Source organism: Neofelis nebulosa, chromosome 8 (genome assembly GCF_028018385.1).
Source record: "Neofelis nebulosa isolate mNeoNeb1 chromosome 8, mNeoNeb1.pri, whole genome shotgun sequence".
In the NCBI taxonomy this organism is placed as follows: Eukaryota; Metazoa; Chordata; class Mammalia; order Carnivora; family Felidae; genus Neofelis; species Neofelis nebulosa.
The window spans coordinates 76546281-76618369 of record NC_080789.1 but is presented as its reverse complement, the minus strand read 5'-3'; the positions used below and the strand labels follow the sequence as shown (position 1 = coordinate 76618369).

Below are 72089 nucleotides of genomic sequence, written 5' to 3'. Positions count from 1 at the left end.
ACAGTTCACAGCTGCTATTATTTTTTTACCTTCTTATTCTTCTTATTTTGATTCCATCTTTTTGTTGAACATACAAAGAGCCAAATAATGCTTATTGAATCTGCCACACAGGGTTGATTCTCTTTATTTCCTCAGGGTCTCATATGATGCTGAAAACAAACAAAACACCTGTATTAATGAATGTAATTAATTAATTAATGAATAAACATATTTAGAGTTTTCACTTTAATAGGAATCTCATCTAACGAAATCTTAACTAAATGAGATCTTAATGGTTAACTTCTTTTTTTTTTAATTTTAAATGTTTATTCATTTTTTTGAGACAAAAAAAGATCGCAAGCAGGGGAGTGGCAGAGAGAGGTGGAGACACAGAGTCTGAAGCAGGCTCCAAGCTCCGAGCTGCTGGCACAGAACCCAACGTGGGGCATGAACCCACAAACCATGAGATCATGACCTGAGCCAAAGTCAGATGCTCAACTGACTGAGCCACCCAGGCACTCCTTAATGGTTAACTTCTAAAAGGCAGTGTCTTATTTATAATTACATGCAAAATACTAACTCAAATTAAACTGAAAATGATCTTTAAGTTTACCAACTTCACTTCCCCAAAAGAAAGAATTACTACACATAGAATAGCCTAGTTGATTCCAAACAGGTCAAAACTCCCATTTTGCAATTGGACTTCCCAGCATACCTAGAATCACTGTAGAGTGAACACAGGGTCTGTCAAGAACCTATAAACTTTCTCTACAGAAATGGATAATGACAACAAAAAGAACTTGAGGGGGTCACCAGTCCCACAGGAATCTCTGTTTGGGAAGAAGTCTAGAGCAGAAGCCTTAGAACTAGTATTTTACAGTAGCCAGGCATTCTAAGAGAAAGGTTGTTGCTTAGAAAATGGGGAACTTGAGGGGTGCCTGGGTGGCTCAGTCGGTTGAGCGTCCAACTTCGGCTCAGGTCATGATCTCACAGCTCGTGCGTTCCAGCCCCACGGTGGGCTCTGTGCCCACAGCTCAGAGCCTGGAGACTGCTTCTGCTTCTGTGTCTCCCTCTCTCTCTGCCCCTAACCCACTCTCATTCTGTCTCTGTCTCTCTCAGAAATAAACATTAAAAAAAAAAGAAAAGAAAATGGGGAACCTGTTAAATAATTACTCCAGAGTATCAAAGGAGTAGAAAATCCATGCTTTGGTCTGCTTTTCAGCATTGACTCTTCTTTTTCATTCTCCTTTTTGGGTGTATTGATTCTTGCTATTTGAGGGAGGAAAGGAAGAACGTTATTTATATAACATTCAGTATTAGGTCTGCTATTGTCATTGGTGGTTCTCAGGACCTGTTACTCATGGAAGAGAGAGAATGTAGTCAGAGAGCAAGTGCCCTAAGGAGAGGAGCAGCATTTTTTGACATAAACTTTGAAGACACATAAACCCAGGTATTGAGGCTAAAGGGCCCCTTAAGCAGCTACATGTTCCACATGCATCTGCACTTTACTTCAGCAGCAGGACATTGCACAAAGTAATGATCAGTGTATTTTATATATTTATTTTGTGAAATACTCTCTGTTTACTTCCATAAGCTGCCACCCACATTGGCTATCCCAGAACTTAGAACTACAAGATTAGAAGTAGCCATGACTGGAGAATTTTTCACAGCAGACCCAGAAAACAAGATACCAGAGTCTTCTTGATATTTAAGCCTAAAGGCAAGACAGGAAACATTTGGAAGAATATTCTCTGATCACCATCTAGACAACATTCTCTTAGGCATGAAGCAAAAAGTTGGAGATGTGATAAGAGAGTGAGATGTGGGTAGGACACAGGGATCTCTGTGCCCCAGTCCTGAAGGAGAGACCATGGTTGCATCTCCAGAAGTGTTTACATATCTGAGAATACAGAGTACTTTTGCTAGACTTTTTGTCTGAGACCATGGGAATAGGATCCTTGAAGAAGTTTCCATCCCAATGGAGATGGCTGTATAGGGAATCAAAGCCTCATGAAGTTTTTCACACCATTGAAGTGATATTGGAGAACAACATAGTGTTTCTGTGCTTTTGAAAATGTTATGAAAGTGAAGTGAAACTCCACTTGTGGTCCACCCCTTGTGGACTCCAAAGGGGTTCATCGATGACAAGAGAAAGCTGCTACAATGTAGATCTAGCAGCCAGAGGCCAGGCAGGAACACAGACACCTAGTGGTTGTTAACAAAGAGAGAGAACCATGCCCAAGAACCAGAAGGGACTGTCAACCTCAACAGATACCAACATAAATACAAAGGACTGCCATGAAACAGATACCCTTCCCACAGCTGCTGCCACAAGAGTCTCTTAGAACTTATGCAATACTTTGGAGATGAGCAGAAAAGGATGGCAAATCCTGAGCTGATGAATTGTAAAGTCCAAAAATTACTGGTCTTTACCTTCTAACAATAAAATAGACCATAATCTCTGATTGGCGCATCTGGATTAAAAATATGTATATATCTGGCACAAATTTTTTATTATATTGGTGAGCACATAGGAACTGAGGCAATTTCCAAGTATTCCTTCTCCATCACCTGGCACAAATTAAGAAGGTTGTTAATACTTTTTGGTGAAGAGATTATGAATCAAGAGAAATTGCTATAAACCTTTGCCAGAAGAGTAAATTGTCAGAAACACTTTGGAAAATGATTATCATATACAGTTGGGTGTGTGTGCATTCTATGGTTTAGTCCTCTTACAAGAATACATTCCTGGAGATAATCTTTTTTTTTTTTTTTATTCCTGGAGATAGTTTTACAGAAAACCCATGTAAACATTGTTCTTTATCTACAAATTGGTAAAAACCCAAGTATTGATCATCAAATATACATAACTTAGTATTTTTCACATAATAGAATATTAATATAGTTCATTCTATTCAATAAAAACAAAAGGGCTTACAACGAAAGGGAAGAGTATGCAACACATTTTCATTCCAAAGAATTATAGCAAAAAGAATTCCTATGTAGCCACACAGATGGAATAGAATACTGTCAGTCAATACTAGAGAACTTCCTTATCCACCCTTCCACTCTTCTCCAAACATACTATTTTGATTGTCAGCACCATAACATAGTTTTGTTAAAGTTTATTTTATTTTATTTTTTTTTTAATTTTTTTTTCAACGTTTTTTATTTATTTTTGGACAGAGAGAGACAGAGCATGAACGGGGGAGGGGCAGAGAGAGAGGGAGACACAGAATCGGAAACAGGCTCCAGGCTCCGAGCCATCAGCCCAGAGCCTGACGCGGGGCTCGAACTCACGGACCGCGAGATCGTGACCTGGCTGAAGTCGGACGCTTAACCGACTGCGCCACCCAGGCGCCCCTGTTAAAGTTTATTTTGATATAGAAGAATAGTACAAAGAGTTCCCATACGCCATTAACCTAGATACACTAAGTCTAAATTTCTAAAAGTGCAATTGCTGGCTCAAATTGCTGTAAATCCGAATACAGTGTTGTCACATAATGCCAAATTACCTTCCTTAAGGGTTGCATCAAATTACATTCCTACCAGCAATACATGAGAGTTCCTGTTATCCCAAGCCTTGAGGAACAAGAATATTGCCTGCTGGTCTTGAATTTGGGGCACTGCGATAGTTGAGAAATGGATCTTAGTGTAGTTTAATTTGCGTTGAGCTATCATGAGTGAAGCTGAACACCATCTTATATGTTTAAGGCCTCTTTTATACCATTTTATATCATTCTTTTCCATTATTTATTTTTCTTTGGCCCATTTCTCTAGCAGGTTTCTGGTCTTTTTTTCCCCTCAGGTTTTAAGAGTTCTTTTATATTGGTTTTAATATCTCTCATTCTGTTTCACATGTTGTACTTACTTCCAATGTGTCTGTTGTTTTTCAACTTTGCAGAAGTCTTATTTTTAAAAAAAAAATGTAGTTAAATTTAACAATCTCTTCTTTTACTAACATAGATTTTGAACCCTAGTTAGCCTCTTTTGCACCCATCTCTCCCCCTGCCCTTCTTATAAAATTTCAGCCTTTCTCCCCTATTTATATCACTGTTTGATCTGGAGTTTATTCTTGTATATAGTGTGAGGTATATATATATAATTTTTTTTTAATTTTACAAATGGCCATCCAGTTATCCAAGCACCATTTATTTAAAAGTTTATTTTTACCCTAGTGATTTGCAATGCTAGTTTTAATATGTACTCAGTTTCCATATTCTAGACTACCCTATTTTTTATTGTCTTTTCTCGTATCAATACCAAAAATTTTTAATTGCAAACACTTTATAGTCTGTTTCCGTATCTGGCAGGACTGTTTCCTCTCATTTATTTTCATTCTCAGAGATTCCTAGCTATTCCTGCATACTCATTTTTATGTATATTATGTATGGGTTTTAGTGTCGGCTTCTCTAACTGTACTAAAAAAAATGGAGACAAACATCTTTAAGGTGATAATTTTTTTCTAATTATTGCTTTAAAAAATCCAGTGAGTGGTTGCCAGAGTGGAGGGAAGAGGGGGGAAGGTAGCTGGCCACAAAAGGGCCCCACAAGGGATCCTTGTGATGGGGCTGTTCTGTATCTTAATTGCAGTGGTAGACACACAAATCCATACATGTGACAAAACTGGTTTTATTAGTTTATTATTTTTCAGAACATGAAACATTCATATATTGTTCTTCCATTCTTACCACAACTTTGGTTTTCGTTCTACAATTAAGTATATTAGTTGCATCAATTCTTTTGGTTTTCTAGTTGTGTATTTGTTGGGTGAAGTACATATCTCAATAAGAGCTCATAGGTAAAATATCCCTTCAGTTCATGAACATTTAAGATTGGTTTTCTGTACCTTTGATGCTTGCAACATAACTTGGTTGGTTGTAGAGTCTTTGATTTATTTTATTTCAATTCTGGAAATTGCCTCACTTTATGTCTAGGATCTTCTATTCAACCTTGTATTTCTGAGTTTCATCTATATTACCACAGGTGGTAATTGACTTCACTGAAAGGTATTATTTCATTCTGTGAATGTATCATGTATTATTTTATTCATGGACAATTGATTTGTTTCCAGTTTTGAACTATTATGAATAATGCAGCCTTATACAATTTTATACATATCTCTTGGTGCCTATGTTTACACCTTTTTTTGGTGTACAACTTCTTTATACAACTTTGCAACTTCTTTGTCATAAAGTACGTGTGTATTCAATTTTAGGAACTACTGAAAAACTTTTTTCAAAATGTTTGGACACATTTATGGTGGACAACAGCAGTACATAAGAGTTCCCTTTGCTCATATTTTCACCAACACTAGCTTTCAATTTTCAGCTCTCTTGTGGGTATTCAGGGGTATCTCCTGAAGCTTTAATATACATTTTCCTGATTACTAATGAGAACAAACACTTTCATGTTTCTTTGTCATTCTCTTTGGTGAAAGGTCTGTTAAAATCCCATGCTCATTTTTCCACTAGGTTGATTGTCTTCTTAATTTTTTTAAAATGACTTGTGAAAAGGTCTTTATATGTTCTAGAAACAAACTTTTTGTGAGTAGTAGATATTCTAAACAACTCTTTTTCTATGGCTAGCCTTTGACAGTCTTATTGGTGAATATTATGGACAGCAGTTCATAATTTCAATGTAGTCATTTTTTCATTTTCTTACATTAAAGTCTTCTTTTAAGAATGTCTATTCCTCCTAAAATGATAAGGTGATCTGCTATATTATACTCTAGAAGCTTTATTGTTTTGTCTTTAACATTTAATCTACTTGGAACTGATGTTTGATTATGGTTGAGTGATCAAAATTTATTTTCCTTTCATGGATATTTGAATATGCCAGAATGATTTATTGAAATTGACCCATTTTTCATTGCTCTCTGTGCAGCCGTTGACTAATGCAAGTGGCCATATATGTGTGAGTCTCCTTGCATAATCTCTTTCTTTCCATTTTTTTATTCTTGTACCACTAAATTTCAGAGCAGAAAGAAGATGCTATTTGCAAAATTCAAAGCAATAAGTGGTACTTAAATTCATTACATATATTTATTGAAATATGTACAACCTTCTTTATTTAACATATACATATTGAAAGAATAAAGTCCTATGTAATTTCCTGCAGTATTCATTTATTCAAAAAATATTTTAAAGCTAAACCTTCAATCCTGAAACAAACTCAACTTAGTCAACAGGTATTATCTTTTTTATATATGCATAGATTTAATTTGCTCATATTTTGTTAGGAAATTTTTTCCCTGATCATTTTTGTGGTTATATCGATGAAACTCCTTGTAATTTGCTTATATTATCATTCTTCTACTGCTATTTTCAGGTTTTGATGTCACAAATAACTTGGCCTCATTAGATAACTAAAAAGTGCTTTTCTTTAATCTGTGCTCTTAAAGGTTGATTTCATATCCTTTTTTGATGGCTTTCTTTTTTAAATTTTGATATTACTATCAGGTTCACAATACAGTGATTCAATAATTCTATACATTACTCATTGCTTATCGTGTGACGTGTACTCTTAATCCCCTTCACCTATTCCACCCATCGCCCACCCACCTGCCCTCTGGTAACCATCAGTTTGTTCTGTATATTTAAGAGTCTGTTTTTTTGGTTGTCTCCTTTTTCCTTTGTTTTGTCTCTTAAATTTCATATGAGTGAAATCATATGGTATTTGTCTTTCTCTGACTGACTTATTTAACTTACACTCCCTAGATCCATCCATAGTGTTGCAAATGGCAAGATTTCATTTTTTATGGCTGAGTAATATTCCATTATATATATACTGCCTCTTCTTTATCCAATTTATCTAGCTATAGACACTTGGTTTGTTTCCATAATTTGGATATTCTAAGTGGTGCTGTAGTAAACATAGGGGTGCATATATCCTTTTGAGTTAGTGTTTTTGTATACCTTGAGTAAATAACTAGTAGTGAAATTACTGGAACATATGATAATTCCATTTTTTAATTTCTTGAGGAAGCTCCATACTGTTTTCCACACTGACAACAGCTTACATTCACACCAACACTGCACAAAGGTTTATTTTCCCCACATCCTTACCAATACTTGCTCTTTCTTGTGTTTATTTCAGCCATTTTAACAGATGTGAAGTGGTATCTAATTGTGGTTTTGATTTGCATTTCCCTGATGATGGGTGATGTTTAGCATCTTTTCATGTGTCTGTTGACCATTTGTATGTCTTTGGAGAAATGTCTGTTCATGTCTGTCTATTTTTTAATTAGAGTTTTTAGGATGTTGTGTTGTATAAGTTCTTTATATATTTTGCATACTAATCCTTTAATGGATCACATTTACAAATATCTTCTATTCAGTAGGTTGTCTTTTACTTTTGTTGATCCACTCATTTCTTGTGCAGAAGCTTTTTATTTTGATGTAGTCCCAATAGTTTATTTTTGCTATTTTCTATAGCAAAATATTATTTTGCTAGTTTATATTTGCTATTTTATTTTGTTTCCCTTGGCCAAGGAGATAGATCTAGAAAAATGTTACTACAGCCAATGTCAAAAAAATTACTGTCTGTACTCTCTTCTGTGATTTGTATGGTTTTTTCAGGCCTTTAATCCATTTTGAGTTTACTTTTGCGTATGGTATACATGGTCTGCTTTCATTCTTTTGCATATAGCTGTCCAGTTTGCCCAACACCATTTGTTGAAGAGACTGTCTTTTTCCCATTGCATATTCTTGCCTCCTTTGTTGAAGATTAATTGACCACAAAATTGTGGGTTTATTTCTGAGCTTTCTATTCTGTTACATTGATTAATGTGTCTGTTTTTATGCCTGTACCATACTGTTTTCATTATTACAGCTTTGTTGTACATATTGAAATCTGAGATTGTGATACCTCCAGTTTTGTTCTTCTTTTTCAAGATTGCTTTAGTTATTCATGGTGTTTTGTGGTTCCATACAGATTTTAGGATGATTTGTTCTAGTTCTGTGAAAAATGCTGTTGGTATTTTGAAAAGGATTGGATTAAATCTGAGGATTGCTTTGGGTAATATGAACACTGTAGCAATATTTGTTCTCCCAATCCATAAGCATGGAATATCTTTACATTTGTTTGTGTCATCTTCAATTTCTTTTAACTATGTTTTATAGTTTTCAGAGAATAGGTCCTTTTACCTTCTTAGATAAATTTATTCCTAGGTATTTTATTATTTTGTTGCAATTGGAAATGGGATTATTTTCTTAATTTCTATTTTTGCTACTTCATTATTAGTGTCTAGAAATGCAACTGATTTCTGTATATTGCCTTTGTATCTTGTGAACTTATTGAATGTATTTGTCAGTTATAGTAGTTTTTTTGTGTGTGTGGAGTCCTTAGGGTTTTCTGTTTTCTATATATAGTATCATGTCATCTTCAATTAATGAAGGTTTTACTTCTTCCTTACTGATTTGGTTGTATTTTCTTTTTCTTGTCTGACTGCTGTGGCTAGAACTTCCAGTGCTTTGTTGAATAAAGCAGTGAGAGTGGACACTTTTTCTTGTTCTTAACCTTTTCTTGTTCCTAATCTTTTAGGGGAAAAGCTCTCCATTTTTTGCCATTGAGTATGATATTAGTTGTGGGGTTTTTATTTACGGCCTTTATGAAGTTGAGGTATTTTCTCTCTAAGCCTGTTTTGCTGAGGGTTTTTTATCGTAAATGGATGTTGTACTTTGTCAAAGGCTTTTTCTGCATCTACTGAAGTGATCACATGGTTATAATCCTTTCTCCTGTTGATGTGATGCATCACATTGATTGATTTGAGAAAATTGAACTACCCTTTTATCCCTGGAATAAACTGCACCTGATATTGGTGAACAGTTTTTTAAAATGTATTGCTGGATTCAGTTTAATATTTTGTTGAGGGTTTTTGCACCTATGTTCATCAGCGATATTGGCCTATGTTTCTCTTTTTTTTGTAGTGCCTTTATCTTGTTTTGGTATGAGGGTAATGCATGCCTCATAGAATGAATTTGGAAGCTTTCCTTCCTCTTCTAGTTTTTTTTTTTTTTTGAAAAGTTTGAGAAGAATGGTTATTAACTATTCTTTAAATGTTTGGGAGAATTCACCAGTGAGCTATCTGGTCTGGGACTTTTTTGTTGTTGTAGTTGCTGTGTTTGATTACTGATTCAATTTTTTTAATGTTTTATTTTATTTATTTAGAGAGACAGAGATAGAGAATGAGTAGGGAAGGGGCAGAGAGAGAGGGAGACAGAATCCACACCATCAGCACAGAGACCTATATGGGGCTCATATCCACAAACCATGAGATCATGACCTGAGCCAAAATCAAGTGTCAGATGCTCAACCACTGAGCAACAGGCGCCCCTATTAGTGATTCAATTTTATTGATAGTAATTGGTTTGTTCAAATTTTCTATTTATTCCTATTTCACGTCTTGGAGATTATATTTTTTCTAGGAATTTATCCATTTCTTCTAGGTTGTCCAATTTGAGGCATAGAATTTTTCATAAAATTCTAATAATTGTTTGTATTCCTATGGTGTCTGTTGTTATTTCTCCTCTTTCATTTTTAATTTTGTTTATATAAGTCCTCTCTTTTTTTGATAGTCTGCTTAAAGGTTTGTCAGTTTCCTCGAACTTTTCAAAGAACTAACTCCTTGTTTTATTGACCTGTTCCATTGTTGTTTTTAGTTGCTATTTCATTTATTTCTGCTCTAATCTTTATTATTTCCTTCCTTGTACTGTTTTGGGGTTTCGTTTGTTCTTCTTTTTCTAGCTCCTTTAAGTGTAAGGTTAGCTGTTTATTGACAATTTTCTTGCTTCCTAAAGTAGACCTGCTCTAAATTTGCCTCTTAGAACAGCTTTTGTGGTATCACAGATATTGGACTATTGTGTTTTCATTTTCATTTGTCTCCGTGAATTTTTTTGTTTTCTTGTTTGATTTCTTGGTTGACCCATTCATTGTTTTGTAGCATGTTGTTTAATCTCCAGGTATTTGTATTCTTTCTATTTCTTGTTATTGATTTCTAATTTCATAGCATTGTGGTCAGAAAAAAATGCATTGTATGACATTAATATTTTTAAATTTGTTGTGACTTGTTTTGTGGCCTAATATGTGATGTATTCTAGAGAATGTTCCATGTGCACTCTTTAGCTTTTGGGTATCTATTACTGGTTTTTGGTTTGTGGTTATCATTAGATTTGTATATAACATCTTCTACATGTAGCAATCTATATTAAGTTGATGATTGCCTAAGTTTGAATCCATTGTAAAATCACCAAATTTTTACCTCCTCCCTCCACCTTTTAGGTATATGGTGTCATACATTATACGCAGATTTTGTGAATCCCTTGACTGACTTTTATAGATATGCTTAAATTTTTTTTGTGCTTCCTACTTTTCTTACTTTTACTTATGGTCTTTTCTTCTACTCACAATCTTCTTTAACATATCTTGCAGGGTGATTTAGGGGTGATGAATTCCTGTAACTTCTGTTCATCTGGGAAACTCTTTATCTCTTATTCCATTCTGAATGATACCCTTGCAGGCTTTTTTGGTTGTAGGTTTTATCCTTTCAGCACTTCGAATATATCATGCCACTCCCTCCTCGCCTGCAAAGTTTCTGCTAACACATGAGCTGATAACCTTATGGGGTTTCCCTTGTATGTAACTGTTTTCTTTTGGTGCTTTATTCTCTCTTTATCACTACTTTTTGCTATTTTAATTACTATGTATCTTGGTGTGGTGCTCCTTGGGGTGATTTTGTTCAGGGCTCCCTCTGCTTCTTAGGTCTGGATTTCTGTTTCCTACTCCAGATTCAGGAAGCATTCTGATATTATTTCTTCAAATAAAATTTCTGCCCCGCCCCTTTTTTTAATCTCTTCTCCTTCTGTGACCCCTATGATGTGAATATTTTTATACTTGATGGTGTTGTTGAGGCCCCTTAATCTATTCTCATTTTTTATTTTTTGTTTTTTCTCTCTCCTTTTAATTACTCAGTCCTCTAGGTCACTGATTCATTCTTCTGCTTCCTATAGTCTACTATTTATTCCCTCTAGTGTATTTTTAATTTATGTTATTGAGTTCTTCATCTCTCTTTGGTCCTTTGTTATGTTTTCTATTCTATGTCTCTGATATAGGTATCAAAGGGTCTCACTCAGGTCCTCCACTCTTAAGTCCAGTGAGTATCTTTATGATCATTACTTTAAATTCTCTGTCAAGCCTATTACATATCTCTATTTCATTTAGCTCTCTTGCTGTGATTTTGTCCTTTTTTTTTCCTCTGGGACATATTCCTCTGTCTCTTAATTTTGTGTAACTCTCTGTGTGTGGTTCTATGTGTTAGGAAAGTCAGCTACATCTTCCATTCTTGAAAGTAGTGGCTTTATGAAGAAGAGGTCCTATGGTGCCCTGCAATGCAATGTCTCCTGTTTACCAGAACTGGTGCTTCAGGGTTGTTTCCTGTGTGTGTTGCATGCATCCTACCCTTGCAGCTGAGCCATGTTTAACTTCAGTCCAGTCATTTGCACTGGCTCTTTTTGCCTGTTTTGGGCAGTTTGGTCCCTATATTTTTAGTGGGCCAGTCTGGGGCTATCTTGGGCTTGAATTGGGTTAGACCAAGCATTTGCAAGAGCTGCAGTAGCACCTAACTGTAGGGTGCTCTCCCTCAGTTGTCTCCTGTGAAGTTTTTGTTGGTGGGTGGGGCCTTCAACCAGACCACATGTCTGTCCCCAGCTCACTGCTGAGCCCACAGTTGAAATTATGTTTGTGGTTTTCTTCCCTTCTCTCTGGGGCAGGAATCACTTTGGGATGGTGCTTACCCCTATCAGGGCTGCTTGTACACTGCCAGGTTTGTGGTACCACTTTGCATGGACTCTTGCTGTGGGTGTATTGGAGGGTGCAAGTTTGCAGGAGAACTCAGAGGTGGGACATGCAGTGTTAGCAAAGATTGTTAGATCTGCTGTGGGAGGAGATGTGGAGCCACTTTGGAGTATTCCTGCCAGGGCTGGTTTGAGGGGTAGGTCTGTAGAAGAGTTTGGGGGCAGGTGTGTGCTGTTAGCAAACTAGGTAGAGTGTTTTGGGCTCTGCTGTTTCCTGCAGATGTCCTTGTATCTAGGCTGAGGGATGCAGGAAGGAAATGGCACCTACCAACTCTTTTATTTTTGGAGAAGTCTCCCAAAGATCCCTATTCCTCCAGCACAAGTTCTGAGATTAGCAAATAAATCTCCTTGTTTACGCCAGGAATTTTCAAACTGCTTCTTCTGTGCTGTATCTCAGCAGTGCTGTTTGTTAGTTGGTCTCTTTAAAAGCAGGGACCAAGTTTCCTTTTGCCTCTGACTCTCGAGAGCCAAGAGTGCTGATTTTTAAAATTCTAGACATTAAGCCCCACTGATTGTACTTACTCAAGAAGGCAAGCCCCTCTGGTTTTCAAAGCCAAATGTTATGGGAATTCATCTTTCCAGTGCAGGTCCCCTGTGTCTGTGATGCCTGGTTTGGGGTCTATTCCCCACCGTGTCTTTCTCCTTCCTACCCTCTTGGATGTGGCCTCTTCTCTACATTTAAGTGTGGAGAATCTGTTCTGCCAGTCCTTGGGTCGTTTTCTGGGTTAGTTATACCGATGTGGGTGTTGTCTAGGTGCATTCCTAGGATAGGGTGAGCCTAGGATCCTTATATTCTGCCATATTTTCTGGAAGTTTTGATGTATATATTTTTAACTATTTTGGATAATTCACTGGTAATGTAATGTTGACTGTTGAGTTGTGGGGTTTTTGTTTGTTTTTTGTTTTGTTTTGTTGTTTTATTTTTTGAGGATGGTTGAGTCTTAGAAAGAGTATGAGTAAAAAATTCTAAGTTCTAGAAAACAGTGTACAGTATGATATTACTTGTATAAAGCTCAATAAGCATAGAGAATCAGTACATACTTTAGGAATACATGATATGTTATAAAACAATAGCTGTATCTTAAAGAGAGAATATTAAAAATATCAAGATTATGGTTACCTTGCAGTTGCTGCCAAGGGAGAGGAGTGCCCACGAAGATGCAGTATTCCAGGCATTAAATTATTTAAGCATTCCTTTAATTATTAGCTTTACAACATATATATATGTATGTATGTATATATATATATATATACATATATATATATGTTTTACATTTATGTTGTGTATCAAATATTACACTATAAAAATTTTAAAGTAAGTAAATATTAATAGGGAATATTTGCCTCATCTTAAATGACTGAACTTTTTAAAATTAAATTGTTGATTTTTTCAATAATTGACTAGGTTAAGGGTTTCAGCCATCAAATGGAATCAAACCTCAAAGTGGACATTCTACTCAAATAATAAAATAGAGCATGTTGCACTTTTACACCCTTGAGTTTTTTTGTCTGGGTTTTTCCTATTTACTGTAATTCCTTAATAGGTATTTAGTAAATATTGATATAATGAATAAGGTAGTTGATTAAGTCATGACATTCCAGCCTATTAGGTGAAAATGTGGAACTAAATAATGAATAAATAGCCCCTAAAATTCAAGAGGGAAGATTTTAATTAACAAAGGAAAAAGGGTGAAAACTTACTAGAGGGACAGAAATTAATCTTATACAAGTGTGTGAAACTTTAAAATGTCCTTGCAAAGAGCAAAGTAAGGTCTTTGAAATACCTAGGGAGAGGAGCTCGTTTGACAGTGAGAAAATTAGAATAATTCTAGGCATAGAATGTTGCCTAGTGACTTATTAAGCATTTTCCTCTTGATTTAAAAGATCAGCCAAATGCTAAAGTGCCTGATGGAACTTGGCCCAGCTTCCTAAAATTGCTAATGATTGATAGCCACCATTAAAAAAAAAGAATACAGATATAGCAACGTTAAAATAAAGGCTGAAAAATTATTTCCTCACTCACAAAAATGAGACAAATGGCAAACATTTTCAGGCATATTATTTACCTAAATATTTCTGAAGTTAAATGGGTAAGTTTTTTCAACCTACTGAGAAGGCAAAGTAATGGTATAAATGAGGAAAATATGCAAGACCATGGGTAATCCACCAAGAGAGAACCTGTTGCAGTAAGCAACTGGGTGTGGGAACCATAAGAAGATGATTATGTGTTAAGTGCTCTATCCACAGCTATGGGTCCTTAGAAGAAATCTCTAAAACAAACAGCTTTCAGAGTTTCATCCTTCCATTTCAGGAGTCAAAAAAGAATTTAAATTATAGAACAAAAACTTACACTATATCTAGGGAGTTGGGGTTGTCCTGTCTGCTATCAACTCCTCTACTTACTACTGTGAATATCTTTGGGAAAATAGAATTCCTTCATCAGTGCAATACACAATAATCTGCAGACTAGCAGAACAATTCTGCTCTTTTTCAGAGAGTTGTTGTAAACATCAAATGGGATACATGAAATCTAGAGTTATAAAGGTCATATAAATATATTATATATACATATAAACATACACATTTTATACATATATATATATATGTATGCATATGTATGTGCACCTAATGTGTATAGATATATACCTGTATGTGTGTGTGTGTATATATATTATATATACACACAATTATATATATATATATATATATATATATATATATATACACACATACAAACATATAAAATCATGTGAAAGGACCATATGTGATGTATTAAGGAGAATTGTTCACCAAATTTTATGATAAGCTGTTACTGAGTCATGTCTGCTAATTATCCAATACCTCTTTTCAAAATACCAAGTTGCAGTATTTCCACATTATATTTTTTGACTTAATATCCTGTTTATTTTAAAAGATCAAATTATATTTGTTTTATCAAAGCCAAATTTTTATATTTAAGAGCTGAGTCTGATAGGTTACATATATTAAAAATTGAGTGAGCTCTTGCCATCCTAGAGAGACATCATATTAACATGTTATTGATATAATACTGTGCATCTGGCCTTAACTCTAGTGCCTAAATTTAGTCATCCATTCACATCCAGTTTTCTTGAAAAAATGAAGATGCATATTTTATTTGTTTAAAGATATGTAGTAAGGTTTTTTTAATTTATTTTTTTTTAATTTACACCCAAATTAGTTAGCATATAGTAAGGTTTTAAAGTCAAACAGATTAGGTTTAAGTCTGTCTCCTCAGATATGTGAGTGGGTTCTAAAGTAGTATCTAGATACTAAAGTAGTGTCTTTAGTCTGAATTTTCTGTCTACTAAAAGGGGAATCTGCATACAAACACAGTCACTTCTTTGAAATTCTAATGTTAAATATTATGAAGAACAGAAGCATTTTGTAACTTAGTTATTGGAAAATGAACTAACATGAATCCATTCATCCAGATAACCTGACTTGAACTGATGTAAGACAGCTTATAATCTTTACCTATACCACTTAGTGTTAATATGCAGACATTTCACTCTAGAAAGTAATGTGTTTTATTAGATGGTTCTGCTCTAGATTCTGCTGGAGGTGTTACATTATATAAGATACAGGCTTTTGTATTACTTTTCTAAAATTCCCCAAACTCTCATCCCCAAGACATATCTGGCCCTAATATGGACCTATTATGCTTTCCTTGTCAATGTTCTTATGGGAATTACATGTTATCAGTGTTAAGCACCTGGCAAGCTTTCAGGGTGCCCTGAGATGGGGTCACATTGGAGTCCCTAGGGAAGGAGGATTCAGAACTCCATTTTCCTCATAGCTGATAGAGAACATCAGATATCCTAGCTGTTAAACCTGTTGGGATTTTAAATTTTAAAAAGCTGTCTAATTGGTCTATATGCTTCTACTCAAACTTTTTTTTTTTTTTTTTTAATTTATTTTTGGGACAGAGAGAGACAGAGCATGAACGGGGGAGGGGCAGAGAGAGAGGGAGACACAGAATCGGAAACAGGCTCCAGGCTCCGAGCCATCAGCCCAGAGCCTGACGCGGGGCTCGAACTCACGGACCGCGAGATCGTGACCTGGCTGAAGTCGGACGCTTAACCGACTGCGCCACCCAGGCGCCCCATCTTCTACTCAAACTTCTAATAAATTTCCCCACACTGTGGCAAAAATCATTCTTTTGGAAGAAAAATCTGATACTCACTTACCCGTTTGCAGTCCTTCAAAGCCTTCCCATCAATCTTATAGTAAACACAGAAGCCCTTACTTTGGGTGCAAGGCCTTTGCAGGACCTTACCCTGTGTGCTTTACCCTGTTTACCGAACACTAGCCCTTCAGTCCCTCGTGACTGGTTGCACCTTCCCATCACAGGCCCTGGCACAGGGCTGTCTCCTGGGTTTTTAAAGCTGTTGTCACTATCTACTTAGTTAACGTCTACTCATTCTTCCAGAGCAAGCTCAAATGTAGTTGTCTATGGCAAGCCCTCCAACATTCTTCTATCTTTTAACTCAGCCAAATCTCCCATCGAAACTCTCATTGCATCATAGCTGTATCCTTTGCAGCAATTCCCATAGTTGTGATTTTATATTTGTGTTAATTGTTGGTGAATTTCTCTTTCTCCCCCCCAGTATACTCTGAGGCCCTTAAGTTAGGTGTCTTTTTCTCTTATTATTATTTTTCAATAGTGTGCCTTTATTTTTTATACAGGTACAGAATAGGCAACACTGTTTATGCTACAATAAATATATTGAGCTTTTAGTATATAATTTATTTTTGCTTTATATGGTTTTTTGATATTAAATATAATTTATGACCTTGCATTTTGTACATGATAGACTTCATTCTCTCCTTGCTGGGGGAAGAGTGACTCTTTCAACCTTCTCAGCCAGCACCCGGGGCGGTGTCTATGTTAATTAAGCTGAGAAACACCTGACTGCTATCTCTTTTTTTTAAATGTAATTTATTGTCAAATCAGCTAACATACAGTGTGTAAAGTGTGCTCTTGGTTTTTGGGGTAGATTCCCATGGTTCATTGCTTACATACAATACCCAGTGCTCATCCCAACAAGTGCCCTCCTCAATGCCCATCACCCATTTTCCCCTCTCCCCCAGTTTGTTCTCTGTATTTAAGAGTCTCTTATGGTTTGCCTCCCTCCCTCTCTGTCTGTAACTATTCTTTTACCCTTCTCTTCCCCCATGGTCTTCTGTTAAGTGTGTGAAGATCCACATATGAGTGAAAACATATGATATCTGTCCTTCTCTTACTGACTTATTTCACTCAGCATAATACCTTCTGGTTCCATCCACTACATAACTGCTCTCTTACCAAAGGGTCATATGAAAGGAAAAAATGTGTTGCCCACCAGATACAGTTTGCCTCAGAGGCCCAAACCAAACAGTTGTATTATTTGCTCAGTTGAATTCCTCGAGAATTTCTCTGATTATTTTTTGGCAAATGTACAATACAGTTCAAAGCATATGAGGATAACTCAGCTACTCTGGTCATAAAATTTGCCTGCTTTTGTTCATACTTTGTAGCAAAATCAATACTCTAAAAAGTTTGAGTTTCAGGCAAAGAAACTTTAAGGGTTTATGTAACCCCAGAACTCCCTAGATTGTCCTAGAATGGCCCAGAACAGAGAGACCTGAAGATTCTCATAGTCTATACCAAAAGATGAATCAACACACATTGTTTAGGAACAGAGTGGTCAGCACTATGCTTGGAAGGATGGGAAGATTTATAAGTAGCTACTAAGTGCACATTAAGAATATCAAAGTGGTTAGACAAGCTGGAGACACGTAAACACTTCCTTGTTGGCTCTTGACAATGTGCACATCATATGACCCTAGTTGACAGAAGTCCCAGAGTGGTATGGCCATATCAGGCCACACTACTGTCAGTGGTGAAGACCTGATACCTGCAGCCTCAGCTGCTGAGCTCCTGAGGGCAAGGCCAAGAAGTATTTTAGAAACCCTTCATCCTCTCCCAAGTACACATTTATTTATATCTTGCAGGTTTACTTGTGATCCATTAGAAAAGATTTAGATTTAGATTCCCAATCTTGGGATTCCCAAGTTGTGACATAAACCCACTATGTCTACAATATCTCTCTGGGCTGCTCTGCATCACCCACATGGGACCTGGTAACAAAGGGAACATATGCAAACAGGAATCTCAGGCTTCTTCCTGCACTGAATAATAAAGTCCTTTGTCTTGATGTAGGTGTCTTAAAGTTTCTGTCACAGCATCTATGACACTGGCAGACTAACATGCTCACATCCAAATAGGGTAAAAATCACAGATCCTTTCAGTTCTTTGTATTATCCTACTCTGCTATCCTCCTGATAGTAACAGTCTCTGCTTACTAGACGTACTTTCTTCTGCTCTTTGCCTGCATCTTAACAATGAACAGTCTAATTCAAGCTATCTTTAGTAAGGCCTCAGGGACTTGTGATTTGACCAAGGCCCCTCTCTCAGTAGTCCCACCTGCTGGTCCATTTAGTTACCTAGCTTTCACTCTCATTTTTTCGGCTGCAACCAGATTGATCACTGTCTCTGTACTCATTGACAATTTAAATTAAAATGATGTTACATTATGCATACCCCCACCTACCTTACATAATGGTGAAGGTGGTATGTTTTATGCCAGGGTATTATCAAATATATGTGAAATGTGAACTCTCTTCTACAAAATAAGAGAACAGTCTTATTTCTAGCTAGCTGCATTATCTATTAAATGTAGCACAGTGAATGCAAAAATTAGATGTTTAATGAATGAATGGAAGAATAAATTAATAAATATCTAAAGCTTTAATCCTTAAAGATCAACCTTTTTATTGTGGTAAAAAACACATAAAGGAAGTCTACCCTGTTAACAAATTTTTAAGTGTATAGTACAGTGTTAACTATATGCACTTTGTCATACAGCACATCTCTAGAAGTTTTCAGCTTGTGTTACTGAAACTCTATACTTGTTAAACAGCAACTCCTTATTTCTCTCAATCCCCATCCCCTGGCAATCACCATCATTCCTTCTGTCTTTATAAATTTGACTACTCTAGGTACTTCATATAAGTGGAATCATACAATATTTGTTCTTTGGTGTCTGGTTTATTTCAGTGACAATGTCCTTGAGGTTCATCCATATTAAAGAATATGACAGGATTCCTTTCTTCTTTAAGGCTGAATAATATTTCATTGTATGCATATACATATTTTTTATTTTTTTATTTTATTATTATTTTTAATATGAAATTTATGGTCAAATTGGTTTCCATACAATACCCAGTGCTCATCCCCACAGGTGCCCTCCTCAGTACCCATCACCCACCCTCCCCTCTCTCCCACCCATCCACCGTCAAGCCTCAGATTGTTCTCAGTTTTTAAGAGTCTCTTATGCTTTGGCTCCCTCCCTCTCTTTTTTTTTCCTTCCCCTCCCCCATGGTCTTCTGTTAAGTTTCTCAGGATCCACATAAGAGTGAAAATGTATGGTACCTGTCTTTCTCTGTTTGACTTATTTCACTTAGCATAACACTCTCCATTTCCATCCACATTGCTATAAAAGGCCATATTTCATTCTTTCTCATTGCCAAGTAGTGTTCCATTGTGTATATAAACCACAGTTTCTTTATCCATTCATCAGTTGATGGACATTTAGGCTCTTTCCATAATTTGGCTATTGTTGAAAGTGCTCCTATAAACATTGGGGTACAAATGCCCCTATGCATCAGCACTCCTGTATCCCTTGGGTGAATTCCTAGCAGTGCAATTGCTGGGTCATAGGGTAGATCTATTTTTAATTTTTTGAGGAACCTCCATACTGTTTTCCAGAGTGGCTGAACCAGTTTGCATTCCCACCAACAGTGCAAGATTCCCATTTCTCCACATCCTTGCCAGCATCTATAGTCTCCTGATTTGTTCATTGTAGCTCTGACTGGTGTAAGGTGGTATCTGAGTGTGGTTTTGATTTGTATTTCCCTGATGAGGAGAGACGTTGGAAAAAAGACAGTCTCTTTAACAAATGATGCTAGGAGAACTGGACAGCAACATGCAGAAGAATGAAACTAGACCACTTTCTTACACCATTCACAAAAACAAACTCAAAATGGATAAAGGACCTGAATGTGAGACAGGAAACCATCAAAACCCTAGAGGAGAAAGCAGGAAAAAAACCTCTTGGGCCTCAGCTGCAGAAATTTCTTACTTGATACATTTCCAAAGGCAAGGGAATTAAAAGCAAAAATGAACTATTGGGACCTCATGAAGATTAAAACTGCAAAGGAAACAACCAACAAAACTAAAAGGCAACCAATGGAATGGGAAAAGATATTTGCAAATGACATATCGGACAAAGGGCTAGTATCCAAAATCTATAAAGAACTCACCAAACTCCACACCCGAAAAACAAATAATCCAGTGAAGAAATGGGCAGAAGACATGAATAGACACTTCTCTAAAGAAGACATCCAGATGGCCAACAGGCACATGAAAAGATACCATATTTTTTAATCCATTTATCCATCAACAGGTATTTAGGTGGCTTCTATCTCTTGGCTGTTGTGAATGATGCCACGATAAATATCAGGGTGCAAATACTTACTCAAGATCCTGTTTTCAGTTCTTTCTGGTAAATAGCCAGAAGTGGGATTGCTGGATTGTTTGGTAATTCTAACAATTAATTTCGAGTAAATTTAATAACTATATCTTAGTTTAATATCAAGTTAATATTCTCATTTCTGAATTTTTTACCAAAAGTTCTTGAACTTGAGAATTCCCATGAATTTGCTACAATTCAGTGAAGCATAGCTAGGTCTTTTTCTTCCATCCTGGCAGAGCTAACTTCATACCTGCTATGGAGCTCCAATGAGGAGGCATTTCCTTACACTTTCTCTGTATCACATTCTTCCAGTTACAAAGTACTCGGCAGTTTGAGATCTCTCTATTTCATGAGACTCACCCAGCCTTTCACAGGAACTATTTCCTCCTTTCTAAGTAATCCTCTCTTATAGTGAAATAGAAAAACCATATCTAAAACCTCTTCACCTTTTCCTGAAATTAGACCACAAGTTTGCAATTAGCCAATAGAGCAGATGGTTGCCTGTGGCAGAATCCTGGCATCCACTAAAATTGGACTGAATTGAAGGATCAGTTTTATTGGCCCTATAATTTCTAGATGTGAAATCAATTTATGATCACTGCTTCTTCCCTCAATAAATATCAATGTTTTCTGTCTATTTACTAGGCTTGTGGGTCTTGAAAAGTTACTTCTTAAACTTTGCCTGTACGTATATAATAGGCAGTTCACTGATTACTAGAATTAGGAATGATTAGGTCCAACTTCCTGTACTGAGTACAATATCAAAACTATTTGCCCTCACCCTACTGGCTGACATTTCTAAATCTTTCATTTGTTACCTTGGTTTTGCACCTCATCCCTAGGAGTTTATACTGGCACTAAAATTTTTTTCATTTGGTTTCAAATATTTTGACAATTCTATTTTAAAATCCAACAGTTTTTGTCAATGGACACATTTGCATTGTGCTGTGCAAGGAACATTTGAAAGTACCCAGGGAGCCCAAAGCATCCCACAAAAAAAAAACTCACTTGCAATGTCTCTGAGATGATTAAGGGAATCAGGACATATGTGTTTCTGGATGCCAGTATGATGGGTTCACTGGCTTTATCAGTAGGGTGGATAAGGTCATTGATAATTATACACTCTATTCATGACTCATTTTTATTGAGTTTCACAAGCGTATCTGGTAACTATTATGCTCCTATCAGTCATATTCTCTTTATTCTTCCTGGATTTATCACACCTGCCACAAACATTAATGTGCCTAAAGTATAACTGGCAATGAGTGCCATGATGCATTTGATGTTTGAGAAATAATGAAATGTCAGTTCCATTATAGAACAATGTGGCATTTAATGGAGCTATGCAGAGTTATTTGCATTACTATATCACTGTAATGATGTTGCTTGCAGTCACAACTGACAAAAATATCACTGAATGTTAATTCAGATGAACTTTAAAGTCAGCCACATGGGGATTGACCTGAAATGAAAGTTTCTGGTCTTTGCCTTGAAAAGAGCCTGCCCTTAAGGGTATCATTAGAGGTTCATCCCAACCTCTCAGGCTTCAAAGTTGGAAAGGTGTGTAAGAAGAGGAGACAGAGAAATAGCATAAAACACATTCATGCACATGCCTAAAGAGCTATTGGTTTTCTTCAAGTTGAAGCTATGACCTTGACCCTTATTAGTTGGTGCGAGTCTAAGCAACCAGGGTACTGATTGAGACGTTAATGAGACTAATGTTTAGAATGTATTCACAGGAGTGTAGGCTTTGCTTGCAAAAAAAAAAAATTAATTTCAAATAAAAGCTTCTCAAAAATCTCCTCAAACACATGAGCCAAGAATACCTTTAAATATAAAAGGAGCAAACCTTTCCTATATTTTATAGGTTCACAATGATTGGCTAGAAATAGTTTCTCTATTGCCCAGCTCCTCCAAATTTAGAAACATTTATTCAAACTAGAATGTATCCAGAATTTCAGTTCAATAATATACATACTGAAGAATAGTTTTTAAAAAGCTGCCTATTTTTGCTGTTATTCTACAAGGAATTATAGTTTTTTGTGTGTGTGAGAGGCAGCTTACTAGAAGGTAGCTGACACTCGTTATGCAACTTTGACCATGTTCTCTGTTCTTTTTAATTCCCAAAGTTAGATTCATAATATTAATACCATATTATAAATATCTCATAAAATTTAAATTTCAAAGTTCTCTGCCTAGAAGAGATATTTAATAATAAAACAAAAAAGATTTTAAAAACATAAAAAAGATAAAGTATTTTGTAAAAGAACACTTTCAAATATTCAACAATTTACTTTCAAATATCAAATAATTCATGAAAAAAATAAGATGGGATGGTCAAATAGATGCTGTTGCTTAGTCATCTGATTCTTGGGCCTTTCATTTCTGTGCATCTTTAATGATAATGACCTTTCCTTCTAGTCTACCCCAGCCTCTGCACTGTGACCACATCCTAGAACTTCTCAACATGAGAAACTGTGCTATGATTAAAATCCTGAATTGAAATATGTCACTTTTGGACTATAATATCCAACCTATCCAAATTACTTTACTCATACCATTGTGTTAGAGCTGATATTTCTCTACTTTGTAATGTTCAAACCATTGATCCCACTATGCATCAATTACCATTTTGACTATACTTCCCTTTTGTTAGACTCCATGGTGTATCATTAAAACCAGTCTGTACGAAACAACCTACACTCTCTTACATATCTCTACCTTTGCCATAGATATCAGACCATAGTCTAATCCTGGAAGAACTCAACCACCTGCCTTCTCTTGTCCACATCTGAACCGCTAAACATTGCTGGGGAGAAAAAAAATCACACAACCAAGCAAACTGGTTTCACAATAAATTCATTATTACAATCTGTAAGTACTTATCACATTGCATAAATAGGCTTGATATTGCAAAAACCAAGATAGTTATTTCCTGCATGGTCCTTTCTTCTAAAACCTCGTCTTTTATCTCTCTCTCAACTGACTTTGTCTCGCACTTTAATAGATTTTCTTTTCAAGAAAGCAAATGAAATGCATTTATTTATATCTGCCTCCATTTGAAACCATTGCAAGATAATTACAAATAAAGTTTAAAAGTTACATACATCAGAGATGACTACAAATTTGGAAGATGAATGGTGGACAAATGAGCAATAAGTGAATTACTAGAGATAATTCTGTGCTACAGAAAACATTTAGCCGTTCCGGAAGATGGCGGCGTAGGAGGACGCTGGGCTCACCGCGCGTCCTGCTGATCACTTAGATTCCACCTACACCTGCCGAACTAACCCAGAAAACCGCCAGAGGATTAGCAGAATGGAGTCTCCGGAGCCAAGCGCAGACGAGAGGCCCACGGAAGCGGGTAGGAAGGGCGGCGAGGCAGTGCGCGCTCCACGGACTGGCGGGAGGGAGCTGGGGCAGAGGGGCGGCTCGCCAGCCAAGCAGAGCCCCCGAGTCTGGCTGGCAAAAGCAGAGGGGCCTGACGGACTGTGTTCCCACAGCATGCGCGACTTAGCGTCTGGGAGGTCATAAGTTAACAGCTCTGCTCAGAAAGCGGGAAGGCTGGAGGACAAAGGGAGGGAGAGCTGCTGAGCCCCCAGACAGCAGAGCTCAGCTTGGCGGGGAACAAAGGCGCTCGCCAGCGCCATCTCCCCCACCAATCCCCCAGCCAAAATCCCAAAGGGAACCAGTTCCTGCCAGGGAACTTGCTCACGCAGCGCAAACACCCAACTCTGTGCTTCTGTGGAGCCAAACCTCCGGCAGCGGATCTGACTCCCTCCCGCTGCCACAGGGCCCCTCCTGAAGTGGATCACCTAAGGAGAAGCGAGCTAAGCCTGCCCCTCCAGCCCCCGTGCACCTTGCCTACCCACCCCAGCTAATACGCCAGATCCCCAGCACCACAAGCCTGGCAGTGTGCAAGTAGCCCAGACGGGCCACGCCACCCCACAGTGAATCCCGCCCCTAGGACAGGGGAAGAGAAGACACACACCAGTCTGACTGTGGCCCCAGCGGTGGGCTGGGGGCAGACATCAGGTCGGACTGCGGCCCCGCCCACCAACTCCAGTTATACACCACAGCACAGGGGAAGTGCCCTGCAGGTCCTCACCACTCCAGGGACTATCCAAAATGACCAAACGGAAGAATTCCCCTCAGAAGAATCTCCAGGAAATAACAACAGCTAATGAACTGATCAAAAAGGATTTAAATAATATAACAGAAAGTGAATTTAGAATAATAGTCATAAAATTAATTGCTGGGCTTGAAAACAGTATAGAGGACAGCAGAGAATCTCTTGCCACAGAGATCAAGGGACTAAGGAACAGTCACGAGGAGCTGAAAAACGCTTTAAACGAAATGCAAAACAAAATGGAAACCATGACGGCTCGGATTGAAGAGGCAGAGGAGAGAATAGGTGAACTAGAAGATAAAGTTATGGAGAAAAAGGAAGCTGAAAGAAAGAGAGATAATCCAGGAGTATGAGGGGAAAATTAGAGAACTAAGTGATACACTAAAAAGAAATAATATATGCATAATTGGTATCCCAGAGGAGGAAGAGAGAGGGAAAGGTGCTGAAGGGGTACTTGAAGAAATTATAGCTGAGAACTTCCCTGAACTGGGGAAGGAAAAAGGCATTGAAATCCAAGAGGCACAGAGAACTCCCTTCAGACGTAACTTGAATCGATCTTCTGCACGACATATCATAGTGAAACTGGCAAAATACAAGGATAAAGAGAAAATTCTGAAAGCAACAAGGGATAAACGTGCCTTCACATATAAAGGGAGACCTATAAGACTCGTGATTGATCTCTCCTTTGAAACTTGGCAGGCCAGAAAGGCTTGGCACGATATCTTCAGTGTGCTAAACAGAAAATATATGCAGCCGAGAATCCTTTATCCAGCAAGTCTGTCATTTAGAATAGAAGGAGAGATAAAGGTCTTCCCAAACAAACAAAAACTGAAGGAATTTGTCACCACGAAACCAGCCCTACAAGAGATCCTAAGGGGGATCCTGTGAGACAAAGTACCAGAGACATCACTACAAGCATAAAACATACAGACATCACAATGACTCTAAACCCGTATCTTTCTGTAATAACACTGAATGTAAATGGATAAAATGCGCCAACCAAAAGACATAGTGAATCAGAATGGAAAAAAAAACAAGACCCATCTGTTTGCTGTCTACAAGAGACTCATTTTAGATCTGAGGACACCTTTAGATTGAGAGTGAGGGGATGGAGAACTATTTATCATGGTACTGGAAGCCAAAAGAAAGCTGGAGTAGCCATACTTATATCAGACAAACTAGACTTTAAATTAAAGGCTGTAACAAGAGATGAAGAAGGGCATTATATAATAATCACAGGGTCTATCCATCAGGAAGAGCTAACTATTATAAATGTCTATGCGCCAAATACCGGAGCCCCCAGATATATAAAACAATTACTCATTAACATAAGCAACCTTATTGATAAGAATGTGGTCATTGCAGGGGACTTTAACACCCCACTTACAGAAATGGATAGATCATCTAGACACATGGTCAATAAAGAAACAAGGGCCCTGAATGATACATTGGATCAGATGGACTTGACAGATATATTTAGAACTCTGCATCCCAAAGCAACAGAATATACTTTCTTCTCGAGTGCACATGGAACATTCTCCAAGATAGATCATATACTGGGTCACAAAACAGCCCTTCATAAGTTTACAAGAATTGAAATTATACCATGCATACTTTCAGACCACAATGCTATGAAGCTTGAAATCAACCACAGGAAAAAGTCTGGAAAACCTCCAAAAGCATGGAGGTTAAAGAACACCCTACTAACGAATGAGTGGGTCAACCAGGCAATTAGAGAAGAAATTAAAAAATATATGGAAACAAACGAAAATGAAAATACAACAATCCAAACGCTTTGGGACGCAGCGAAGGCAGTCCTGAGAGGAAAATACATTGCAATCCAGGCCTATCTCCAGAAACAAGAAAAATCCCAACTACAAAATCTAACAGCACACCTAAAGGAAATAGAAGCAGAACAGCAAAGGCAGCCTAAACCCAGCAGAAGAGAAATAATAAAGATCAGAGCAGAAATAAACAATATAGAATCTAAAAAAACTGTAGAGCAGATCAACGAAACCAAGAGTTGGTTTTTTGAAAAAATAAACAAAATTGACAAACCTCTAGCCAGGCTTCTCAAAAAGAAAAGGGAGATGACCCAAATAGATAAAATCATGAATGAAAATGGAATTATTACAACCAATCCCTCAGAGATACAAACAATTATCAGGGAATACTATGAAAAATTATATGCCAACAAATTGGACAACCTGGAAGAAATGGACAAATTCCTAAACACCCACACTCTTCCAAAACTCAATCAGGAGGAAATAGAAAGCTTGAACAGACCCATAACCAGCGAAGAAATTGAATCGGTTATCAAAAATCTCCCAACAAATAAGAGTCCAGGACCAGATGGCTTCCCAGGGGAGTTCTACCAGACGTTTAAAGCAGAGATAATACCTATCCTTCTCAAGCTATTCCAAGAAATAGAAAGGGAAGGAAAACTTCCAGACTCATTCTATGAAGCCAGGATTACTTTGATTCCTAAACCAGACAGAGACCCAGTAAAAAAAGAGAACTACAGGCCAATATCTCTGATGAATATGGATGCAAAAATTCTCAATAAGATACTAGCAAATCGAATTCAACAGCATATAAAAAGAATTATTCACCATGATCAAGTGGGATTCATTCCTGGGATGCAGGGCTGGTTCAACATTCGCAAATCAATCAACGTGATACATCACATTAACAAAAAAAAAGAGAAGAACCATATGATCCTGTCAATCGATGCAGAAAAAGCCTTTGACAAAATCCAGCACCCTTTCTTAATAAAAACCCTTGAGAAAGTCGGGATAGAAGGAATATACTTAAAGATCGTAAAGGCCATTTATGAAAAGCCCACAGCTAACATCATCCTCAACGGGGAAAAACTGAGAGCTTTTTCCCTGAGATCAGGAACACGACAAGGATGCCCACTCTCACCGCTGTTGTTTAATATAGTGCTGGAAGTTCTAGCATCAGCAATCAGACAACAAAAGGAAATCAAAGGCATCCAAATTGGCAAAGATGAAGTCAAGCTTTCGCTTTTTGCAGATGACATGATATTATACATGGAAAATCCGATAGACTCCACCAAAAGTCTGCTAGAACTGATACATAAATTTAGCAAAGTTGCAGGATACAAAATCAATGTGCAGAAATCAGTCGCATTCTTATACACTAACAATGAAGCAACAGAAAGACAAATGAAGAAACTGATCCCATTCACAATTGCACCAAGAAGCATAAAATACCTAGGAATAAATCTAACCAAAGATGTAAAAGATCTGTATGCTGAAAACTATAGAAAGCTTATGCAGGTAATTGAAGAAGATATAAAGAAATGGAAAGACATTCCCTGCTCATGGATTGGAAGAATAAATATTGTCAAAATGTCAATACTACCCAAAGCTATCTACACATTCAATGCAATCCGAATCAAAATTGCACCAGCATTCTCCTCAAAACTAGAACAAGCAATCCTAAAATTCATATGGAACCACAAAAGGCCCCGAATAGCCAAAGTAATTTTGAAGAAGAAGACCAAAGCAGGAGGCATCACAATCCCAGACTTTAGCCTCTACTACAAAGCTGTCATCATCAAGACAGCATAGTATTGGCATAAAAACAGACACATAGACCAAAGGAATAGAATAGAAACCCCAGAACTAGACCCACAAACGTATGGCCAACTCATCTTTGACAAAGCAGGAAAGAACATCCAATGGAAAAAAGACAGTCTCTTTAACAAATGGTGCTGGAAGAACGGGACAGCAACATGCAGAAGGTTGAAACTAGACCACTTTCTCACACCATTCACAAAAATGAACTCAAAATGGATAAAGGACCTGAATGTGAGACAGGAAACCATCAAAACCTTAGAGGAGAAAGCAGGAAAAGACCTCTCTGACCTCAGCCGTAGCAATCTCTTACTCGGCACATCCCCAAAGGCAAGGGAATTAAAAGCAAAAGTGAATTACTGGGACCTTATGAAGATAAAAAGCTTCTGCACAGCAAAGGAAACAACCAACAAAACTAAAAGGCAACCAACGGAATGGGAAAAGATATTTGCAAATGACGTATCGGACAAAGGGCTAGTATCCAAAATCTATAAAGAGCTCATCAAACTCCACACCCAAAAAACAAATAACCCAGTGAAGAAATGGGCAGAAAACATGCATAGACACTTCTCTAAAGAAGACATCCGGATGGCCAACAGGCACATGAAAAGATGTTCAACGTCGCTCCTTATCAGGGAAATACAAATCAAAACCACACTCAGATATCACCTCATGCCAGTCAGAGTGGCCAAAATGAAGAAATCAGGAGACTATAGATGCTGGAGAGGATGTGGAGAGACGGGAACCCTCTTGCACTGTTGGTGGGAATGCAAATTGGTGCAGCCACTCTGGAAAGCAGTGTGGAGGTTCCTCAGAAAATTAAAAATAGACCTACCCTATGACCCAGCAATAGCACTGCTAGGAATTTATCCAAGGGATACAGGAGTACTGATGCATAGGGGCACTTGTACCCCAATGTTTATAGCAGCACTCTCAACAATAGCCAAATTATGGAAAGAGCCTAAATGTCCATCCACTGATGAATGGATAAAGAAATTGTGGTTTATATACACAATGGAATACTACGTGGCAATGAGAAAAAATGAAATATGGCCTTTTGTAGCAACGTGGATGGAACTGGAGAGTGTGATGCTAAGTGAAATAAGCCATACAGAGAAAGACAGATACCATATGGTTTCACTCTTATGTGGATCCTGAGAAACGTAACAGAAACCCATGGGGGAGGGGAAGGGAAAAAAAAAAAAAGAGGTTAGAGTGGGAGAGAGCCAAAGCATAAGAGACTGTTAAAAACTGAAAACAAACTGAGGGTTGATGGGGGGTGGGAGGGAGGGCAGGGTGGGTGATGGGTATTGAGGAGGGCACCTTTTGGGATGAGCACTGGGTGTTGTATGGAAACCAATTTGACAGTAAATTTCATATATTAAAAAATAAAAAAATTAAAAAAATTAAAAAAAAAGAAAACATTTAGAGGAAGATGACAAGAAGAAAGCACATTTTCAGCCCAAGAAAAACTCATAAATTGGAGGCAGAAGTTGGGAAACTAGAGTGAGTAGAAAGCAGAAAAATTAGTTGAATTTCAATGAATTCACTAAAGAATCATTCGGACACATTTGCCACAAAATACTATACAAAGATAGTTGACTGTCCATTTCTCACCCGAGCAGGAAACAAGGGGTTTAAATTAGCAAGATTGTAAAAAATTAGTGTACCATTCTAAAAAAAGGAGGATCATATGAAAATTCAAAAATTGAATGGTGAAATTGCCAGCTCCATTCCTGTGCTCTGTTTCCAGAACATTTGTTACTATGTTTAATTCTTAGGTAGAAAAATTGGAAGATCTCTGAAAAGAGAATGGACTTAGAGAAAAGAATTTTAGATGCACTCTTTGAAAGTCCATTAATGAATGTGATCTCCGTCGTACAGAAAAACTGCCAACAGGGGTGCCTGGGTGGCTCAGTCAGTTGAGCGTCCCACTTTGGCTCAGGTCATGATCTCGCAGTTTGTGGGCTCAAGCCCCACCATGGGGCTCTGTGCTGACAGCTCAGAGCCTGGAACCTGCTTCAGATTCTGTGTCTACTTCTCTCTCTGTCCCTCCCCGACTTGTGCTCTGTCTGTCAAAAGTAAATAAATGTAAAAAAAAAAAATTAAAAGAAAAACTGCCAACTAACCAGCCCACAAACCCAAAACTCCCATGCAGCTCTTCGTTGCCACCTTTTCAATTTTGCACTGAGAACTGCATATCACCAGACTTTGAGCAACACGAATGTAGGATTAAAACATTACCAGTAAAAACAAAATGAATACAGGAAAAATACATGGAGAAAATAAGCAAATGCACAAATAAAAATTTAAAATATATAAATAATATCTTGACAGAAGTAAAAGATAAATTTCACCCATGACAAAAGACAGGATGCTTTTTTAAAAGAACTTTAAAAGTCCTGTCAATCGATGCAGAAAAGGCATTTGACAAAATTTAGCAACCTTTCTTAATAAAAACCCTCGAGAATGTCGGGAAAGAAGGAACATACTTAAACATCATAAAAGCCATTTATGAAAAGCCCACAGCTAACATCATCCTCAGTGGGGAAAAACAGATCTTTTTCCCTGAGATCAGGAACATGACAGGGATGTCCACTCTCACCGCTGTTGTTTAACATAGTGTTGGAAGTTCTAGCATCAGCAACCAGACAACAAAAGGAAATGAAAGGCATCAAAATTGGTAAAGATGAAGTCAAGCTTTCACTTTTTGCAGATGACATGATATTATACGTGGAAAATCCGATAGACTCCACCAAAAGTCTGCTAGAACTGATACATAAATTTAGCAAAGATACTAGCAAAGATAAATTTTTGCAGGATACAAAATCAATGTACAGAAATCAGTTGCATTCTTATACACTAATAATGAAGCAACAGAAAGACAAATAAAGAAACTGATCCCATTCACAATTGCACCAAGAAGCATAAAATACCTAGGAATAAACCTAACCAAAGATGTAAAAGATCTGTATGCTGAAAACTATAGAAAGCTTATGCAGGTAATTGAAGAAGATATAAAGAAATGGAAAGACATTCCCTGCTCATGGATTGGAAGAATAAATATTGTCAAAATGTCAATACTACCCAAAGCTATCTACACATTCAATGCAATCCGAATCAAAATTGCACCAGCATTCTCCTCGAAACTAGAACAAGCAATCCTAAAATTCATATGGAACCACAAAAGGCCCCGAATAGCCAAAGTAATTTTGAAGAAGACCAAAGCAGGAGGCATCACAATCCCAGACTTTAGCCTCTACTACAAAGCTGTCATCATCAAGACAGCATGGTATTGGCACAAAAACAAACACATAGACCAATGGAATAGAATAGAAACCCCAGAACTAGACCCACAAACGTATGGCCAACTCATCTTTGACAAAGCAGGAAAGAGCATCCAATGGAAAAAAGACAGTCTCTTTAACAAATGGTGCTGGGAGAGCTGGACAGCAACATGCAGAAGATTGAAACTAGACCACTTTCTCACACCATTCACAAAAATAAACTCAAAATGGATAAAGGACCTGAATGTGAGACAGGAAACCATCAAAACCCTAGAGGAGAAAGCAGGAAAAGACCTCTCTGACCTTAGCCGCAGCAATTTCTTACTCGACACATCCCCAAAGGCAAGTGAATTAAAAGCAAAAATGAACTACTGGGACCTTATGAAGATAAAAAGCTACTGCACTGCACAGCAAAGGAAACAACCAACAAAACTAAAAGGCAACCAACGGAATGGGAAAAGATATTTGCAAATGACATATCGGACAAAGGGCTAGTATCTAAAATCTATAAAGAGCTCACCAAACTCCACACCTGAAAAACAAATAACCCAGTGAAGAAATGGGCAGAAAACATGAATAGACACTTCTCTAAAGAAGACATCTGGATGGCCAACAGGCACATGAAAAGATGCTCAACGTTGCTCCTCATCATGGAAATGCAAATCAAAACCACACTCAGATATCACCTCACGCCAGTCAGAGTGGCCAAAATGAACAAATCAGGAGACTATAGATGCTGGAGACGATGTGGAGAAATGGGAACACTCTTGCACTGTTGGTGGGAATGCAAACTGGTGCAGCCACTCTGGAAAACAGTGTGGAGGTTCCTCAGAAAATTAAAAATAGACCTACCCTATGACCCAGCAGTAGCACTGCTAGGAATTTACCCAAGGGATACAGGAGTACTGATGCATAGGGGCACTTGTACCCCAATGTTTATAGCAGCACTCTCAACAATAGCTAAATTGTGGGAAGAGCCTAAATGTCCATCAACTGATGAATGGATAAAGAAACTGTGGTTTATATACACAATGGAATACTACGTGGCAATGAGAAAGAATGAAATATGGCCCTTTGTAGCAACATGGATGGAACTGGAGAGTGTGATGCTAAGTGAAATAAACCATACAGAGAAAGACAGATACCATATGGTTTCACTCTTATGTGGATCCTTAGAAACGTAACAGAAACCCATGGGGGAGGGGAAGGAAAAAAAAAAAAGAGGTTACAGTGGGAGAGAGCCAAAGCATAAGAGACTCTTAAAAACTGAGAACAAACTGAGGGTTGATGGGGGTGGGAGGGAGGGCAGGGTGGGTGATGGGTATTGAGGAGGGCACCTTTTGGGATGAGCACTGGGTGTTGTATGGAAACCAATTTGACAATAAATTTCATATATTGAAAAAAAAAAAAAAGAACTGAGGAAGGGGAATCTGTTGGCTCAGCCAGTTAATCATCCAACTCTTGATCTCAGTTCAGGTTTTGACCTCAGGGTTGTGCCATGGGCTCCGTGCTAGGTGTGGAAACTATTTTAAAAAATAAATAAAATAAAATAAAATAAAATAAAATAAAATAAAATAAAATAAAATAAAACCTGAGGGAATGGGAATAAACGGTACAGAGTAGGGAATATAGTCAAGGATATTGTAATAGTATTGTATGGTGACACTTGTAAGCATAGCATAACGCATAAACATGTTGAATCACCTGGAATGAATACAATATTGTGTGTCAACTATACTCAAATAAAGGGGAAATTTAAAAAAGATCTGAGGGAAAATAGAGATACTATAAACAAAATAAAAATGTTTTATAAGTACTGAAATGTACTTCAGGAAATATCTTTGAAAATATATAAAAAGTAAAAGCTAGGAGAAGCACAAGTGAGGAATAATAGGGAAAGTCAAATATATTATTGAGAATGCAGTTCCATAAAAAGAGAACAAAATTGAAAGAAGGAAATTAACCAAAAAAAAAAAATCAAAGATATTTCCTGTAACTGAAGAACATGGTATTCTAGGTTCATAGAACCCACAGTGGGCCTTGCCTAATGACTAAAAAAATATTTTTGAAAAAAGCACATTATCATTACATTTCAAATCCTATAGACACACAAAAATTGTAAAAGTTTATATATGGAGAAAAGAATAACAATTTATAAAGAAGGATCATAAATTAGAATTAAATTAAAATTCTCAATAGAAAAATCTAGATAATAGATGACATTAAAGGAAAAATATTTTCCAGCATGGAATTTGAAAATCTGTAATTGAAAAAAATTATTCAAGAAAGGCAATTTCTTATGAGTATTGTAGAACTATTTTGTAATAATAGTTTAAATGTAATGAAAGAAAAGGAAAGGAAGTAGAATTCATTAGCCAAAACTCTCTCAATTCTTCACTAAATCTTCTGAAAGTCTTAACTTACCTCTACTTTTTCTTTCTCCTGGTTACAGCTGATAACATGTTTCTTCTATCAAAGGCCAGACTATAAAGCTACAGAGAGATTTCATTGCTTCTATTATACTTCTTCTTTATCACCAGGCCCTTCACCCTTATTAGTCATTTTGATAAGCACAGAAATATTATAACAAATGCTACCTTTAAGTTCTGTAGTTAAACCACTTCAAATCTTACTTATTAAGATTTTAAATCTTTAAATCATTTCTTATTCTCCAGATTCATTCTCATATCTGCTTACATATACAACCAAATTTGTTGAAAGAAATACTCATCCACTCTACCTGTATTTTCCCCCAAATTGTAATCTTTATCTATTTATTTTTGGTATTTTGTTTAATTTTTTAAGTTTTAATTTAAATTCCAGTTAGCTAACATAAAGTGTACTATTAGTTTCAGGTGTACAATGTAGTGATTCAACACTTCCATACAACACCTGGTACTCATCACAAGTGCACTCTTTTGTCCCCATCGGCTATTTTACCCATCCTCCAACTCACCTCCCCTCTAGTAACAATCAGTTTGTTCTCTATAGTTAAGAGTCTGTTTCTTGGTTTACCTCTCTCTCTCTCTCTCTCTCTCTCTCTCTCTCTCACTCTCTCTCCCGCTTTCCTCATTTCTTTTTTTTTTTTTTTGTCTCTCAAGTTTCACATATTCTTTTTTTATGGCTGAGTAATATTCCAGTGTTGTGTGTGTGTGTGTGTGTGTGTGTGTGTGTGTGTGTGTGTGTGTATACACACCACCTCTTCTTTATCCATTCATCAGTCAATGGGCACTTGGGCTGTTTCCATATCTGGCTATTGTAGATAATGCTACTCTAAACATTGGGGGCACATATATCCCTTTGAATTAATATTTCTGTATTCCTTAGGTAAATGTCTAATAGTGTGATTGCTGTATTATAGGGTAGTTTTATTTTTAACTTTTTCAGGAACCTCCACACTATTTTCAGGAACGGCTGCACCAGTTGGCATTTCACCAGCAGTGCAAGAGGGTGCCCCATTCTCCATATCTTCACCAATACCTGTTGTTTCTTGTGTTGTTGATTTGTCATTTAGATAGCTGTGAGGCAATATCTCACTGTAGTTTTGATTTGTATTTCTTTGATGATCAGTGATGTTGATGTTTTCACATGTTTGTTAGCTATCTGTATGTCCTCTTTGGAAAAATGTCTATTCATGTCTCTGCCCATTTTTAATTGGATTATTTATTTTTTGGGTGTTGAGTTTTGTAAGTTCTTTATACATTTTTGACACTAGCCCTTTACTGGATATGTCATTTGAAGATATCACCTCCCATTCCATAGGTTGCCTTTCAGCTTTGTTGACTGTTTCCTTCACTGAGCAGAAGCTTTTTGTTTTGATGAAGTCCCAATAGTTTATTTTTGCTTTTGTTTCCCTTGCCTCAGGAGACATGTCTAGAAAGAAGTTGCTATGGCCAGTGTCAAAGAGGTCACTGCTTGTGTTCTTCTCTAAGATTTTAATGGTTTTCTGTCTCAATTTAGGTCTCCATTCTGGTTTGAATTTATTTTTGTGCATGGTGTAAGAAAGTGGTCCAGTTTCATTATTTTCCATGTCATTGTCCAGTTTTCCCAACACCATTTGTTGAAGAGACTGTCTTTTTCCCATTGGATATTCTTTCCTGCTCTGTTGAAAATTAATTGGCCATTTAGTTGTGGGTCCATTTCTGGGCTTTATATTCTGTTCTATTGATCTATGTGTTTATTTTTGTGCCAATATCATACAGTTTTGATCACTACAGCTTTGTAATATGACCTGAAGTCCAGAATTGTGGTGATTCTGTCTTTTTTTTCCTTTTCATTGCTGCTTTGGCTGGCTATTTGGGGTCTTTTTGCATCCATGTGCCTTGAGGATATTGTCCTTTAATTATCTTCTTTAGTGGAGTCTGTATCTGGTTTTGGTATCAGGGTAATGTTGACCTTATGGAATGAATTTGAAAGTTTTCCTTCATTTTCTATTTTTTAGAATAGTTTGAGAAGAATACATATTAACTCTTCTTTAAATGTTTGGTAAAATTTGCCATTGAATCCATCTGGCCCTGCACTTCTGTCTGTTGGGAGATTTTTGATTACTGATTCAATTTATTTGCTGGTTATTAGTCTGTTCAAGTTTTCTACTTCTTCTTGTTTCAGCTTTGGTAGTTTATATGTTTCTAGGAATTTATCCATTTCTTCCAGGTGTCCAATTGGTTGGCATATAATTTTTCATAATATTTTCTTATAATTGTTTGTATGTCTGTGATGTTGGTTATTCTCTTCTCTCATTTGTGACTTTATTTATTTGGGTCCTTTCTCTTCTTTTTGATAAGTCTGGCTAGAGGTTTATCAAGTTTATTTTTACAAAGAACCAGCTCCTGGTTTCATTGATCTGTTCTGTTGTGGGTTTGTTGTTGTTGTTGTTGTTGTTGTTGTTGTTGTTGTTGCTGTTTGGGTTTTTTTTGTTGTTGTTGTTCTCTAGGTCATTTATTTCTGCTCTAATCTTTGTTATTTCATTCTTCTGCTGGCTTTAGATTCCATTTGTTGTTCTTTTTCTAGCTCCTTTATGTGGAATGCTATATTGTTTTCTTGAGATATTTTTGCTTCTTTAGGTAGACCTGTATTGCTATATGCTTCCCTGTTAGGGCTGCTTTTGCTGTATCCCAAAGTTTTTGAACCACTATGTTTCATTTCCATTTGTTTCCATGTATTTTTTTCCTTTATTTCCCTGTTGACCCTTTTATTATTTAGCTGAATAATCTATGTATGGGTGGGTAAAAAAAAACCAATGAGATTTGACCAAAAAATACAAAAAACAAACAGACAATAAAAAAACTTTGAAGGAAAGAATAATTATCAAGAACTGTAAGACCAATACTTCCCAGAGCTCATACACGGGAAAGAAGTACCTAGGCCCCTTCCAATCAGAGTGGAGACACATTTTGAAAAGAGGAGAGAGGCCTTAGAAGTAGATTGATTGTTTTACAGAAAAGGTTTAATACTCTTTAAAGGAAAATAATATTCAGCACTTGACAATGTAAAATTCAAAATATCCTGGTTCCAATAAAAATTAGGTACAAAAAGAAAGAGGAATATGTGGGTAATAACCAGGGAAATATCAATCAATAGGAATAGAAATAATAGAGATGGCAAAATCAGCAGATAAAGTCATTAAAACAATTGTTGTAAATATGGTCTATAGGCTCAAGCAGGTAGAGCAACACAGAAGCCTAATGAGGAGAAAAGTGGAAGATATAAAACAGAAAACCAAATAAAATTCCTAGAGATAAACAATAATATATCTGAAATGGAAAGGGGATTAATAGCAGATTAGTTATTGTGGAGAAAAGATCTAAGAACCTGAAGAAATGGCAATAGAATCTATACAAAATAGAGTATACAGAGGGGAAAAAAAAGAGAGAAAAACAAAGGAAGTAATAACGACCAGTGAGAAAATATCAGTGATCTAATATGCGTGCAGTTGGAGTCCCAGAAGAAGTAGGGGGGTAAAGTTTTTTTTTTTTTTTTTTTTAAATTTTTTTTTCAACATTTTTTATTTATTTTTGGGACAGAGAGAGACAGAGCATGAACGGGGGAGGGGCAGAGAGAGAGGGAGACACAGAATCGGAAACAGGCTCCAGGCTCCGAGCCATCAGCCCAGAGCCTGACGCGGGGCTCGAACTCACGGACCGCGAGATCGTGACCTGGCTGAAGTCGGACGCTTAACCGACTGCGCCACCCAGGCGCCCCAGTTTTTTTTTTTTAATGACTGAAATATTTATAAATCTGGTGAAAACCATAACTTCACACACACACACACACACACACACACACACACACACACACTCATACGACTGCACTAAGGATTATAATAGTAAAATTTCTGAAAACCAGAAAAGAAGAGAAAATTCTAAAAAGCAGCCAGAGGTAAAACACATATTGCATACTCTGAAACAGACCAAGAGTAGAATTTAGAATTTAGAATTTAGGTTGGAAACAGTACAAGTCAAAGACAGTGGAACTTCATTTTTAATATGCCAAAAGAAAAAAAAAAACCCTGTCAACATACAAGTATTTATTCTGTTAAAATATACTTTAAAATAGAGGAGAGATTTTCAGATTTCTGCTCAGGAATTTAGAATACTGAAAGAACATTGCCCCCACACTTACAAGAATAAAGAAAAAACAAGCTTTAAGTTCATGACTTTTCCTGAACCCCTGACAGCTAAGGTGCCAGGGCAAGAAACATGTTTAAACTATAAGGAGAGATAGCTGCCTGCAGGGAGATATAGGACGCAAACCCTTGCTTAAATGGGTCCACATTTGTAAGAATTTTGCTGGAATAATTAATAAACTGGTGGGGGTCAGTTGGGGGCTGGTGAGAGTATATGGAGACCCCGGAGGTCACAGATGTATAGGAGGAGTTTGTTCCTACTTGCCATCATTTTCTACATAAATTCTACCAGGTACTCACATAAAAAGTGATGAGAGTCCCAAGAAAGGACTTGGGAGAGGAAGAGCAGCTACTGCAGGAGGCCATGAACTTCAACCCAGGACATTCTCTCTTACCTTTGTTACAAAACAAAACTTCTGTAGGACACAAGGGCAATCCTAGGGTACTGGTGAATAACTCTTGCACTGGGTAAGAGAACAGAAAAATACTCTCCACCTGGGAGAGGGACAGGTATTCAGGGTCCTCAGAAGAAAGCTTAGCCACAGAAGAAAGGCTAAGAGCATTTTTGCTCACAATAGCAGAGATGTATTGACCATTGTAATGAATCAATATTGATGGTATAATTTTAGGGGCATCCTTGAGGATATTCCTAATACATGTCATAACCTGTCTGCAACATAATCTTAGTAAGACAAAAGATAGGGAATAGATAGCAACCAAAGCATGAGGCTCCTTTAAAAATCTGCAAATGTGGGGGCACCTGAGTGGCTCCACCAGTTAAGCCTCCAACTCTTGATCTAGGCTCAGGTCATGACCTCACAGTTCGTGAGCTTGAGCCCCCGCATCCCAAGAGCCTGCTTAGATTCTGTCTCTCCTTCTTTTTGCCCCTCACCTGCTTGTGCTTTCTCTCTCTCTCTCAAAATAAATAAATAAATTGTAAAAAATCTGCAAATGTTATGAGTATGTTCTGGTTATTCCTTTTTTTTCTCAAGATGGGCAGAGGAATTTCCTTGCTGGAGAGCTATGGCTATATGGTAGGAAAAAATGATTTGATTTTATACTCCCAATTTTAGAATCTCAAATTCTCTCTTCAGTAACGAAGGTGTACATTTCACTAATACTGTTTTTAAAAGAAACCTCTAAACCTTTACCATTTACTCAGAAGTAGCAGTATCCTTATCATCCATAAGCTTCAGGGTGAAAAGTGAACAGAAATAATAAATTCTGTAAATTGTATTTATCTCCTGTTCATCCATAGTTGCTAGTTTTCAAGTTTATTTCTCTTAGACTTATCCATTTAGTCATGTTAGCACTCTAGAATTCTTTGTGCAACATCTCTCCCTTTGGTTATGTATTATTATTGTGCTAGAGATATGTCATCAAGTGATATGATAAAGTACTCAATAAATAAAAGCATTTGTCATTCCCTCTCTGTCTCTCTCTCACTTTCTCTCTGTCTCTAACCAGAATTAGCAGAGCTCTCAGAAACCCTCAAACTTCCATAACCTGAAGTATTGCCATTTTTCCTGATGGAAATAAGATCTATGCATAGATCTGGGATCCACAGATTATTTCCTTGTGAGTTAATAACAGACTGTCTCTGTGTTTGGAAATGTTACTTCCATGCTTAGATTCATCTGTATTACAATTGGTTAAAATAAATTGCTGCAGGAGACTACTATGATACCAACAAGTACAAGCTGATATTTTCAAAACACTCACCTAACCAGCCAGTGCACGATGAGAATCCTAGAGTTTGGATATGCTGGGAAAGACATCATGTAAATACTACATTTGAGACACAATAGAAAAGAACTTACATTGTTAACAACAAAAAGCAGTAAAATTGCAAAGCAATGATCCTCGGATGCATTATTCCCAAATAAAAAGAAATACATCACTTTCTCCTGGCTAATAGATGTTCATTCTATTAAGAGACTTCAGATAAGGATTCTTAGGAATTCTCTAGGAACTAACAACTGTACAAGCTGTACTGCAGCTTCCACACAAGGTGACAGAACAAAAGTGGATCCCTTTGGCACAAAATGCTAGAGAAAGATTACACAAAGATTATCGTAAGCAACTCAGCTCTCATCTTAGCTTTCATGACACACATAGCTGCAAGTGAAGGGGTTGGGAAAAAATATTCCGTGTGAGTGATAACCAAAAGACAATAAGATTATTGTAATCTTTCTCTAGCATTAAAGAAACTTTACTACCTCTTTTTTCCCTTTTCTTTACCATTAACTTATTATACTTTGATACCCTTTATATCTGACTTGCCTTCCTCTCATTCCTTTTAACGAACTCCAGAATTATTTTATTTCTCAGCTAAAACCACTTGTTTAATCTTTAAAAAAATGAAATTCCTTATTATGCCTTATCTTCTGCCTGGCTTGGTTCGCTTTCTCCTTCACCCACCAAACTTCAATCACACTGGCCTCCTTTCACTTCCTCATTCTTGGAGATTTTTTCTTACCTGAGGACCTTTGTGTGTACTTTTGCTGAAATGTTATCCTGCTTGCTGGTGTGATAATCATAATTAAGAGACCAGTGATGCCTCTTGTTGAAATGTTACCCTGCTAGGGGCGCCTGGGTGGCGCAGTCAGTTAAGCGTCCGACTTCAGCCAGGTCACGATCTCGCGGTCCATGAGTTCGAGCCCCGCATCAGGCTCTGGGCTGATGGCTCGGAGCCTGGAGCCTGTTTCCGATTCTGTGTCTCCCTCTCTCTCTGCCCCTCCCCCGTTCATGCTCTGTCTCTCTCTGTCCCAAAAATAAATAAAAAAACGTTGAAAAAAAAAATTAAAAAAAAAAAAAAAAGAAATGTTACCCTGCTCTATTACACAGGCCTCAGTAAGCACTTTTGTTTTAGGGGTATTGACTTGTATTAGTCAGGGTTCCCCAGAGAAACAGAGCCAATAGTATATCAGAAGATGTTAATACTGTAATGGTGGTGCACAAGTCAATTTCAAATCCATTGTAAAAATTAAAAAAACAGAAACATTAGAAATAACCCTAACTACAGTTGTAATGGATACACAATATAAAAAAATGTAAATTGTGACACTGATAACATAAAGCATGTATGTGAGAAGTAAAAGTATAGGTTTGTATATCATCAAAGTTCAAATGCTAGCTTAAAAGTAAAATGTAACTACAAAATATTTTATGTAAGACTCACGGTAAACTCACATTAAAACCTGTAGCAGATACCCAAAATATAAAGAGGATATCACAGGCACATCCCTGTAGAAAAATCACCAAATCACAAAAAGATAGCAAGAGAGGGGGAAAAAAAATAAAAGGAACTAAAAACAGTGAGAAAACAGTTAACAAAATGACAGCAATAAATCTTCACCTATCAATAATTACTTTAAATATAAATAGACTAAACCCCGATCAAAAGACATAGAGTGCCACATGGATTTAAAAAAAAAAAAAAAAAAAAAAAAAAAAAAAAAAAAGGGGCGCCTGGGTGGCGCAGTCGGTTAAGCGTCCGACTTCAGCCAGGTCACGATCTCGCGGTCCGTGAGTTCGAGCCCCGCGTCAGGCTCTGGGCTGATGGCTCGGAGCCTGGAGCCTGTTTCCGATTCTGTGTCTCCCTCTCTCTCTGCCCCTCCCCCGTTCATGCTCTGTCTCTCTCTGTCCCAAAAATAAATAAAAAATGTTGAAAAAAAAAAAAATTAAAAAAAAAAAAAAAAAAAAAAAAAGAACCAACTATATGCTCACTATAAGAGACTCAGCTCTCACCTCAGTGTTCATGACACACATAGACTGAAAACAAAGGGGTTAGGAAAAATTATTCCATGTGAGTGATAACCAAAAGACAAAGTGTATTAGACAAAAGAGACTAAGTAAAAAATTGTCACAAGCGTTAAAGGGGTCAGTTCAATAGTACATTATAACAATCATAAGGATATATGCACCCAACACTGGAGCCCCTACGTATATAATGCAAATACTAATAGATCTGAAGGGAGAAATAAACATCAATACAATAATAAGAGACTAACACCCCAATTTCAACATTGAATAGATCATCTAGACAGAAAATCAGTGAAGAAATAGATTTCAAGAACACTGTAGTCTAAATGGACCTAGGAGCCATATGTAGAATATTCTATCCAAAAGCAACAAAATACACATTTCTCAGGTGGACATGGAACATTCACCAGGATAGATCATATGTTAGGACACACAAAAAGAGGTAATAAAATTAAGACAATTGAAATATAAAGTATCTTTTCTAACCAAAATGGTATGAAACTAAAAATCAACAGTAGGTGGACAATTGGGTAATTCACAAATACGTGGAAATTAAACAAAATACTCCTGGACAACCAGTTGATAGAGAAGAAATCAAAAGAGAAATCAAAAAAAATATCTTGAGATGAACAAAAAATGGAAATATAACATAACAAAACTTATGGGATATAACAAAGGCAGTTAAAAAAGGAAGGTTCACAGTAATAAAACAATTTCTACATCAAGAAAAAAAGAGATCTCAAATAACCTACTTTATACCTCAAGAAAGTAGAAAAAGTAGGATGAATTAAGACCAAATTTAGCAGAAGGAAGGAAATAATACAAATTACAACTGAAATAAATGAAATAGAGACTACAAAAACAATAGAAAAGATCAACAAAAGTAAGAGCTGCTGTTTGAAAAGATAAATAAAACTCTGTGGTTATACCAATAGCAAAATGCTAATTGGAACATATATCCTCATGTAGGAATAAGGTTTTAACCTTAGAATTCTAAAATGAATAAAATGAATTTGGCAAAGCACCAAGAGAAGTTGTTAGCTGAGGAAGGCATTAGGTTGGATATAATGCCAATCAGGCGTAACATTACAGTGTTTTGAGATGTTAGTTCTTGTTATCTACAATGAATTTTTACTTTCATCTGATCTCTGATCACATGTTCAGTTTTCCCAGTGCATGCAGGAATACTTGACCTGCATAATGTCCATTGTTTACTACTAATCAAAATGTCTGCTCACAATACCTTTCTGCTCTTCTCAGATAATAAATGCCTGGGAATGAAGGCCCAATTAAATCCCCTTAAGGCCAAAGCATAGCTAAATGTACCTAGGCAGGGCCTAATTTCATGCTTTCTTGGATTTCATCTCCAGATGAAGGCAAACCTTGGTTCATTACACCACCCTGGTAGGAAAGGAGGAAGGCAGTACAGCAAGAAATAAATAATGTCTGGTCTTTTTCCTTCTGCATTTCTCAAAGATTTCCCCCGCAATGATGTAGGTGCCTTGTGTTCATTTTATTACTCATTAATTTGTTTGATTAATATATTTATTATGTGCCTAGCAAATGCCAGACATTGCATACTAAGTACTGGAGATTCAGTGGTGATCAAAACCATGGTCTCTGTCCTTCTGGGGCACAGAGACAACAGAAGGAGAAAGACATAATCAAATAATAACACAGATATATACGAATCACAATTGTGAGAGTGCTCAGAAAGACTCCCCACCTTCTCATACTTCTTAGCACAAACCCCAATCCTTTTCTGAAGTGAAGAATTTGTTAGAAATAATAGAGGATGTGGGGGTGGAGATAGGGTAGGTTCAGCCACTATGTGCAGATACATGTTGGGAACAGAGGAAGTAGAGGGAACAGATGATGATAATAAAGAACTATGCCTTTGATATAAGGAGTCAAGTGGTTCATTAAAGATTGGCAGAATTTGTATTTTCAATGTGATTAATAAGTTAGTGAATTGATTAAAAAAATCAATTTGGCAAATGATATCATTGCCAGATGAATCTATACAGCAAGTTCAGGACAGTGGGATGTGGAGCTTTGAAGAGCTGGGAAATGGTAAATGAATTTTTGGAGCCAGGTCTGGCACTTTGTAATTTGAGACATCATGGTGTTTCCGAAGGAGACTAGTCAACCTTCTGTGTGAGAATAAATGACGTTTCTAGCCAACCTCCAACAGGGTGGCCTCTCGTTATCATCACAGAGAGAACAGATTGTCTGTTTAGAAAAGAAACCTTGGCCGAAGAGGATTTCATTAAGAGGAGCCTTGGGGTAAAATTGTGCCAACAGTTTAATAAAAACAAACTTACTTGGTGGGAAGTGGGGGAGAGGGGAGAATGGACTCAGTTGTTCTTACTCTTAATTCATGCCCTTATTTTAAATTAACTAGTTGAAATGCCTATTAAAATTTTATGGACTTGCACTCCTTTCAAAATCCTTGGACTAATTTTTTTATTATACTATTTTCCATTCAGTAAAAGAACACAATAGGATCTCAGAAGGCATTTGTTGATAGATGCAAGTATTATATTTGTGTTTCAAATTATTACTGCTGTTGTTATTTTTTCATTTTTTTCAAATAAACAGGAGGCTGTAGCAGAATCACATTGTAAAATACATAATTCATGCATTAAGAATACAGGATGAAAAGGATTGCAGAGCATTAAAGATGAAAGTCTGAGGAGAAAATTTGAATATATATTTGGATTCAGTAATGAATGACTTATAAATGGTATTTGCAACTTAGTTTTTCTTTTCTAAAAAATGAAAATACAAATATTTATCCATACTGTGGCAAAAACAATTCAGATTTAAGTTACCCACATATATACTAGGCTGTTACTAGAAAGTTCTCATACATAAGCTATAAATATCCACTGAAGTCACAGTGTTCTTTGATACTATAAATAAAATTTATAATCCCCATCTCACATTCCTTGAGAAGCCCTATATCCTCTATGGCATTTCAGTGAATCCTAAAGCCTTCCCTTTTCTTGGCCACCTCTTGTGTTTTCTCTTCCATGGATTTTTTTTTGTCTCATTTCAACTTCCCATGCTGCTGCTGTTCTGCCTTATTCATATTAACCCAGATGTGGAATATATAGGTGTATATGTGTGTGTGTGTGTGTGTGTGTGTGTGTATACATATGTATATGTATATATGTATATACATATATATGTGTGTGTGTATATATATATATGTGTGTATATATATGTATATATATATATGTATGTATATATATGTGTATATATATATATATATATATATATATATATATACACACATGTATGTATATGTATACACATTCCAGAACTCAAAGAATACATGAAATTTTGCATATGGAAACTCCAACTCCATTTTTCAGGTTGCTCTCCTTAGCTCCTTCCTTTCACACACCTTTGGTCCATTAGCAAATCCTATGAGCTCTATTTTCTGAATATGTTTGAACTGTGTCCATTTCCAAACATTGCTTCTGCCACTCTGTTCCAAGACCTCTTGCTGGGCTTCCTGCCTTTGTTTTCAGTCTATTCTCAACCAGCAGCCAGATTGATCCTGTCGAAACATAACCTGTCGCTTTTCTGCTCAAAATTCTCCAATGGCTTTTAGCTCACTAAGCACAGAAGCCAACAGCCACTAAACCCCTATGTGATCAGATTCCCGGTTACTTCTTTGACAGTTTCTGAATCCTCATCCCATCATTTGCCAACCCCAGCTTCACTGGCCTATATGTTGTTTCTTGAAGATCCCAAGTACATTCCCCGCCCCCCCCCCTTAGACTTTGCATGTGCTGTTTTCTATGCCCAAAATGCTCTTCCCTCTAGTTCCTTGATAGCCAGCTTCCTCATTCCTTTAAAAGAAGTATATCTCTTAGAGTGCCTAGGTGGCTCAGTTGGTTGAGCACCCAACTTCGGCTCAGGTCATGATCTCACAGTTTGTGAGTTCGAGCCCCGCATTGGTCTCTGTGCTGACAGCTCAGAGTCTGGAGCCTGCTTCATATTCTGTGACTCCCTCTCTCTCTGCCCCTCTCCCACTCGCTCTGTCTCTCTCTCAAAAATAAATAAAAACATTAAAAATTAAAAAAAAAAGAAGTTTATCTCTACAGTTAGGCCTTTCCTCCTGACATTAAATAAAATGTAGCACCCTCACATGCCAGAACATTTTCAGTGCCCAATGTGTCTCTTCTTTCTCTTTCTTCCTCATCCCATTTCCATTATCATCCCCTAATTTGTCAGAACAGCAAAATATCTCTGACTTACACTGTTTTTGCAAATCATGCTTTGAGATCTGAACTTTTTTGTATATGCAGCTTGCCAAGAAATTTAGCTAAACAAGAGATTACCTGATTAGAAGAAGACAAAACTTTAACTTGAAGTCAATTGTGATTTTCAGCCCTGACTAATACAGTAGTATTTTTTTCAAGAATGGAAGTAAAATCTAGTAATTAAATTAATAATAATTAAATTTAATATATCGATGATCGTAAGTAACAAAATAATAATACCTTAGTTACTAACAAATTAAATGTAATTAGTAATTGAATTATTTGTAAAATTAAAATTACAATATGTGTAAATAGACTTTAGCCAGTTAAAAGACATGAAATTTTCAGATTGGACATAAAAAAAAAATCCTGATCTATCTTGTCTATAAAAGACACAGTTTTAAAAAATGGGGGTGGGGCCTGGGTGGCTCAGTCAGTTGAGTGTCCAACTTTGGCTCAGGTAATGACCTCATGGTTCTTGAGTGCAAGCCCCACATCAGGCTTTGCCATGGCAGGAGGCTGCTTAGGATTCTCTGTCTCCCTCTCTCTGCCCCTCCCCTACTCACACTCCTCTCTCAAAGATAAATAAATAAACATTTTTTTAATAGAAAAAAAACTTGGGAAAGTCTGAAAGAATAGAAAATGATATACATGGTAAATATTAGCCAGAAGAAATCTGGGGTGGCTATATTAGTTCTAAGACAAGATAGGCATCAAAAAGGTCACTACATAATAAAAGATTCAATTCACTAAGTAGTTATAGGTCTATAATAGTTTTACCTAAAATCCTTGAGGTAAATGTGTTTCAAAATTTAGCAGTTATAGTTTTATGTGTGGTTCAAATTCCAAACTTGGTGATTAATGGAACCAGCCGTAGTTACTAGGCTTTAATAGAACTGATAAATGAGGGAAAGAAAGGACAAAGGCAAAGGGATTAGCTAAAAATAAAATGGATTAACTAAAAAGGTTAGAAGAGATCTCTCCATCTCAGAAAGAAAAAGGAATGGGGCAAACAGATCACATGAATGTTCCACAGGAACTTCAAAGGAAGCCTCTAAACATGTATGTCCTAGGCTCTCCTGGAAATAGCTTAGTAATGTGTGTAAGTCACACCTCCACTTCTTTGTTTTTCTACTTTTGTTATTAGCTTATTTGACATCAGATGGAGAAATGAGTTCATTATGCTCCTTGGTTTATGGCACGTATTAATCTTTAGGTGGGGAAAGTACCCTCTCTTGCCTGATTGCTTGATTTTCTTTCATCTCCATTCTTCATGCTTAATCTTCTCACCACCATGGACAATCATCTTAATTTCTTAAATATTCATCTTCTTATGTGATTATGTTATTGGAAAATGACTGCTGCTACTTTATGTTCATGTATCTTTAATTTACTTAAATGATACTATTATACTTCTCCTTCTGTTTCTTAGAAACAGAAACAGACATTTAACAGGGATGAGATAACAAGTAGCCCCCAAGGAAGAAAATAATCCTGGAGGGAATTGTCATTTGATTAATTTACTTCCCCTGTTGTCTGACTAAACTTCTCACAATTGAATCCTTTGTTTCCAATAGAAAAGAAAATTTCACTTTTATTTAAATTTGCTTAATAAGTTTCTCTTTCTTGCTGCAAAAGTAGATGCCAAACAAGGAAAGAGAGTATGATTAATTTTGTTATCTTTTATTCTGAGTACATATGCACTGTGGTTATTAAAGTGATAGATGAAAATTGGCTCCCTCTTTCCACAGTGAATATATAAGACATAATTAATAGAAAGCACACTAAGACAATAACACATTGTTAACTGTGAGCTACTTGGTCTGGTAGACCCTGAGATACTTCGATAAACAAACATTTCCCTGGAGTAAAGATATAATTGAATCTTCAATATACCGAAGGACTAAACAGGTTAGTCTTCTCTGGGGAAATCTCAGATGAGGGAACAATGGCTAACTCCCCATCTACATTCAAAAACTATTTCCTGGGGCGCCTGGGTGGCGCAGTCGGTTAAGCGTCCGACTTCAGCCAGGTCACGATCTCGCGGTCCGTGAGTTCGAGCCCTGCGTCAGGCTCTGGGCTGATGGCTCGGAGCCTGGAACCTGTTTCCGATTCTGTGTCTCCCTCTCTCTCTGCCCCTCCCCCGTTCATGCTCTGTCTCTCTCTGTCCCAAAAATAAATAAAAAACGTTGAAAAAAAATTAAAAAAAAAACAAACAAAAAAACTATTTCCTTATGAAAAGTACATATTTGCCGGCATGAAGGACCTTGGAGAAAATACCACATGCACAAATATCCCTTTTGTAGAATAGTTTTTGTAACTATAAAGTAATATGTATTCATTTTGGATACATTAGGGAGGCAGTATGTTGGAATTAGGAAATTTTAGAGAATGATGAATATTTGAAATATTTCTTTTAAGCAATCACAGAAGCACCTTCTTAGGGACACATAAACATACTGTTAAGCAATACTAAAGGCAAAGCTGAGCTTAAATGGGAATCAGATCATTTGTAGCATTTCCAGTCTTGATCTTTCTCCAATATTGTTTGGAAGCCTGGGCAGAGGAAGACAGAGGAAGGCTTGAAGGGTGGGATCCAGCTAGGAGGCAAAGGCCCTCAGGGCACTGGCACTAGACTGGTTGGAGTGGTGGGTTGTGTGGTCCAGATTAGATAGAATAAGGGGCAGAGACCTAAGTGTTGAGAAGACAATAGAGAAATGAAGATCATAGGACTTGTTGGAGTCAAATTGGAATAAGAAAGTGATATGACCATAAATATGGTCATTTTTCACTTTTCAAATATAAAATGGATGTTAGTGATGACAAGAGTGTGTCTATGAGCATAAGCTACTATGGTAAAGTGGAGGTGAATGCTTTTGGAGTCACAGAACTATGAACTTAGAGTATGGATAGATAATTAACCACTAGACTACCAATAGAATTTGAGAACAGAAATGAACAACATTAATTGAGATTCCAAAGTCATTGATGAATAGATGAAAATAGTTTTGGTGGTGGGCTTGTAAATGATAGCAATATTGAAGGATGCAGGAAGTATGACTACATGACCTAAATGTAAAAGAAGTCATATTATTTATACTACAATAGAAGAGTAATGGTTTCTTGCCAGTATTAGGAATTGAGAATAGAGCCCTATTTACCTTGTGCATTTACCTTTGGTAAATCCTTTGGCCCTGCCATCACATCTTGTGCAAAAGTTTAGACAGAAAACGAGTTCTTTAAGTCCTTTGGAAGCCAGTTTTTCTTTTCATAATCTCAGTAATGAATCATATTAATGATTCCTTGCATGTCTGTTGCTTCTTCGATTACACCACTAGAATCCAACTAATTGTAAGTCCTGAATACACACCAGCTTTGCCTATCACTGGCTTCCAAAGCAAAAACCATTGTCATGCTTTACAGAAACTCATTGTTCTCTTTTGCCTTTACAGGCTACCTTAAATAACCCCTAGCCTCACTGGACAGTGAGATGAATTAAAGAAGATTAATAGTTTTATTATTTTTATTTAGTTTTTAAAGTCTATTTTTGAGAGAGAGAGAATAAGTGGGGGCAGTGCAGAGAGAGAGAGGGGGAGACGCAGAATCTGAAGCAGGCTCCAGGCTCTGAGCTGTCACTGCAGAACCTGATGCAGGGCTTGAACTCGCAAACTGTGAGGTCATGACGCGAGCCTAAGTCAGACACTTAACCGACTGAGCCACCTAGGCACACTAGAATTAAAGGAGATTAAATACTGCTTATATCCACAAAGCTCTATTGGTATGTGCCCTCACCGGTTTATATTCATACTGCACCAACTTGGCTTTCTCCATCTATGAGTAGAAATAAAAGACAACAGAAATAATGTTTTGAGGCAGCTTGGAACTTTTGCAACTCTGTATTATACATGAAAATGACAGAGAAAGCAAATATAGTTACTTGAATTGTGAATAACTTGTTCTGCAAGTGTTTCACAAGACAATCAATCATTTCCAATAAATTTTAACTTGATAAACCAGTGATGTCTTGCAATACAAGTAGTATGTGACAATATGACACTGAATGTTGTGTGATCACAACTGAGCCAATGGTTCTTCTCTCTCTCCCTCTTTCTCTCTCCCTCTTTCTCTCTCTCTCTCTTTCGCTGCATAGTTGTGGGTGATCTTCTCCCATGCTTGGATACTTGGTCTCGGGCCACGGTGTTGGGCAGAAATCAGTGATTTTTCAGAATGTTGAAAGGTGCCCACAACTGGCACTAGTGTATTTTTTGTCACTTCAAGGCACCTATGGACAGTCTTTGCTTTTCCATACAAGAGTAAGTTTAGGAATGCTTTGCTTCATTCTAGGTCATTGGATAGTTTCCTTGTTAAAGTTGTAGAAGAAAAAGATTACATTGAGCCAATAGATAGCAGTGATTTCATTAGTGATAGTGGAAATTGTCCTACACAATAACTTTCCTCTCTCTTTTCTCCCTCACACCAGCCACGAAGGTTTTCAAAGGTAAATGCAGGTTAATTTATTTTTCTTTATGTTTTGTATTTTCTTTATTATTTTGTATTATATTACAGAATTATAATCATTTTTATATAAATACTATTGGGTTGTGGAACGAATCATCGGAGTTTCCATTATTTCTTGTGGGGAATTCACTTTGATATACAAGTGCTTTGGATTACAAGCATGTTTCCAGAATGAATTATGCTCACAAACCAAGCTTTTACTATATTGTCCTCCAGGGTGTGGTGGCTGCCAGGTGCAGGCACTTATGTGATTTCTGGCCTCTTTCTGTCTCTTTCTCCAATTCTCTTTCTCACTCTCCTCCCTCTCCCTGCTCCCTGCGCGCGCATGCGCACACACACACACACACACAAACACACACACACACACGAATATATCCCAGGCTCTGACACTCACACATAATGTATACACATAGTAGAGATCAGGTATCCCAAATTCTGACTTTAAGGGCCAGAATGGTAGCATACATCATGGAGAATCCAAGTTGGATATAGGGAGTAGATAAGCACATAACAGAACAAGAGAATGTGATCCTATCCGACGACATGCACATTCAAAACTTTTAAATTCTGTTGCCTGAAGATAAATATCTGCCCTGTATAGTTGGCTGTCAGACGTCAGTTTTCAGTCTCACTAAATATGGAAAATTATAAAGAAATTGTCCACTAGATCCCTTCCTTTATCAGATACATATTTTCTCAGTTTGCTTTTAAATGTCATAATTGCCACAAATATTTGATAATCACTCATTATCTAAGTATGAATAAAGTAAATCAACTATGCAATGGAAATTCACAAACAGGGGCGCCTGGGTGGCGCAGTCGGTTAAGCGTCCGACTTCAGCCAGGTCACGATCTCGCGGTCCGTGAGTTCGAGCCCCACGTCAGGCTCTGGGCTGGGCTGATGGCCCAGAGCCTGGAGCCCGTTTCCAATTCTGTGTCTCCCTATCTCTCTGACCCTTCCCCGTTCATGCTATGTCTCTCTCTGTCCCAAAAATAAATTAAAAAGTTGAAAAAAAAATTAAAAAAAAAAAAAAGAAATTCACAAACAGAAACCCAACTTAAAAATCATAGACCAGTGCTTTTCAAAGCGTGGTCTTCAAATTGTGCTAGTTCCTAACCATCAGTCAAAGGTTTGGAAAAGAGTGGCAGTTTTCAAAGGAAAAAAAATATTATAGATATTGTATTCACACACATGTCACAAACTTGAAATATATAACAGTAATTATGCCTTTTTGGAAGCCCTTTATATGTGATTTTCATGAATAAAGATTATTTATGCACAATAAAGCAAGTACAGTTTGAATCTTCAGTGTCTTATAATGAATACTATATACAAGTGTGTCCTTGTATAAAAATACAACTGTGTATTTTTTTTTAAATTTTTTTCAACGTTTTTTATTTATTTTTGGGACAGAGAGAGACAGAGCATGAACGGGGGAGGGGCAGAGAGAGAGGGAGACACAGAATCGGAAACAGGCTCCAGGCTCCGAGCCATCAGCCCAGAGCCTGACGCGGGGCTCGAACTCACAGACTGCGAGATCGTGACCTGGCTGAAGTCGGACAACCGACTGCGCCACCCAGGCGCCCCCACAACTGTGTATTTTTATCTCACTTGCCTATTTTGTAGTATTTTGTTAAATTTGATTTTTTTCTTATAATTAAATGTTGTGTTATATCCTCAATGGAGATAATAGATTAATGGCTTGAGAGTTGCTCATAGAAATAAAAATGTTAAAATAACAACATAAATAGACAAATTGTATATTAGGATATTGACTCTGCTATTTTAAATGAAAACAAATGGCATTGACTTACATAGAGTTAAAAGGGTTTTTTTCCTCTTTTCTGTAAAATTCTTACCTGGTCGAACATTCCAGGAAGGTATGAAAGCTCTGCCTGTGAGGTCATCTGAGGGCCCATGTTCTCTCTGGAGAGCTTCCCCATTTCATAGGTTGTCATCCTCATCATTATGGTGAAAAGTGACTTATCACCATAATGTCTCAATTCTGGCTCCCAGAGTGTGATAGAGGAGGTGGGCGGGGCATGGGAGGAAAGAGAGTAACTTCATTTAAAGGACACGTCCCCCCAAATTATACATTATACTTGCTCATGTGCCATTAGGCAGAAATTAGTTACCTGACTATATCTATTTGCAAGTAAGGCCAGAAAAAATGGGTAACCATGTGCTCTGACAGAAACAAAAATTAATGTCAGAAGCAATATTAAACAGCCCTGTTAAAAATAAAAAAATATGAGTTTGTATGTACAAGCACAAGCAAGTCTGGGATTGTGAGGGATTGTTACAAACAGCTGGAAAAGTAAAAGTTGAATATAATAAAGATGACAATGTATTAAACCTAGATTGTATTAGACTAATTATCCTTTTGCCTTAGTCTCTAAAAAGCTGAAAAATATAACATTTTGTCTACAATAATTAGAATTGAAGGCTTTCTATCAATTTAAAAATAAGTGTAGTTACTACTTTGATAAACAATTGACTTTTTAAGGAAAAATTCAATTACCAATTTTTACTATAAATTGAATGAATTTTGAGTGAAGCAACACAAACTGGAGGCATCATTCAAAATCGTACTTTTAGGGGCGCCTGGGTGGCGCAGTCGGTTAAGCGTCCGACTTCAGCCAGGTCACGATCTCGCGGTCCGTGAGTTCGAGCCCCGCGTCAGGCTCTGGGCCGATGGCTCGGAGCCTGGAGCCTGTTTCCAATTCTGTGTCTCCCTCTCTCTCTGCCCCTCCCCCGTTCATGCTCTGTCTCTCTCTGTCCCAAAAATAAAAATAAAAAATGTTGAAAAAAAAAAATTCAAAATCGTACTTTTATAGCAAAAATGACCCAATTATACTCTTGGAGAGAAGCTTGAAAACTAGTCTAAAAATTATAAATAACAATAGCCAAGGCAAAGCAAAACAAACCACACACAAAATACGTTTATTAAATAATAGAACAGCATCTCAGTATTGTGAGTCATTCAACATGGATCATCAAATTATTTCATGATTTACCAGCAGATAATTTAATTTGTAGATGGGAAATCCTTAATATGTAAAGTTTATATAATATACATGTGGTATGTACATGAGAGTTAAGTCCATGATATTTTTTTTTCCTGTTTATTAGTAATATCCCTTGGTAGAAAAGTTAATTTTTTTCATTTAGTCAATGGTTACTTTGTGAGTCATGACGTAGAGTGAATTGAGATCACACATAATCACCATTATTTATTTGAGTGCAAGAAAAATGTTACTCATAAGGTTGAATTCCCATGCCATTCCACACTTTATTTGTCCAAAGTGGACAAAATGACTCAATATGCCTCTTAATATTGGTCCATGGGAAAATTTTGATGGCCTTAAATGAAGGTTGCTTGCTTGAGAGAACAATTGGTTTGGCTTCTAGCAAGACCATGGTCAAAGTAACTTCCAGCTTACTCTAAATTTTCAGCCTGGGATTTTGGATCACATCAGGAAGAAATCTGTGCTGTAAAGTCAGATGACGACTAATCTGTTTCAGCAGTTTTTCTTTTGCCTCTGTTAAGCTTAAGGTTCAAGAGGGTTGCTTTACCCAGCAGTCTCTTAAGAGACTGTGGGTGGGGGTATTCCTTATTGATTTTCCCTTACAAAATGGGCTCTTTAGGTTTCCAGGTTTTTAGGGGGAGCACCTTCTTTTGGGCTCTAGACTGATATTTTTCTCCGGTTTCCAGGAGGATATAAAAAGTAAAATTCAAATTAGCTTATTTCTTCAAAAGCTCTCACTGTGAAACTGGCAGACAAATTCCATTAACTGTGTAGTATACAGCCTAAATAAGTAGCTAAAAAGAAATTCAAATCACCATATTAAATGGTGAGATGGCAAAACCAAGTTAGATAGCCTTTATTTAACAAGAGCTGGAAAAGCTGAAACCAGAAAATGTAGCTAGCAAATACAGCTATCAAAACTGACATTCCCCTCTGTAAAACATAAAATAATCTTTACCTTTGGTGTCAGAACCTATGTTATAATATGGTTTGAGGCTCTGAGATCTTTGGTAATCTAGAAGGCTATAGAATCAATTATTTTCTAAAGTTCAGAATATACATTACACATGATTTGTAGAATGTACCAACATATATTGTAGATGTACTCCAATTGGGCAGTTACAATTGGAGAAAAAGAGTGGAGGAGCTAGGGCACTGTTAACTCCTGATTATTTTTGCTTTTCTTTTATTTTTTTAAGTTTATTTACTTATTGTTTAATTTACACATAAGTTAGTTAGCATACAGTGCAACAATGATTTCAGGAGTACATTCTTTAATGTCCCTTTCCCATTGGCCCATACCCCTTCCCCAACCCCTCCAGCAACCCTCTGTTTGTTCTCTATACTTCAAAGTCTCTAATGTTTTGTCCCCCTCCCTGTTTTTATTTTATTTTTGCTTCCCTTCCCTTATGTTCACCTGTTGAGTATCTTAAATTCCTCATTTGAGGGAAGTCATATGATATTTGTCTTTCTCTGACTAATTTTGCTTAGCATAATTTCCTCCAGTTCCATGCACGTAGTTACAAATGGCAAGATTTCATTCTTTTTGATTGCCAAGTAATACTCCAGTGTGTGTGTATGTACACACACACACACACACACCACACCTTCTTTATTCATTCATCTGTTGATGGACATTTGGGCTCTCTCCATACTTTGGCTATTGTCGATAGTGCTGCTATAAACATTGGGGTGCATGTGCCCGTTCGAAATAGCACACCTGTATCCCTTGGGTAAATACCTAGTAGTGCAATTGCTGGGTCATAGGGTAGATCTACTTTTAATATTTGAGGAACATGCATACGGTTTTGCAGAGTGGCTGCACCAGTTTGCATTCCCACCAGCAATACAAAAGTGATCCTCTTTCTCTGCATCCTCACCAACATCTGTGATTGCCTGAGTTGTTAATGTTAGCCATTCTGACAGAGGTGAGGTGGTATCTCCTTGTGGTTTTGATTTGTATTTCCCTGATGATGAGTGATGAGCATTTTTTCATGTGTCAGTTGGCTATCTGGATATCTTCCTTGGAGAAGTGTCTATTCATGTCTTTTGCCCATTTCTTCACTGGATTATTTGTTCTTTGGGTGTTGAGTTTGATAAGTTCTTTATAAATTTTGGATACTAACCCTTTGCATGATATGTCGTTTGCAAATAGCTTCTCCCATTCTTTCGGTTGCCTTTTAATTTTGCTGATTGTTTCCTTCACTGTGCAGAAGATTTTTATTTTGATGAGGTTCAAATAGTTTGTTTTTCTTTTGTTTCCCTTGCCTCCAGAGACGTGTTGAGTAAGAAGTGGCTGTGCCCAAGATCAAAGAGGTTTTTCCCTGCTTTTCCTCGAGGATTTTGATGGCTTCCTGTCTTACCTTTAGGTCTTCCATCCATTTTGAGTTTATTTTTGTGTATGGTGTAAGAAAGTGGTCCAGGTTCATTCTTCTGCATGTCACTGTCCAAGTTCCCAGCACCACTTGCTAAAGAGACTGTCTTTATTCCTTTGGATATTCTTTCCTGCTTTGGCAAAATTAGTTGGCCATACATTTGTGGGTCCATTTCAGGGTTCTCTATTCTGTCCCATTGATCTGAGTGTCTGTTTTTGTTCCAGTACCATACTGTCTTGATGATTACAGGTTTGTAATACGTCTTGATGTCCGGGATTGTGATGCCTCCTGCTTTGGTTTTCTTTTTCAAGATTGCTTTGGCAATTTGGGGTCTTTTCTGATTCCATCCAAATTTTAGGACTGTTTGTTCTAGCTCTGTGAAGAATGCTTGTGTTATTTTGATAGGGATTGCATTGAATATGTAGATTGCTTTGGGTCGTATCGACATTTTAACAATGTTTGTTCTTCCAATACAAGAGGATGGAATGTTTTTCCATTTCTTCATGTCTTCTTCAATTTCTTTCATAAGGTTTCTATAGTTTTTAGTGTATAGATTTTTCACCTCTTTGGTTAGGTTTATTCCTAGGTATTTTATTGGTTTGGGTGCAATTGTAAATGGGATTGATTCCTTGATTTCTCTTTCTGTTGCTTCATTGTTGGTGTATAGGAATGCAACTGATTTCTGCACATCAATTTTATATCTTGCAACTTTGCTGAATTTATGGATCCGTTCTGGCAGTTTTTGGTGGAGTCCTTTGTTTTCTATATAGAGTATCATGTCATCTGCAAAGAATGAAAGCTTGACTTCCTCCTGGCTGATTTGGATGGATTGGTCTGTTCAAATTTTCTATTTCTTCCTGTTTCAGTTTTGGTAGTTTATATGTTTCTAGGAATTTGTCCATTTCTTCCAGATTGCCCATTTATTGGCATATAATTGCTCATAATATTCTCTTATTATTGGTTGTATTTCTGCAGTGTTAGTTGTGATCTCTCCTCTTTCATTCTTGATTTTATTTACTTGGGTCCTTTCATTTTTCTTTTTGTTCAAACTGGCTCGGGGTTTGTCAATTTTGCTAATTTTTTCCAAGAGCCAGCTCCTGGTTTCATTGATCTGTCCTACTGTTTGTTTGTTTGTTTGTTTGTTTCGATAGCATTGGTTTCTGTCTGATCTTTATTATTTCCGGTCTTCTGCTGGTTTTGGGTTTTATTTGCTGTTCCTTTTCCAGCTCTTTGAGGTGTAAATTTAGGTGGTGTGTCTGAGACCTTCATCCTTCTTTAGGAAGGCCTGGATTGCTATATACTTCCCTCTTATGACCATCTTTGCTGTGTACCAGAGGTTTTGGGCTGGTTTGTTATCATTTTCATTGGCTTCCATGTACTTTTTAATCTTCTCTTTAACTTCTTGTTTAGCCCACATTCTTTAGTAGGATTTTCCTTAGACTCCAAATATTTATCTTTCCAAAATTTTTCTTCTGGTTGATTTCGAGTTTCATAGCATTGTGGTCTAAAATTATGCACGGTATGATCTCGATCTTTTTGTATTTGTTGAGGGGCTGATTTGTGTCCTAGTATGTGATCTATTCTGGAGAAGTGCCATGTGCACTTGAGAAGAATGTGTATTCTGCTGCTTTAGGATGAAATGTTCTGAATATATCTGTTAAGTCCATCCAGCCCAGTGTGTCATTCAAAGCCATTGTTTCCCTGTTGATTTTCTGTTTAGATGATCTGTCCATTGTTGTAAGTGGCGTGTTGAAGTCCCCTACTATTATGGTGTTATTATCAATGAGTTTCTTTATGTTTGTGATTAATTGATTTATATATTTGGGTGAATTCCCGTTTGGAGCATGAAGGTTTACAATTGTTAGGTCTTCTTGGTGGAGAGACCCCTTGATTATGATATAATGCCCTTCTACATCTCTTTTTACAGTCTTTATTTTAAAATCTAGATTGTATGACATAAGTGTGGCTACTCCAGCTTTCTTTTGGCAACCATTAGCATGATAGATGGTTCTCCATCCCCTTATTTTCAATCTTTAGGTGTCGTTAGATCTAAAATGGGTCTTTGTAAACAGCATATAGATAGATCTTGTTTTCTTATCCTTTCTGTTACCCTGTGTATTTTGATTGGAGCATTTAGACCATTGACATTGAGGGTGAGTACTGAAAGATATGAATTTATTTCCATTTTGTTGCCCATAGAGTTGGGGTTTCTGATGGTGTACTCTGGTCCTTTCTAGTCTTTGTTGCTTTTGGTCTTTTTTTTTTTTTTTTTCATCTTTTCTCCCCTCAGACAATCCCCCTTAAAATTTCTTACAGGGCTGTTTTAGTGGTCACAAACTCCTTTAATTTTTGTTGGCCTGGAAAACTTTTTGTCTCTCCTATTTTCAGTGATAGCCTTACTGGATAAAGAATTCTTGGCTGCATATGTTTCTGATTGAGCACACTGAATATATCCTGCCACTCCTTTCTGGCCTGCCAAGTTTCTGTGGATAGGTCTGCTGCAAATCTGACCTGTCTTTCCCTTGTAGGTTAGGGACTTTTTTCCCCTTGCTGCTTTCATGATTCTCTCCTTGCCTGAGTATTTTCTGAATTTGACTATGATATGCCTTGTTGATGGTCATTTTTTTATTGAAGTTAATGTGATTTCTCTGTGCTTCCTAGATTTTGATGTCTGTGTCTTTCCCCAGGTTAGGAAAGTTTTCCACTATGATATGCTCCCATAAGTTTTCTACCCTTTTTTCTCTCTCTTCCTCCTCTGGGACCCCTATGATTTCAATGTTATTCCTTTTTAATGAGTCACTGAGTTCTCTAATTCTTATTTCATGATCTTTTGCCTTAGTCCCCCTCCTTTTTTCTGCTTCATTATTCTCTGTAAGTTTGTCCTCTATATCATTCATTCACTGCTCTGCCTCATCCATCCTTGCTGTTGTGGCATCCTTTTGAGATTGCAGCTCAGGTATAGCATTTTTTATTTCATCCTGACTAGCTTTTACCTCTCGTATCTCTGCAGAAAGGGATTCTAATCTATTTTCAACCCCAGCTGGTATTCTTATTACTGTGATTCCAGTTTATGGTTCAGACATCTTGCTTGTATCTGTGTTGATTAAGTCCCTGGCTGTCATTTCTTTCTGCTCTTTCTTTTGGGGTGAATACCTTCTTTCATCATTTTGAAGGAAGAAAAGGAGTCAATAGAGTAAACACACACACACACACACACACACACACACAATTAAAAAATTAAAAACAACACAAAGAAATCATATAAAGAATGTCAGATTCTAGGTGTGTTTTGGTCTGGTTGTTGAAAGAAGCTTGATAGATTAGAGAAAAAAAGTAAAGATAATAAAAGAAATAAAGGGGGAAAAGGGGGGGAAAGGAAAACATTTGAAAATTTGAAAAAATGAATACAATAGAATAAAATTAAATGATGAAAGTAAAATAGAATTTTAAAAACTTATAAAAAAGTTAAAACTATGGTAGAAAAAATATTAAAGAAAAATCTTTTTAATAACAATGGAAAATAAAAATAATTTTTTTTCTTTTTCTGTATTTAAGAATAAGAAAAGAAAAAGAAAAAAAATTGAATGAAAGGACCAGCAAACAGAATGAAATACGATTGAAATTACATCCAGTTTCCTGTAGAAGTCAAACCATGAAGCACTTTATAGTCCATAAACTAAGTAGGCAGAGAGACTTGTCATGTTCCTCGAGCGGGACAGTTGGGCTCAGCTGGGCAAGGCTTAGTGTAATGGCTCCAATCTCCACTAGATGGCGCTGCTTAGCTTCCTGGGGTGGATTGTTGTGGCTCCTATAGGGGTGCATGTGCATGCACTGGAGGAGTGAAAATGGCGTCACCTACATACCCAGTCTCCAGTGTCAGAACTCTGTGCTCTCCCTGACCAGTAACCAAACACTCCCTTTGTCTCTGGCTTTCTTCCTCTCCCTGCTTTTACACTGTCCATGACCAATCCATCAAGTTGCCAGGTGGCACCTCCCTCCTGAGTTCTATCTTAGATGTGGCTGTGAGATGTCCCTCACTTCTGAGGGACTGGGGATTTGACCCGCTCAGACCCTCTGGGGGAGGGTGTTGCTGAGCAATGGCTGGTGCCGGCCTGCCTCCAGGAATGTTCTCGAGACTGTGCTGCTGCCAATGCCCAGAGACCCTGGCTGGGTGCCATCCCACCCTAGAAAAAGTTCATGCAATCTTGTATCAGCAGTGTTTCAGGGATTATGGTAAATCACAACACACATCTGGCGCCAGGCTTAACCTTTAACACCCTTGTTCTAACACCAGTGAATGTGGTTGTTTTCTGGGATCCACTGGAACCTTTGTGGATGGGGTGGCTGCACAGCCTCTATCAAATGTCCTCCCAGCAGGGGAACCGCCTCTCACCTTGTAGCCTGTAGACCCCTCAGACCTCACTTTCTGCTCTTGGGGATTCGCCCTTCCCACCAGAGCACCGCCAGTTATCCAGCTGCAGAGTTTCGGACTCTGCACTGTCCCTGTTTATAGAGTCTTAATGGAATTTAAACTCTCCTTTCTCCTTTATCCCTTTTTTGTTCAGACCCTTGTGACTGTTTCCACTTTTTCTTTTTCTCCCCTGCTGCTTTTGGGGGGGGTGTGTTTCCCATATTCTCCACCTGCCCCCCATCTCTGTCCTCTCTCTGCAAGCAAAACCAGCTCCCTGCTCTCCGCAGCTTCTCTCTCCCCCAGTTCACCTCTCTGTGCTGCGTACCTGCCAAGTTCTGTGGTTCAAGTTGTGCAGATTGTTGTGTTAATCCTCAAATCAGTTTTCTAGGTGTGCAAGATGGCTTAGTGTTAATCTGGTTGCATTTCAGGGATGAGAGATGCAAAAAAAACCACTTCCATGCTGTTTCTCCATCTTGGCCCCTCCCCTTATCAGATTTTTAGCTGCATTAAAATATTGGTGCCTTAACAAGGAGGACAGAATCTAAACCTTGATTTCTTTGCTTCTAGATGAAAGATAGAAGCAGACTATAATTTCCCTCTGACACATAAATCAGCTATGCTTTTCTAAAGTTCTACCTGTAAGGCTGATGGAGGCTCAGCCCTGGAAGGACAAAATTTTGACTATATCTTTGCTTTCAAAACCAAATAAGATAATGAAGTGGGCCAAAACTCTACACTCTTTGCCAGAACTTCTCACTGGATGGTCTGCATGCCAGCTACATCAGAATTAACCTAAGTGCTAAACATAGATTTCTTGGCCCTTACTACCAGATCAACTAAATCAAAATCTCTGCAGGCTTATCCGATATACATTACTATTTGAAAACCACTGCTCAATGAAAGGCAATCATTCATTAATTCACTTATGTGTTCATCTGTGCCTTCAGTTAACAGAGAATTTTGGAATGCCTCCTACACAAGGAAACTGTGCTAGTCATGGAAGAGGAAACAGAATTAAGACACAGTGACTGGCTAGTCACATTTATATTTTAACAGAAGAGATTAGAAATATATACAACTGACTATAATACTGTGAAAAGCCTAAAACACATAGGATTCTATAGATCTTATAGAGTGTTTTGACATGTGTTATTTCATTTTAATGCAATATCCTGATAGCTACTTCTAGCATTGCACTTATTAGGCTTACTTTGTCAATGTTTTTATGCCCATGAGACTGTTAATTCCCTGAGTAGGGGCCTGAACTTAGTTGCCTGGATATGTCTTAGACAAAGAATAGTAGGGCTTAGACATCCAAATTTGAAGTTTGTTAAACTGAATAAAAGGTATTATTATGCCCTATAGTACAGGCAACTTCAATATGCTGAAAAAATTCTCCAGTTCCACCACGTTCTAAAGATATTATTTTATCTCCTTATTCCTCTCATGTCCTCATATATTTTCCCAAAATTATTGTGGTATAAACTTCATTCAAATCCAATCACATTTTGACCATTTAACATATTTTATATTTTGTGTTAAGTGCTTGAGATGGTCAAATAAATGACATACTCTCTGCTTAGAAGGGTGTTGTATGCTAATGAGGGAAACAGACACATAAGTAAATTAATATTATTTAATGTGAAAAGCCCTATGATAAATTATAGTAAAAAAACACTTAAAAAACAGAAGCACTGAAAAATCATTTAAATCCATGGGGAGTGGCAGTCAAGTTATATTTCATTATTTTATTTTATTTTTATTTTAATGCACATTCAATTTATTTTTCAACATTCTTTCCAGCATCAGATACAAGTTTATATAAAAAAGATCATATTGCTCTTTTTTTGTGGTACCTCAAAGGCAGTAAGCTGCTTTAGGACGAAGCTGAACATCTCTTGCTCAGCTACTGGCTGCCAAAAGCTCATAGAAGTGGATGACGAACACAAACCTCATACCTTTTATAACAAGGGTATGGCCACAGAAGTTGCTGCTGATGCTCTGGATGAAAAATGGAAGGGTTATGTGGTCCTAATAAGTGGTGGCAATGACAAGCGAGGCTTCCCCATGAAGCAGGGTGTCTTGACCCCTGGTCATGTCCACCTGCTGCTGAGTAAGGGGCATTCCTGCTACCGACTAAGGAAGACTAGAGAAAGAAAGTGCAGATCTGTTTGGGGTAGCATTGTGGATGCCAATCTCAGAGTTCTCAATTTGGTTATTGTAAAAAAAAAAAGGGGGGGTGAAAAGGATATTCCTGGAGTCACTAATACTACTGTGTCTTGCCACCTGGGGCCCAAAAGAATGAGAGGAATCTGCAAACTTTTCTAAAGAAATGATGTCCACCAGTATGTTGTGAGAAAGCCCCTAAACTAAGAAGGCAAGAAACTAGAGCCAAAATGGCCAAGATTCAGCATCTTGTTTCTTCATGTGTCCTCTGACACAAACATCAGTGTATTGCTCTGAAGAAGCAGAATACTAAGAAAAATAAGGAAGGGGTTGCAGAATATGCTAAACTTTTTGGCAAAGAAAATGAAAGAAGCCAAGGAAAGATGCCAGGAACAGATTGTCAAGAGATGGAGGTGGTATCTGAGAGCTTCTACCTCTAAGCCTGAGTCCAGTCAAAAATGAGATTTTCTAAGAGTAACAAATAAATAAGATCAGACATCAAAAAGAAAAAAAAGACCATATTACATATGCTCTTTCAGTAGAAACATCGTTCTATAAATAGCTTTTTCTTTATTTTCTATCATCCTCTTCCATTCATTACAAGGCAACCAGTGTTAATTAAATTCCATGCTTTTGTTTTTAAGGGACAGACTCTGCAGTGGGATGGGAATGCCAGATTGAAGACTGTGTGTACTGTCAAAGCAAAAACTGCACTGGACAAAGTTAATCGGATGCTGAAAACTTTATTCAAGGCTATTGCAATAGGGGAGACAGAACATAACTAAGTTATCTCAATTCTACTGAAACAAAGTGAGTTTTCAAGAGCTGGGATTAGACTAAAGAAATCACAGGCCATCTTTGTTGGCTAATTAGCTTTACCCAAAGGAAAAGTAAACAGTCTTCATATCTTCCTGACAGGACACAGTTTTACAACTTGAAGCAAGTCATTCACTGAACTTAGGCTCCTACCACGCCCCCCCCCCCCCCAGACATTAGGGGATGGGGGTATTATCTCCCTAGATGAGTACATTTCAAAAGGATGGCTCCCAGGTTCTTGAGAAAGATAGGCCTGGGTTGTGAAATTGGCAAAAGACTTTTGAAAGGACTCACGTCTCAAAGGGATGGAGAAAGAATTTACAGTTACTAGTTTTCTAAAGTAAGTGCTCTAAGAGAGATTTTCTAAAGTAAATCCTCTCTAAGAGATGAGGAACCTCAGTGGTGTAGGCCATCCGGATTCTGTAAGGGCCATGGTAAGAAGGAGGTCAGGGACCAGGAGATAGGAAGAAGCCTGTCTATAAAGGTCAAACTGAGGGAAATATCAAGGCCATCTTAGCCAGTAGATTTAATTTTAATGGCTATCGCCAGATTGATTATTTTATCAAAGACCTATAACAATTGATATTTTACCACTTCTCCCTTTTCAACATTAGAAATACAACTGACTTTGTTTTTACATTGTGATAGGTTAAAAAGTGACACTTTATTATTGTTTGAACTTTTATTTTCCTGCCTACTAAGAAGACTGAGTATCTTCTCACTGTTTAATTAGATGTTTCTTATAAATTTCATATCTGTCCATTTTGTCTTCTTTTTGGTTGGCCTTTTTATTTTTGTTAATATTTTTTAATGTATTGTTTGTTTATGGACTTTTATTATGTTTGCCATATAACTATTGGTTATTTTGGTTAAAATATTTTTTTGAGTAATTGCCTGGGGTCAGGGTGAGGGGAAAGGATTAACTGCAAAAGAGCAAGAAGGAATGTTTTAGGATGATGGAATGCTCTGTATCTTAGTTGTGGTGAGGCTTACATTTCTCAAAACACCTCAAATTGCACACTTAAACTAGCTAAGTTTTATATGTAAATGATGCCTCCATAAACTTGGGGGAGAGAAATTAGAAAAAAAACTCCATAGCAAATGGTACAGTTAAGGTTTGTGTATTTCATTGTATGCAAATTTTATATCAAAAGAAAACCCTAACAAATATTGAATTCTAGTTAACAATTTACACGTTGAAATATTTAAGGAATATGTTGATGCCTTCAAGTTCCTTTGAAATTCATTGAAAATAAGATGAATTAATGGATAGATAAAAGGACAGATAGATATTGACAAAAATGTCTTATCATTTATATAAATTATAAATGTTGATATAACAATTGTTAATGGGAGGTCTACGTGGTGAGTACACGACTATTTAGCAACATCTTGTAACTTTGCTGGAGGCTTGATAACTTTCATAATAAATGCTTATAATAAAAATATATTCTGAACACCTAGGTTGCTATATAGTATACTAAAATTCCTTCTAAAATTTTACTGCTTCATACAGTAGAATTATAAGATGACCCTTAAGATTCCTATCCCCTGACATACATTCATCTTCTTCCATTTATTCTTCAACAAGAATCTAGTTACTGCTGTGAAGAGATTTTGTAAATGTAATTAGCATCCCAAATCAGTTAATTTTCAGAAAGGGCAATTATCCTTAGTGAGGCTAATCAAATGTATCCTTTTAAGGCTTTTTCTGACTCCAGTGTTAGCTCAGTTGTGAAGCAGTGTCACCAGGATTCATTGTTCTGCTTCACCATCTTTGGTGTATTGCTTGATCTTGTAAAAGGATTAAAGTAGACATAATAGAGCAAAATCTTTTGTCTTCTTGCTCTTTTCCTCCTCTTTCTTTCACTTTCTATTTATGTATTTAGTTAGCTAGTTCCTTCCTTCTCTCTCCTTAAAATTAAGCAATAGAGAAACTTCAAGGCTTATAAAAATAGCTCTCAAAAGCACTCTTCTTGGATTTCATCAATGATTCCAATGAAGAGGCAATAAAGAAGAGAAGAAGAGGAGGAGAAGGAGGAGGAAGAGGAAGGAGGAGGAGGAGGAGGAGGAGGAGGAGGAGGAGGAGGAGGAGGAGAATCTCCAATCAATCCAGTGAAAACTGCTACCTGACCCAAAGCACCAGGACCCATACCTCTTCTTCTGAGTCCACAAAACTACCCCACATTGACTTAGGGAGTTAGCCACCCTTCAGATGCTCCCTTATACTTACCAGATGAATAAAGTATCTGAACTCTATTTGAGTTACTTAAACTATTTTTTCATTGACAGTCTTTAGGCTTATCACTTTATAGTTGTAAGATGGTTGTTACATTTTCTGGAAGGGCATGGAGTGACAATGTCCATGGGCAGAGGAAGTTTTTCTCCTGTGTTTATTTTAAGGAAGAAATTATATCCCAGAGACTGAGTCAGATTTCTCCCTCAGATGCCAGTGGCCAGGACTGAGTCACATTCTGATGTCCTACTGCAATGGAAGCAAGCAAAGTGACTGTTCAATATTTTTAGCTGCTCTAATGGGAGGTAAGTCAGCAAGAAAGAAATCCTGGGGAGGGAAGAATGGCTGTAGAGTATATAGCCAACAGTGCATAGCACCACATTTTCCCCAAATATTATTGAATATGTCATATTATTTCAAGTTAGTATGTTCAATATTTCAAGTGTACAGACACATTTTATGCCACTCTTTCCTAATATTTTGATTGCAATTAGAAGAGTTCTCAAGTAAAGCAAAACTGTGTTAGCATAGTTTAAATAATAGACTCTTTTCCTGTTTGAAAATCAGCTTGAAGAAAGCCATAGAGAAGTTCTTCATAAGAAATGTAAATGCTGACATATAGTTGTTGGAGCAAAACAATCAGCATCAATACAAATAAAACACATTATCAAAAGTGAGACAAAATGGTTAATTTGCATGTTAATATGATTAATAATAAGGGCCATGTGCTAGCCCTGAAACCAAACTAGGAAACCAGAACAATGTCTCCTGCTGTATGTCCTCCATTGTTCAAGGATGTGTTTCTGTTCAGGTCGATATCCATGATAGGTACATTGCTAGTGAAATAAGCAGGGTTGCTAAGCAACGGGGGGGGGGGGGGGATGATGTTGGAGAAAGCCATCTCTTTCAAGCAATAGCTGACAAGAGAGCTGTTGCTAAGTGTCGTTTAACATGCATAAAAACTGAACCTTGTCATCATCTGCAGTTAAGTGTGTCATGGCGCTCGGCACTGCTAACGTTTTTCAAGTTGAATAAAAGGTAAGGAAGAGGGTGAAATACGGGCCCTTCCGTCATGCTGCAGGTGGCTCAAAGAGGACAGTCAATTGATGATTCCCACATGTTTGTGTATTCTGAGGTATAAATTGTCAATCAGTAATCATATTATTCGGGTTTTTTCCCAATAATATGGCCTCTTCCTATTTTTTTTTTTTCCTCTTTGGTCCATATTTGCAAAACATATGTCTGATAAAGGACTGGTATTTGGAATATATAAAGAACCCACAAAACTGAATAAGGAAATAAACAGCCTAATTAAAAATAGGCAAAAATATTTAACAAATATTTCACCAAAAAGATTAAAATTTTAAATATGGATGGCAAACAAATATGTGAAAAGAAGCTCAGCACCAGTAATCATTAGAGAAACCCAAACTAAAGCCACAGTGGCATACCTCTTCACACCTATTGCAGTGGCTAAACAAACCAAGACAAGAACAACCAAAACCCCCAAACTTGAAAATACCAAGAATTACTGAAGGTGTAGTGTAACTGGAACCTTCATACAGTTTTGGTAGAATGTAAAATGGTACTATCATTCTGGAAAACAGTTTGGGAATTTTCTTATAAAGTTAAAGAAGATACTTTTACCAACTCAGCAATTCTGCTTCTAGATATTACTCAAAAGAATATTTTATGTCCTCCCAAATACATGCTTGTAAATATTTCCAACTAGTTTTATTCTTAACATTCCAGAAATGACAATAATTTAAATATCTATCAACTGCTGAATGGAAATACAAACTGATAAATGCATCCTACTCAGAAATTCAAAAGAACACACTACTGATAAATGCAACAGTATAGATGGATCTCCAATGCATTGTACTAAGTGTAAAAAAGCCAAACAAAAACAAAAACAAAAAAAGGCTTCATACCATACACTTTCATTTTCATGATAGTTTAGAAAGTTCAAAACCACAAGGGACAGAAAACCAATCAATAGTTGCCAGCGTCCGAGGGTAAGAGGAGGGGCATGAGAGAGCTTTTTGTGGTGCTAGAAATGTTCTATATGTTGACTGTGATGGTGACTATGTGACTGTGTACATTTTCAAAATTCAAAAAACTCTACACTTCAAAAGGGCTAATTTACTTACTGCAACAATATTAAACCTTAATAATCCTGACTCCATAAAGTGACAAGAGTAAAACTCAGGTACAGTCATTTACTCTCACAGAGCTATGGGTCATCTGGGGAAGTTTTGCCTCAGGTTGGTATTACTAATAGAGTTCTGCTTCTTACTGCTCACTCTCTTGGGACCAATGGACTATCTAGGTCATGATTCTTATAATGGGGCTGGCATTTTAAAGCCCTTGCTTTCATAAGGTCTTCCAACATCTCACTTGGAGAGCCCAAAGTCAAGGATAAGGTATCCAACTGGTGAAACTTCACTCTTACCTGTATCTTCCTATCCCTGGAAGAGTGGAGAGTTGAAGTCAACACTACATCTATGATAGTACCCCAAAAAATTGGTCATGCATAATTTTAAGGAGCTTTTGGTGAGTCAGGGTTATCATGGAAAATTAGAGGAAGGTGGCATTAGCTTCTTTCCCACAAACACACTAGCAGTTATAATGAAAGCAAATCTCAGAGCAAATTTTATCACATACCAACATTTATGGAATGAATATTCTTTAGAAGAAGGAAGAAAATATTTCATATGACCTGTTCCATCAGTTTGATAAATGCCCATCTCTCTCTCTCTCTCTGTCTCTCTCTCTTTAGGCACTGACCTGATCTTGCATGAATAGCTGACTTAAAGCAAGTATAATTATATTCTATATGCAAAATTCTACACACTTAGAGTTGGCTTATAATTATCATCAGCAACCAAAATCCTCCATGCCAATAGATGGAGAAAGGATTCTTTCAAAATTGTCTTCAGCACCCCTCTCAGGCACACAGGCTGCAGGATTTGCTAGCTGCATATATCCTGCTCGATTAATGTGGAGAGTGTGTCTAAAATGTTCTCGCTAATCTTCTTATCTTTATTTTCATTGATTTTGCCAATGAGATCCCACTTCCAACACTCATTATGCGAACCAGCAAACCACTAATTTCAGTAGTGAGTCCCTGTATCAAAAATTCAATTGTTCAATGTATGGCCTTAAAATAATGCAGTACATGTACCTCAAAAGTAGCTGCTTCTAAAATGGAGCAGTTCTAATTAAAGGCTAAGTGACAATGCCAGAGATGTGAATCCCTGATTACAACGATTGGCAACACCTAACATGTAGATTGCCTGACAGTAATTAATACATGCAAAATACCACGATGCTATGCTGCAGTATCTAAAAGCAAATCGCCCAGGAGAAATGTGTAAGTGTTTATAGTAACATTATTCAAAAATACCCTAAACGCCCAACAAGAGAGTGGGTAAAAAAATCATGCAGTGTTCCAATAATGGAATACTACAAAACAACAAATGGCATAAAGCCATGGGTGTATCACAAATGTTATGATGAATGAAATAAACCAGGCACAAGAAAGTAAATACTACTTGCCTGGTTCCTTTTCCAGGGAGTTCAAAAATTGGCAAAGCTTTCATGTGGTGATAAAGCTCCTGTGTGGTTGGGCTGGAGTGGCACTGATGCAAAGCAAGAATGAGAAAATCTTCTGGGTGATGGAGATTTTCTCTATCTGAATGTGAGTGACTGCATTAAAGGTGTATACATGTATAAAAATCAAGAAGTACCAGTGTCCTATATGCACCTCATTGTATACAATTTTTTAAAGTTTATTTTTATTTATTTTTGAGAAAGAGAGATAGAGAGTGAGCAGGGGAAGGGCAGAGAGAGAGCCAGACAGAATCCCAAGCAAGCTCATGCTGTCAGTGCAGACCCCAATGTGGGGCTCAAACTCACAAACCATGAGATCATGACATGAGCCAAAATCAAGAGTTGGACATTTAACTGACTGAGCCACCCAGGTGCCCCAACATTTTATACCTTAACTTAAACATGAGTGACCAAAAACAATTAAGTGAACTACAGTCATAATATTAGTATAAAACTTAATTCTGGTTTCAGTGGCCCCAATTATGTACAGTAAGTTATAAACTATGAATGGCAAAGGAGATAGAGAAGTATCTAGTTATCACTTCAGAAACACACTCTGGAATTCACACGAATTATGGAAAATTTTTCTCATTACCCACCACCAAGACTCCTGCTTACCTCTGCCTCATGTTTGGGCACATTTCTCTCCAATGACCTGCTAAGTACCGGTATAAATATAGACTTCTTGGTAGCTATACCTCCATCCTCAAACCTCATCTTCATCAGAATTGTTACTTCAAGCTCTGTGTTCTTGTAGTGATTTTTTTAACATAATTTTATCAGGGTAATTATTTTATGTGAGATATTTCTTTCCAGACTGTTTCCTCCCTCAAAAGATTTATGGAGGTGTGGAATTGTGTCTGATGTGGAATTTTTATTCCCAGAAACAGAGAATGCCTGTACATAGGAGAGCCTGTTTGCTTGTATTTAAAGAAGGAATCATTTCTTCTTCCACCTTTCCGAAGGTCACAGGAAGTGTCTTTGAGGTTATGAGTCCACCCTCTATGTTCTACAGTGAGAAAGAACTGAGCTTTTGTTTTTCTATTATCTTTACTTTGGTTATCAGTATTTTCACTGTACCATGGTAGGAGTCAATAGGCTATTTCTTTGTCTCTATCAGATCTGTGCAATTTTTGGTTTTACGGTGACTGCCTAACATCAGTCTTCATCAACTGCCTGAATAGCAGGAATGGCCTCCTACTTAGTTGCTCTGTATCTAATTTACCCCTAACTCCCCTAGTCCTCATGAGCTCCACGAACCAGATTTCACTACCACAGACCAAAGGATCTTTCTATAGTGCTAGCTGAGCATTCTGGACTAAGTGACCTTCCTTTTTATTCTCAGAGCAGCACTTGTAATAACATATCATAATTTCTGGTTTGCATGTCTATTTTCAGCACTACATTTCAGGGGAGGGACTTTGTTTTCTTTAATATTCTATACCTAGCATCTAGGACAAGGCTAATACAGAGTAGATGCTCATGAGATAAATAAGTGAGTAAATAAAAAGGCTTTATATTTTTCCACATGCAATCAGTTCTCCCTGTCACCCAGATCTTTATAGAGAAGTCTTCTGAATCACTTCTACATCATTTAGTCCCTTTATTGTATGTATGTGTGTGTGTGTATAAAATATTTTTCATGTGTTAAAACACATGCATAAATTGATCTAAACCTTTCGTTTGTTAGTACATAATTTTATCAATTATTTCTGTGTCACTTTGTATTCAAGCTTGTTCTTCCAAATATGTTAAAAACTTTTTGGAGGGGAACAATTTATCCGTTGTGCCTTTTACATATTCTTACATACATATCATACTTAGTAAAATACTACATACAATAATCACATATTACTTCAATAATTACTGTAACTACCAAAGGCTTACTTTTATCCTAAATTTAGCCAATTGCTATTTAAGTAAAGTTTAACTTACAAAATTAAATTTAAAATTGTATAAAACAGAAGTTTACACATACTATACACTTCTAATCTACCAGGTGATTCCCCCCAGCTATGCACATCCAAAACAGAACACACAAAATGTCATCTTTTCACACAAGAATCTCATAATTTAAAGAAGAAAACAGCCAACCACAAAGGACTTAATGTGATGGAGTGTACATCTGGGTGACACGTTCTCATTTCCATGTTAGTGGATTGTTTGATGGTCGATTTACCACAGATGTTGAAACTACATTCAGAGTATGAATGACTCTCCTTCTAAACAAGAATATTATGGAACACTATTTGGTTGATCTGTAGAAAGAAACAACCATTCTTGTAAGTTAACATTTTCCATGGCACACCATTTATAGTTCAATACTGAAACCCTGGAAAGAGTAATGCTATGTTTGCCAGGTACACTGAGTTACTTGAAAATAAGGATTGCATAACCACAAGACATGATGAATACAGCAACATCAGAAAAGGTATTTCTAAAATCTAATTTCAGGAAAAATACTATTCTTTCATTATCTTAATGAAACTTGAGTAGCCCCTGCAGATCTAAGTGCAAACCACTTTTTTTTTTCTAAAAATAAAATGTTTCGGGGCGCCTGGGTGGCGCAGTTGGTTAAGCGTCCGACTTCTGCCAGGTCACGATCTCGCGGTCCGTGAGTTCGAGCCCCGCGTCAGGCTCTGGGGCTGATGGCTCGGAGCCTGGAGCCTGTTTCCGATTCTGTGTCTTCCTCTCTCTCTGCCCCTCCCCCGTTCATGCTCTGTCTCTCTCTGTCCCAAAAAAAAAAAAAAAAAAATGTTTCTTTGACTTAGCTGTATTCTTTAAAAGGATTTAGGAGAGGGCATGCTAG

The 72089-nt window shown here is 37.1% G+C and overlaps 1 pseudogene; it reads left to right on the top strand.

Annotated features, from left to right (window-relative positions):
- The first annotated feature begins 17703 nt into the window (after positions 1-17703).
- On the top strand, positions 17704-63075 carry LOC131483861 (small ribosomal subunit protein eS6-like; annotated as a pseudogene).
- Positions 63076-72089: the final 9014 nt, after the last annotated feature.